This window comes from Oncorhynchus masou, chromosome 6, assembly GCF_036934945.1.
Source record: "Oncorhynchus masou masou isolate Uvic2021 chromosome 6, UVic_Omas_1.1, whole genome shotgun sequence".
Taxonomy (NCBI): domain Eukaryota; kingdom Metazoa; phylum Chordata; class Actinopteri; order Salmoniformes; family Salmonidae; genus Oncorhynchus; species Oncorhynchus masou.
This window is the reverse complement of record NC_088217.1, coordinates 3,209,227-3,280,990: the sequence shown is the minus strand read 5'-3', so window position 1 is coordinate 3,280,990 and position 71,764 is coordinate 3,209,227. Positions and strand designations below refer to the sequence as shown.

Below are 71,764 nucleotides of genomic sequence, written 5' to 3'. Positions count from 1 at the left end.
GGTGACTAATACAGGGTACAGGGTTAAAAGGTGGTGACTAATACAGGGTACAGGGTACAGGGTTAAAAGGTGTTGACTAATACAGGGTACAGGGTTAAAAGGTGGTGACTAATACAGGGTACAGGGTACAGGGTTAAAAGGTGTTGACTAATACAGGGTACAGGGTACAGGGTTAAAAGGTGGTGACTAATACAGGGTACAGGGTTAAAAGGTGGTGACTAATACAGGGTACAGGGTTAAAAGGTGGTGACTAATACAGGGTACAGGGTTAAAAGGTGGTGACTAATACAGGGTACAGGGTACAGGGTTAAAAGGTGTTGACTAATACAGGGTACAGGGTTAAAAGGTGGTGACTAATACAGGGTACAGGGTACAGGGTTAAAAGGTGTTGACTAATCCAGGGTACAGGGTTAAAAGGTGTTGACTAATACAGGGTACAGGGTTAAAAGGTGGTGACTAATACAGGGCACAGGGTACAGGGTTAAAAGGTGTTGACTAATACAGGGTACAGGGTTAAAAGGTGGTGACTAATACAGGGTACAGGGTACAGGGTTAAACGGTGGTGACTAATACAGGGTACAGGGTACAGGGTTAAAGGGTGGTGACTAATACAGGGTACAGGGTTAAAAGGTGGTGACTAATACAGGGTACAGGGTACAGGGTTAAATGGTGGTGACTAATACAGGGTACAGGGTACAGGGTTAAACGGTGGTGACTAATACAGGGTACAGGGTTAAAAGGTGGTGACTAATACAGGGTACAGGGTTAAAAGGTGGTGACTAATACAGGGTACAGGGTTAAAAGGTGGTGACTAATACAGGGTACAGGGTACAGGGTTAAAAGGTGTTGACTAATACAGGGTACAGGGTTAAAAGGTGGTGACTAATACAGGGTACAGGGTACAGGGTTAAAAGGTGTTGACTAATCCAGGGTACAGGGTACAGGGTTAAAAGGTGTTGACTAATCCAGGGTACAGGGTTAAAAGGTGTTGACTAATCCAGGGTACAGGGTTAAAAGGTGTTGACTAATCCAGGGTACAGGGTACAGGGTTAAAAGGTGTTGACTAATACAGGGTACAGGGTTAAAAGGTGGTGACTAATCCAGGGTACAGGGTACAGGGTTAAAAGGTGTTGACTAATACAGGGTACAGGGTACAGGGTTAAAAGGTGTTGACTAATACAGGGTACAGGGTTAAAAGGTGTTGACTAATACAGGGTACAGGGTTAAAAGGTGTTGACTAATCCAGGGTACAGGGTTAAAAGGTGTTGACTAATCCAGGGTACAGGGTTAAAAGGTGTTGACTAATCCAGGGTACAGGTTTAAAAGGTGTTGACTAATACAGGGTACAGGGTTAAAAGGTGTTGATTAATCCAGGGTACAGGGTTAAAAGGTGCTGACTAATACAGGGTACAGGGTACAGGGTTAAAAAGTGATGACTAATCCAGGGTACAGGGTTAAAAGTTGGTGACTAATCCAGGGTACAGGGTTAAAAGTTGGTGACTAATCCAGGGTACAGGGTTAAAAGTTGGTGACTAATCCAGGGTACAGGGTTAAAAGGTGTTGACTAATCCAGGGTACAGGGTACAGGGTTAAAAGGTGTTGATTAATCCAGGGTACAGGGTTAAAAGATGTTGACTAATCCAGGGTACAGGGTACAGGGTTAAAAGGTGTTGACTAATCCAGGGTACAGGTACAGGGTTAAAAGGTGTTGATTAATCCAGGGTACAGGGTTAAAAGGTGTTGACTAATCCAGGGTACAGGTACAGGGTTAAAAGGTGGTGACTAATCCAGGGTACAGGGTTAAAAGGTGGTGACTAATCCAGGGTACAGGGTTAACAGGTGATGACTAATCCAGGGTACAGGGTTAAAAGGTGGTGACTAATCCAGGGTACAGGGTACAGGGTTAAAAGGTGTTGACGAATACAGGGTACAGGGTACAGGGTTAAAAGGTGATGACTAATCCAGGGTACAGGGTTAAAAGGTGGTGACTAATACAGGGTACAGAGTTAAAAGGTGGTGACTAATACAGGGTACAGGGTTAAAAGGTGTTGACTAATACAGGGTACAGGGTTAAAAGGTGTTGACTAATACAGGGTACAGGGTTAAAAGGTGGTGACTAATCCAGGGTACAGGGTTAAAAGGTGTTGACTAATCCAGGGTACAGGGTTAAAAGGTGTTGACTAATCCAGGGTACAGGGTACAGGGTTAAAAGGTGTTGACTAATACAGGGTACAGGGTTAAAAGGTGGTGACTAATCCAGGGTACAGGGTTAAAAGGTGTTGACTAATACAGGGTACAGGGTTAAAAGGTGTTGACTAATCCAGGGTACAGGGTTAAAAGGTGGTGACTAATACAGGGTACAGGGTTAAAAGGTGGTGACTAATACAGGGTACAGGGTTAAAAGGTGGTGACTAATACAGGGTACAGGGTACAGGGTACAGGGTTAAAAGGTGGTGACTAATACAGGGTACAGGGTACAGGGTTAAACGGTGGTGACTAATACAGGGTACAGGGTTAAAAGGTGGTGACTAATACAGGGTACAGGGTTAAAAGGTGGTGACTAATACAGGGTACAGGGTACAGGGTTAAAAGGTGTTGACTAATACAGGGTACAGGGTTAAAAGGTGGTGACTAATACAGGGTACAGGGTACAGGGTTAAAAGGTGTTGACTAATACAGGGTACAGGGTACAGGGTTAAAAGGTGGTGACTAATACAGGGTACAGGGTTAAAAGGTGGTGACTAATACAGGGTACAGGGTTAAAAGGTGGTGACTAATACAGGGTACAGGGTTAAAAGGTGGTGACTAATACAGGGTACAGGGTACAGGGTTAAAAGGTGTTGACTAATACAGGGTACAGGGTTAAAAGGTGGTGACTAATACAGGGTACAGGGTACAGGGTTAAAAGGTGTTGACTAATCCAGGGTACAGGGTTAAAAGGTGTTGACTAATACAGGGTACAGGGTTAAAAGGTGGTGACTAATACAGGGCACAGGGTACAGGGTTAAAAGGTGTTGACTAATACAGGGTACAGGGTTAAAAGGTGGTGACTAATACAGGGTACAGGGTACAGGGTTAAACGGTGGTGACTAATACAGGGTACAGGGTACAGGGTTAAAGGGTGGTGACTAATACAGGGTACAGGGTTAAAAGGTGGTGACTAATACAGGGTACAGGGTACAGGGTTAAATGGTGGTGACTAATACAGGGTACAGGGTACAGGGTTAAACGGTGGTGACTAATACAGGGTACAGGGTTAAAAGGTGGTGACTAATACAGGGTACAGGGTTAAAAGGTGGTGACTAATACAGGGTACAGGGTTAAAAGGTGGTGACTAATACAGGGTACAGGGTACAGGGTTAAAAGGTGTTGACTAATACAGGGTACAGGGTTAAAAGGTGGTGACTAATACAGGGTACAGGGTACAGGGTTAAAAGGTGTTGACTAATCCAGGGTACAGGGTACAGGGTTAAAAGGTGTTGACTAATCCAGGGTACAGGGTTAAAAGGTGTTGACTAATCCAGGGTACAGGGTTAAAAGGTGTTGACTAATCCAGGGTACAGGGTACAGGGTTAAAAGGTGTTGACTAATACAGGGTACAGGGTTAAAAGGTGGTGACTAATCCAGGGTACAGGGTACAGGGTTAAAAGGTGTTGACTAATACAGGGTACAGGGTACAGGGTTAAAAGGTGTTGACTAATACAGGGTACAGGGTTAAAAGGTGTTGACTAATACAGGGTACAGGGTTAAAAGGTGTTGACTAATCCAGGGTACAGGGTTAAAAGGTGTTGACTAATCCAGGGTACAGGGTTAAAAGGTGTTGACTAATCCAGGGTACAGGTTTAAAAGGTGTTGACTAATACAGGGTACAGGGTTAAAAGGTGTTGATTAATCCAGGGTACAGGGTTAAAAGGTGCTGACTAATACAGGGTACAGGGTACAGGGTTAAAAAGTGATGACTAATCCAGGGTACAGGGTTAAAAGTTGGTGACTAATCCAGGGTACAGGGTTAAAAGTTGGTGACTAATCCAGGGTACAGGGTTAAAAGTTGGTGACTAATCCAGGGTACAGGGTTAAAAGGTGTTGACTAATCCAGGGTACAGGGTACAGGGTTAAAAGGTGTTGATTAATCCAGGGTACAGGGTTAAAAGGTGTTGACTAATCCAGGGTACAGGGTACAGGGTTAAAAGGTGTTGACTAATCCAGGGTACAGGTACAGGGTTAAAAGGTGTTGATTAATCCAGGGTACAGGGTTAAAAGGTGTTGACTAATCCAGGGTACAGGTACAGGGTTAAAAGGTGGTGACTAATCCAGGGTACAGGGTTAAAAGGTGGTGACTAATCCAGGGTACAGGGTTAACAGGTGATGACTAATCCAGGGTACAGGGTTAAAAGGTGGTGACTAATCCAGGGTACAGGGTACAGGGTTAAAATGCGTTGACTAATCCAGGGTACAGGGTACAGGGTTAAAAGGTGGTGACTAATCCAGGGTACAGGGTTAAAAGGTGGTGACTAATCCAGGGTACAGGGTACAGGGTTAAAGGGTGGTGACTAATACAGGGTACAGGGTTAAAAGGTGGTGACTAATCCAGGGTACAGGGTACAGGGTTAAAAGGTGGTGACTAATCCAGGGTACAGGGTTAAAAGGTGGTGACTAATCCAGGGTACAGGGTTAAAATGTGTTGACTAATCCAGGGTACAGGGTACAGGGTTAAAAGGTGTTGACTAATCCAGGGTACAGGGTTAAAAGGTGGTGACTAATACAGGGTACAGGGTTAAAAGGTGTTGACTAATCCAGGGTACAGGGTACAGGGTTAAAAGGTGGTGACTAATCCAGGGTACAGGGTACAGTGTTAAAATGTGTTGACTAATCCAGGGTACAGGGTTAAAAGGTGTTGACTAATAAAGGGTACAGGGTTAAAAGGTGGTGACTAATCCAGGGTACAGGGTACAGGGTTAAAAGTTGGTGACTAATCCAGGGTACAGGGTTAAAAGGTGGTGACTAATCCAGGGTACAGGGTTAAAATGTGTTGACTAATCCAGGGTACAGGGTACAGGGTTAAAAGGTGGTGACTAATCCAGGGTACAGGGTTAAAAGGTGTTGACTAATCCAGGGTACAGAGTACAGGGTTAAAAGGTGGTGACTAATCCAGGGTACAGGGTACAGGGTTAAAATGTGTTGACTAATCCAGGGTACAGGGTTAAAAGGTGTTGACTAATCCAGGGTACAGGGTACAGGGTTAAAATGTGTTGACTAATCCAGGGTACAGGGTTAAAAGGTGTTGACTAATAAAGGGTACAGGGTTAAAAGGTGTTGACTAATCCAGGGTACAGGGTACAGGGTTAAAAGGTGTTGACTAATAAAGGGTACAGGGTTAAAAGTTGGTGACTAATCCAGGGTACAGGGTACAGGGTTAAAAGTTCGTGACTAATCCAGGGTACAGGGTTTGTATCAGCGTGCTGGTCTGCATGGTTGTCAGGAGAAATGCATCTGCATCCCAAATGGCACCCTAAATGCACTATGGATCCTGGTCTAAAGTAGTGCACTATATAGGGTGTCATTTGGGACATAGCCTGTAAATGAGCTTTTCCAAAACGTGGTCCTCACACTACACAGTTGATTCAAATAATCAACTAATCATCGAGCTTTGATCATTTGAATCAGCTGTGTCGTGTGTGTGTGTGTGTGTGTTTGTGTGTGTGGGGGGGGGGGACCAAAACGGGCACCGCTTGGAGTCCCGAGGACCGCTTGGAGTCCCGAGGACCGCTGTTTTCGGAAACCCTGTAGTAACTGTAAAGAGCTGTTCTCTGTCATGGCAAAAACACCCTGATTAACAGCTATAGGTTTAAACTACCAGGTGCTGTGTCATTGGCAAATCCTATCTTTAGACAATATAAACATGCCAAAATCTTCAATGTAGTACAGTGAGATTTAGGTTAAAATTGCCTTATTTCACTTCATATCGAACTTTACCTTGAATAATTGAATCAAACTGCAGTGATGATGAATGATGGAGGGGGTGGGGGGTGTGTGTTTCCGTTTTACGAGGCGCCAGACCTTCCTCTCTTCAGACTGGCACCTTCATGACTGTCTGTCTGTCTGTCTGTCTGTCTGTCTGTCTGTCTGTCTGTCAGAAAACTGACTAACATTCGTCTGTCTGTGTCATGTCAATAGGGACATACAGTGGGGCAAAAAAGTATTTAGTCAGCCACCAATTGTGCAAGTTCTCCCACTTAAAAAGATGAGAGAGGCCTGTAATTTTCATCATAGGTACACTTCAACTATGACAGACAAAATGAGAAAAAAAATCACATTGTAGGATTTTTAATGAATTTCTTTGCAAATTATGGTGGAAAATACTTTTTTGCCCCACTGTACGACTGACTTAGTTTCTGGTCCACTGTACGACTGACTTAGTTTCTGGTCCACTGTACGACTGACTTAGTTTCTGGTCCACTGTACGACTGACTTAGTGTCTGGTCCACTGTACGACTGACTTAGTTTCTGGTCCACTGTATGACTGACTTAGTTTCTGGTCCACTGTACGATCGACTTAGTTTCTGGTCCACTGTACGACTGACTTAGTTTCTGGTCCACTGTACGACTGACTTAGTTTCTGGTCCATTGTATGACTGACTTAGTTTCTGGTCCACTGTACGACTGACTTAGTTTCTGGGCCACTGTACGACTGACTTAGTTTCTGGTCCACTGTACGACTGACTTAGTTTCTGGTCCACTGTACGACTGACTTAGTTTCTGGTCCACTGTATGACTGACTTAGTTACTGGTCCACTGTATGACTGACTTAGTTTCTGGTCCACTGTATGACTGACTTAGTTTCTGGTCCACTGTATGACTGACTTCGTTTCTGGTCCACTGTATGACTGACTTAGTTTCTGGTCCACTGTATGACTGACTTAGTTTCTGGTCCACTGTATGACTGACTTAGTTTCTGGTCCACTGTATGACTGACTTCGTTTCTGGTCCACTGTACGACTGACTTAGTTTCTGGTCCACTGTACGACTGACTTAGTTTCTGGTCCACTGTATGACTGACTTAGTTTCTGGTCCACTGTATGACTGACTTAGTTTCTGGTCCACTGTATGACTGACTTAGTTTCTGGTCCACTGTATGACTGACTTAGTTTCTGGTCCACTGTATGACTGACTTAGTTTCTGGTCCACTGTATGACTGACTTAGTTTCTGGTCCACTGTACGACTAACTTAGTTTCTGGTCCACTGTATGACTGACTTAGTTTCTGGTCCACTGTATGACTGACTTAGTTTCTGGTCCACTGTATGACTGACTTAGTTTCTGGTCCACTGTATGACTGACTTCGTTTCTGGTCCACTGTACGACTGACTTAGTTTCTGGTCCACTGTACGACTGACTTAGTTTCTGGTCCACTGTATGACTGACTTAGTTTCTGGTCCACTGTATGACTGACTTAGTTTCTGGTCCACTGTACGACTAACTTAGTTTCTGGTCCACTGTACGACTGACTTAGTTTCTGGTCGGGGAAATGATGCAGACATTATATATAAAACCACACCAACACACCAAACCCAGGTTAGCGTTTTAACCATTGGGATGCGAATTCAACCTTATTGTTCCTTTCCGGAATTCTGTTTTAAAAATGCAGATTGTTCACAGGAGGCGGTAATACATTAATAATATAAGATAAATTACAGGATGTTAAACATAACAAATCAAATACAGTACAAATAGAATTGCATATTTTTTTCTTCTAAAAATAATAATTAAAACAAATTTGCAGGACATAGAATATCACACAATATGGTAATATAATAATACTATATAATATATATATATAATGACATAATAAACATGATTATGATGTAGTACACAAAAAACGGGAAAACCGTGTTTGGCTTGCGAACTTTCAAAAGGCTGAAGAGCCCCATGGTGGTGGTGGTGGGGTTATGGTGTGGGGCAGGCATAAGTTACGGACAAACAAACACAATTGCATTTTATCAATGGCGATTTTAATGCACAGAGACGAGATCCCGAAGCCCATGTTTTTTGAAAGGTATCTGTGACCAACAGATGCATACCTGTATTCCCAGCCATGTTTAAATACATAGATTAGAGCCTTAATGAATGTATTTTCTTATATGTAAATTGTAACTCAGTAAAAAAAAAATCTATGAAATTGTTGCATGTTACAGTTATATTGTCGTTCAGTTTATAAAAGCTCTGGAGAGTCCCTTTAATGTGAAGGTTAAAATAACGAAGACAGTCAGTATGTTTCTTGAAGAGTCAACAGAGGCGAGAGATTGATCTTCATCACCATAACAACAGCTGAGAAAAGGTGCCAACCTAAAATATGTCGCTGTAGGCTTTCAGTTTCCATGTTTATGTTGTTTTTTTAACATCACTTGACGTCAACAGGGGCAACACTAAAAACCATGGAAAGTGTTGCAACTGCAAAGAGTTGTACTTTCAGTGTGTTTTGTTTCAGAATCCGTTTTGAGAAACACACCACAGGTTGTTCCACTGATATACACAGTACTCTGTCTTAGTCAGAGTAGTCTACTCTGTTTTCTAGGAATTCAGTTGACGAGGTCCACAATGTGTGTATCAGCTACAGCTGAAGTGTGAACAATGAACGTCGTGTTTAAAAAAACAACAACACTCAAATTTGATGATAAACATAAAACGGCGTGATCAGTGTGTTTCTCTGTGTGTTTCTCTGTGTGTGTTTCTCTATGTGTGTGTGTGTGTATGTGTTTCTCTATGTGTGTGTGTTTCTCTGTGTGTGCATTTCTCTATGTGTGTGTGTGTTTCTCTATGTGTGTGTTTCTCTGTGTGTGTTTCTGTGTGTGTGTGTGTGTGTGTTTCTCTGTGTGTGTTTCTCTCTATGTGTGTGTTTCTCAACTTCAACAACTTCAATTAGAACTGACATGTGAAGCGAGAGGTTAAAGGCCTGGAGAATAAACCCTCCTCCTCACAGCTGCCCATGTCCCTTAATGTTGATGATGTGGTTGTTACTGACTAGAAGCACATGGCTGAGCTTTTTAATCACCACTTCATTAAGTCAGGATTCCTATTTGACTCAGCCACGCCTCCTTGCCCGTCCAACATTTCCTCATCTCCCACCCCTTCTAATGCGACTATCCCTGATGCTCCTCCCTCTATTCCCCCTGTCCCGCTACAAAGTTTCTCTCTGCAGATGGTCACCGAGTCCGAGGTGCTAAAGGAGCTCCTTAAACTTGACCCCCAAAAAACTTCTGTGTCAGATGGTTTAGACCCTTTCTTCTTTAAGGTTGCTGCCTCTATCATCGCCTAGCCTATCTCTGACCTTTTTAACCTGGAGAGGTTCCCATTGCTTGGAAGGCAGCCACGGTTTGTCCATTACTTAAAGGGGGAGATCAAGCAGATCCTAACTGTTTTAGGCCTATTTATATTTTGCCCTGTTTATCAAAAGTGTTGGAAAAACTTAGCAATAATCAACTGACTGGCTTTCTTGATGTCTATAGTGTTCGCTCTGATATGTCTATAGTATTCTCTCTGGTATGTCTATAGTATTCTCTCTGATATGTCTATAGTATTCTCTCTGGTATGCAACATGGTTTCCGCTCAGGTAATGGATGTGCCACTCCTCAATGATGTCACCATTGCCCTTGATTCTAAGCAATGTTGTGCTGCTATTTTTATTGACTTGGCCAAAGCATTTGATACGGTTGATCATTCTGTTCTTGTGGGCCGGCTAAGGAGTATTGGTGTCTCTGAGGGTCTTTGGCCTGGTTTGTTAACTACCTCTTTCAAAGAACATCTGCTGTCTCAGCCACTGCCTGTCAGCAAGGAAGTACCCCAAGGCTCAATCCTAGGCCCCACGCTCTTCTCAAATTACGTCAACAACATAGCTCAGGCAGTAGAAAGCTCTCTCATCCATTTATATGTAGATGATACAGTCAGCTGGCCCCTCCCCGGATTTTGTGTTAAACGCTCTACAACAAAGCTTTCTTAGTGTCCAACAAGCTTTCTCTGCCCTAAACTTTGTTCTGAAAACCTCCAAAACAAAGGTAATGTGGTTTGGTAAGAAGAATGCCCCTCTCCCCACAGGTGTGATTATTACCTCTGAGGGTTTAGAGCTTGAGGTAGTCACCTCACACGAGTACTTGGGAGTATGGCAGGACGGTGCACTGTCCTTCTCTCAGCACACATCAAAGCTGCAGGCTAAAGTTAAATCTAGACTTGGTTTCCTCTATCGTAATCGCTCCTCTTTCACCCTAGCTGCCAGACTAACCCTGATTCAGATGACCATCCTACCCATGCTAGATTACGGAGACATAATTTATTGATCGGCAGGTAAGGGTGCTCTCGAGCGGCTAGATATATTTTTTACCATTCGGCCATCAGATTTGCCACCAATGCTCCTTATAGGACACATCACTGCACTCTATACTCCTCTGTAAACGGGTCATCTCTGTATACCGGTCGCAAGACCCACTGGTTGATGCTTATTTATAAAATCCTCTTAGGTCTCACTCCACCCTATCTGAGATATCTACTGCAGCCCTCATCCTCCACATACAACACCCGTTCTGCCAGTCACATTCTGTTAAATGTCCCCAAAGCACACACATCTCTGGGTCATTCGTGTTTTCAGTTCGCTGCAGCTAGCGACTGGAACGAGCTGCAACTAACACTCAAACTGGACAGTTTTATCTCAGTCTCTTCATTCAAAGACTCAATCATGGACACTCTTACTGACAGTTGTGGCTGCTTTGTGTGATGTATTGTTGTCGCTACCTTCTTGCTCTTTGTGCTGTTGTCTGTGCCCAATAATGTTTGTACCATGTTTTGTGCTGCTACCATGTTGTGTTTCTACCATGCTGTGTTGTCATGTGCTGCTGCCATGTTGTGCTGCTACCATGTTGTGCTGCTGCCATGTTGTGCTGCTGCCATGTTGTGCTGCTGCCATGTTGTGCTGCTACCATGTTGTGTTGCTACCATGTTGTGCTGCTGCCATGTTGTGCTGCTGCCATGTTGTGCTGCTGCCATGTTGTGTTGCTACCATGTTGTGTTGCTGCCATGTTGTGCTGCTGCCATGTTGTGTTGCTACCATGTTGTGCTGCTGCCATGTTGTGTTGCTGCCATGTTGTGTTGCTACCATGTTGTGTTGCTACCATGTTGTGTTGCTGCCATGTTGTGCTGCTGCCATGTTGTGTTGCTACCATGTTGTGCTGCTGCCATGTTGTGCTGCTACCATGTTGTGCTGCTGCCATGTTGTGCTGCTGCCATGTTGTGCTGCTGCCATGTTGTGCTGCTACCATGTTGTGTTGCTACCATGTTGTGCTGCTGCCATGTTGTGCTGCTGCCATGTTGTGTTGCTACCATGTTGTGCTGCTGCCATGTTGTGCTGCTGCCATGTTGTGCTGCTGCCATGTTGTGTTGCAACCATGTTGGTCTCTCTTTACGTCGGTCCCCGCAGGAGGCCTTTTGCCTTTTGGTAGGTCGTCATTGTAAATAAGAATTTGTTCTTAACTGACTTTAAAAAGTAGTGGATTTAGCTATTTCAGCCACACCCGTTGCTGACAGGTGTATAAAATCGAGCGCACAGCCATGCAATCTCTGTAGATAAACATTGGCAGTAGAATTGGCTTTACTGAAGAGCTCAGTGACTTAACGTGGCACTGTCATAGGATGCCACCATTCCAACAAGTCAGTTCGTCAGATTTCTGCCCTGCTAGAGCTGCCCCAGTCAACTGTCAAGTGCTGTTATTGTTTAGTGGAAATGTCTAGGAGCTGCAAAGTGGTAGGCCACACAAGCTCACAGAATGGGACCGCCGAGTGCTGAAGCGCGTAAAAATTGTCCATCCTCGGTTGCGACACTCACTACTGAGTTCCCAACTTCATCTGGAAGCAACATCAGCACAAGAACTGTTCGTCGGGAGCTTCATGAAATGGGTTTCCATGGCCGAGCATCCACACACAAGTCTAAGATCACCATGCGCAATTCCAAGCGTCTGCTGGAGTGGTGTAAAACACGCCGCCATTGGACTCTGGAGCAGTGGAAACATGTTCTCTGGAGTGATGAATCACGCTTCACCATCTGGCAGTCCAACAGACAAATCTAGGTCTGGTGGATGCCAGGAGAACACTACCTGCCCAAATGCATAGTGCCATCTGTAAAGTTTGGTGGAGGTGGAATAATGGTCTTTAGGCTACGCCCCTTAGTTCCAGTGAAGAGAAATCTTAATGCTACAGCATACAATGGCTTTCTAGACGATTCTGTGCTTCCAAATTTGGGGCAACAGTTTGGGGAAGGCCCCTTTCCTGTTTCAGCATGACAATGCCCCCGTGCACAAAGACAGGTCCATACAGAAATGGTATGTTGAGATCGGTGTGGAAGAACTTGACTGGCCTACACAGAGCCCTGACCTCATGGAAAACCTTTGCGATGAATTGGAATGCCTAAACGCCCAACATCAGTCCTCAGTCCTCTTGTGGCTGGATGGACGCAAGTCCCCGCAACAATGTTCCAACAACTAGTGGAAAGCCTTCCCAGAAGAGTGGAGGCTGTTATAGCAGCAATGTTCCAACATCTAGTGGAAAGCCTTCCCAGAAGAGTGGAGGCTGTTATAGCAGCAATGTTCCAACATCTAGTGGAAAGCCTTCCCAGAAGAGTGGAGGCTGTTATAGCAGCAATGTTCCAACATCTAGTGGAAAGCCTTCCCCAGAAGAGTGGAGGCTGTTATAGCAGCAATGTTCCAACGTCTAGTGGAAAGCCTTCCCAGAAGAGTGGAGGCTGTTATAGCAACAATGTTCCAACATCTAGTGGAAAGCCTTCCCAGAAGAGTGGAGGCTGTTATAGCAGCAATGTTCCAACATCTAGTGGAAAGCCTTCCCAGAAGAGTGGAGGCTGTTATAACAGCAATGTTCCAACATCTAGTGGAAAGCCTTCCCAGAAGAGTGGAGGCTGTTATAGCAGCAATGTTCCAACGTCTAGTGGAAAGCCTTCCCAGAAGAGTGGAGGCTGTTATAGCAGCAATATTTTAAAATATAGTGGAAAGCCTTCCCAGAAGAGTGGAGGCTGTTATGGCAGCAATGTTCCATCATCTAGTGGAAAGCCTTCCCAGAAGAGTGGAGGCTGTTATAGCAGCAATGTTCCAACATCTAGTGGAAAGCCTTCCCAGAAGAGTGGAGGCTGTTATAGCAGCAATATTCCAACATCTAGTGGAAAGTAGTAAGCAACACCCTAGACAGTAAGCAACACCCTAGACGGTAAGCAACACCCTAGACGGTAAGCAACACCCTAGACGGTAAGCAACACCCTAGTCGGTAAGCAACACCCTAGACGGTAAGCAACACCCTAGACGGTAAGCAACACCCTAGACGGTAAGCAACACCCTAGACGGTAAGCAACACCCTAGACGGTAAGCAACAGCCTAGACGGTAAGCAACACCCTAGACGGTAAGCAACACCCTAGTCAGTAAGCAACACCCTAGTCAGTAAGCAACACCCTAGACCGTAAGCAACACCCTAGACCGTAAGCAACACCCTAGACAGTAAGCAACACCCTAGACAGTAAGCAACACCCTAGACGGTAAGCAACACCCTAGACGGTAAGCAACACCCTAGACGGTAAGCAACACCCTAGACGGTAAGCAACACCCTAGACGGTAAGCAACACCCTAGACGGTAAGCAACACCCTAGACGGTAAGCAACACCCTAGTCGGTAAGCAACACCCTAGACAGTAAGCAACACCCTAGACGGTAAGCAACACCCTTGACGGTAAGCAACACCCTAGATGGTAAGCAACACCCTAGACGGTAAGCAACACCCTAGACGGTAAGCAACACCCTAGACGGTAAGCAACACCCTAGACAGTAAGCAACACCCTAGATGGTAAGCAACACCCTAGACGGTAAGCAACACCCTAGACAGTAAGCAACACCCTTGACGGTAAGCAACACCCTAGACGGTAAGCAACACCCTAGACGGTAAGCAACACCCTAGACGGTAAGCAACACCCTAGACAGTAAGCAACACCCAAGTCAGTAAGCAACACCCTAGTCAGTAAGCAACACCCTAGTCAGTAAGCAACACCCTAGACAGTAAGCAACACCCTAGACAGTAAGCAACACCCTAGACAGTAAGCAACACCCTAGACAGTAAGCAACACCCTAGTCAGTAAGCAACACCCTAGACAGTAAGCAACACCCTAGACAGTAAGCAACACGCTGTGAGGTGAAGGTCGGGAGGATTTCCTCTCAGTGGCTGTCAGAGAGAGACAGAAATACCCTCAGTAACGTTGGTTAGGGTCAGCGGGCTGTGTTTCAGTAAGAGCAGGCTCGGGTTAGAAGGGAAGGGTCAGGGGTCAGGACGGGGTCTTTGTTTCTCACTGTCTGGTTCTAGGTTGTACTATACCCACACCTCCAACATGCTACATTAGATGTGCAGTATGTCAATGTGCTAAACACACAGAGGTGATTAGCTAGCTGTCGCCACATCAAAGCTAGATGACACGCTCCCACCCCAGCCTTGCTACACTCTCAGGATGGGCGTGTGTGAGAACGGCCCCCAAAACATTTGCCCCATTCCACTTACAATGTGTTCAGCAGCAGTGATTAGGAACAGGGTTCGGGCCTGCGTTTCATTGTCTGGTTCAAGGGCTCTCCTCTGACACCATTCTCACACCTCCAACATGGTTCACACACACACACACACACACACACACACACACACACACACACACACACACACACACACACACACACACACACAAGTTAGACATTGGATTAAACAAAGCACCGTGTGTATTCAGCGCATTGGGAGGCAGGTAGCCTAGTGGTTAGAGTGTAGTGGTCGCAGGTATCCTAGTGGTTAGAGTGTAGAGGTGGCAGGGTAGCCTAGTGGTTAGAGTGTAGAGGTGGCAGGGTAGCCTAGTGGTTAGAGTGTAGAGGTGGCAGGGTAGCCTAGTGGTTAGAGTGTAGGGGTGGCAGGTAGCCTAGTGGTTAGAGTGTAGAGGTGGCAGGGTAGCCTAGTGGTTAGAGTGTAGAGGTGGCAGGGTAGCCTAGTGGTTAGAGTGTAGAGGTGGCAGGGTAGCCTAGTGGTTAGAGTGTAGAGGTGGCAGGGTAGCCTAGTGGTTAGAGTGTAGAGGTGGCAGGGTAGCCTAGTGGTTAGAGTGTAGAGGTGGCAGGGTAGCCTAGTGGTTAGAGTGTAGAGGTGGCAGGGTAGCCTAGTGGTTAGAGTGTAGAGGTGGCAGGGTAGCCTAGTGGTTAGAGTGTAGAGGTGGCAGGGTAGCCTAGTGGTTAGAGTGTAGAGGTGGCAGGGTAGCCTAGTGGTTAGAGTGTAGAGGCGGCAGGGTAGCCTAGTGGTTAGAGTGTAGAGGTGGCAGGGTAGCCTAGTGGTTAGAGTGTAGAGGTGGCAGGGTAGCCTAGTGGTTAGAGTGTAGAGGTGGCAGGGTAGCCTAGTGGTTAGAGTGTAGAGGTGGCAGGGTAGCCTAGTGGTTAGAGTGTAGAGGTGGCAGGGTAGCCTAGTGGTTAGAGTGTAGAGGTGGCAGGGTAGCCTAGTGGTTAGAGTGTAGAGGTGGCAGGGTAGCCTAGTGGTTAGAGTGTAGAGGTGGCAGGGTAGCCTAGTGGTTAGAGTGTAGAGGTGGCAGGTAGCCTAGTGGTTAGAGTGTAGAGGTGGCAGGGTAGCCTAGTGGTTAGAGTGTAGAGGTGGCAGGGTAGCCTAGTGGTTAGAGTGTAGAGGTGGCAGGGTAGCCTAGTGGTTAGAGTGTAGAGGTGGCAGGGTAGCCTAGTGGTTAGAGTGTAGAGGTGGCAGGGTAGCCTAGTGGTTAGAGTGTAGAGGTGGCAGGTAGCCTAGTGGTTAGAGTGTAGAGGTGGCAGGGTAGCCTAGTGGTTAGAGTGTAGAGGTGGCAGGGTAGCCTAGTGGTTAGAGTGTAGAGGTGGCAGGGTAGCCTAGTGGTTAGAGTGTAGAGGTGGCAGGGTAGCCTAGTGGTTAGAGTGTAGAGGTGGCAGGGTAGCCTAGTGGTTAGAGTGTAGAGGTGGCAGGGTAGCCTAGTGGTTAGAGTGTAGAGGTGGCAGGGTAGCCTAGTGGTTAGAGTGTAGAGGTGGCAGGGTAGCCTAGTGGTTAGAGTGTAGAGGTGGCAGGGTAGTCTAGTGGTTAGAGTGTAGAGGAGGCAGGGTAGCCTAGTGGTTAGAGTGTAGAGGAGGCAGGGTAGCCTAGTGGTTAGAGTGTAGAGGTGGCAGGGTAGCCTAGTGGTTAGAGTGTAGAGGAGGCAGGGTAGCCTAGTGGTTAGAGTGTAGAGGAGGCAGGTAGCCTAGTGGTTAGAGTGTGGGGGTGGCAGGGTAGCCTAGTGGTTAGAGTGTAGAGGAGGCAGGGTAGCCTAGTGGTTAGAGTGTAGAGGTGGCAGGGTAGCCTAGTGGTTAGAGTGTAGAGGAGGCAGGGTAGCCTAGTGGTTAGAGTGTAGAGGAGGCAGGTAGCCTAGTGGTTAGAGTGTGGGGGTGGCAGGGTAGCCTAGTGGTTAGAGTGTAGAGGAGGCAGGGTAGCCTAGTGGTTAGAGTGTAGAGGAGGCAGGGTAGCCTAGTGGTTAGAGTGTAGAGGAGGCAGGTAGCCTAGTGGTTAGAGTGTAGAGGTGGCAGGGTAGCCTAGTGGTTAGAGTGTAGAGGTGGCAGGTAGCCTAGTGGTTAGAGTGTAGAGGAGGCAGGTAGCCTAGTGGTTAGAGTGTAGAGGAGGCAGGTAGCCTAGTGGTTAGAGAGTAGAGGAGGCAGGGTAGCCTAGTGGTTAGAGTGTAGAGGTGGCAGGGTAGCCTAGTGGTTAGAGTGTAGAGGCGGCAGGGTAGCCTAGTGGTTAGAGTGTTGTGGTGGCAGGTAGCCTAGTGGTTAGAGTGTAGAGGAGGCAGGTAGCCTAGTGGTTAGAGTGTAGGGGCGGCAGGTAGCCTAGTGGTTAGAGTGTAGAGGAGGCAGGGTAGCCTAGTGGTTAGAGTGTAGAGGTGGCAGGTAGCCTAGTGGTTAGAGTGTAGAGGAGGCAGGTAGCCTAGTGGTTAGAGTGTAGAGGAGGCAGGTAGCCTAGTGGTTAGAGTGTAGAGGAGGCAGGTAGCCTAGTGGTTAGAGTGTAGAGGACGCAGGTAGCCTAGTGGTTAGAGTGTAGGGGCGGCAGGTAGCCTAGTGGTTAGAGTGTAGAGGAGGCAGGGTAGCCTAGTGGTTAGAGTGTAGAGGTGGCAGGTAGCCTAGTGGTTAGAGTGTAGAGGAGGCAGGTAGCCTAGTGGTTAGAGTGTAGAGGAGGCAGGTAGCCTAGTGGTTAGAGTGTAGAGGAGGCAGGTAGCCTAGTGGTTAGAGTGTAGAGGAGGCAGGTAGCCTAGTGGTTAGAGTGTAGGGGCGGCAGGTAGCCTAGTGGTTAGAGTGTAGAGGAGGCAGGTAGCCTAGTGGTTAGAGTGTAGGGGCGGCAGGTAGCCTAGTGGTTAGAGTGTAGAGGAGGCAGGTAGCCTAGTGGTTAGAGTGTAGAGGAGGCAGGTAGCCTAGTGGTTAGAGTGTAGAGGAGGCAGGTAGCCTAGTGGTTAGAGTGTAGAGGTGGCAGGGTAGCCTAGTGGTTAGAGTGTAGAGGTGGCAGGGTAGCCTAGTGGTTAGAGTGTAGAGGAGGCAGGTAGCCTAGTGGTTAGAGTGAAGAGGTGGCAGGTAGCCTAGTGGTTAGAGTGTAGAGGAGGCAGGTAGCCTAGTGGTTAGAGTGTAGAGGAGGCAGGTAGCCTAGTGGTTAGAGTGTAGAGGTGGCAGGGTAGCCTAGTGGTTAGAGTGTAGAGGAGGCAGGCTAGCCTAGTGGATAGAGTGTAGAGGTGGCAGGGTAGCCTAGTGGTTAGAGCGTTAGACTAGTAACCGAAAGGTTGCAAGTTCATATCCCTGAACAAGCAGTTAACCCACTGTTCCTAGGCCGTCATTGAAAATAACAATTTGTTCTTAATTGACGTGCCTAGGAAAGTATTCAGGCCTCCTGAGTTTGTCCACAATTTGCCTTCTTCATAAAATGTATTATACATATTTTCATCAATTTACACACAATTATGACAAAGCGAAATAAGTTAAGAAATGTTTGCAAATGTATTCAAAATAAAAAACAGAAATACCTTATTTCCATACGTATTCAGACCCCTTTGCTGTGAGACTAAATTGAGCTCAGGTGCATCCTAATTCCATTGATCATCCTTGAGATGTTTCTACAACTTGATTGGACTCCACCTGTGGTCAATTAAATTGATTGGACATGATTTGGAAAGGCACACACCTGTCTGTATAAGGTCCCACAGTTGACAGTGCATGTCAGAGCAAAAACCAAGCCAATGAGGTCGAAGGAATTGTCCTTTGAGCTCCGAGAAGGGATTGTGTCGAGGCACAGATCTGGGGAAAGGTACCAAAAAAATGTCTGCAGCATTGAAGGTCCCCAAGAACACAGTGGCCTCCATCAATCTTAAATGGAAGAAGTTTGGAACCAACAAGACTCCTCCTAGAGCTGGCCTGAGCAATCAGGGGAGAAGGGTCTTGGACAGGGGAGTGACCAAGAACCCGATGATGACCAGAGTTTCTCTGTGGAGATGGGAGAACCTTCTAGAAGGACAACCATCTCTACAGAACTCCACCAATCAGGCCTTTATGGTAGAGTGGCAAGACGGAAGCCACTACTCAGTAAAAGGCACATGACAGTCCGCTTGGAGTTTGCCAAAAGGCCCCTAAAGACTCACACCATAAGAAACAAAATTCTCTGGTCTGATGAAACCAAGATTGAACTCTTTGGCCTGAATGCCAAGCGTCACATTTGGAGGAAACCTGGCACCATCCCTATAGTCAAGCATGGTGGTGGCAGCATCACGCTGTGGGGTTGTTTTTCAGCATCAGGGACTGGGAGACTAGTCAGGATTGGGGCAAAGATGAACAGAGCAAAGTAGAGAGATCCTTGATGAAAACCTGCTCCAGAGCACTCAGGACCGCAGACTGGGGCAAAAGTTCACCTTCCAACAGGACAACGACCCTAAGCCAAGACAACACAGGAGTGGCTTCGGGACAAGTCTCAATTGTCCTTGAGGGGCCCCGCCAGAGTCCGGACTTGAACCAGATCGAACATCTCTGTAGAACAAAGGGTCTGAATATTTATGTAAATGTGTTATTTAAATTCTATTTCAGTATTTTATTTTGAATAAACTAGCAAAAATTCTAAAAACCTGTTTTTGCTTTGTCATTATGGGGTGTTGTGTGTAGATTGATGAAGGGCAAAACACTATTATCCATTTTAGAACAAGGCTGTAATGTAACAAAATTTGGAAAAAGTCAAGGGGTCTGAATACTTTCCAAAAGCACTGTATGTATGAAATATAAATGTGATAATTGTCAGGATTTGGCCAGGGTTGTTCCGGGTTTTGGTCACTAGATGCCCCCATTGTGCTTTTTGACCTTATGTTTTTTCCCTTGTTCCCCATTATTATTTGCACCTGTACCTCGTTTCCCCTGATTGTATTTAAACCCTTAGTTTCCCTCAGTTCTGTGCTCTGTGTTTGTATGTTAGCACCCAGCCCTAGTGTTCTGTGTATTCTTGTCGATTCCGGTGGATGCTCTTGTGGAATTCTGTTTTTGTTTTTGAGTGTCTCTTGAGGCTTTTTTGTGCTATTCCTACCACCTTTCGGATTTGCCATTTTTGTATTTAAGGACTTCTCCTTTTTACTTTATTAAATACACCGTCTTAAGTACTGCTGTGTCTGCCTCATCTTCTGGGTTCTGCTGACTATTCGTGGCTCAGTTGGTTAAGTGACTGTTTCTCACTCCGGAGACCCAGGTTCGTAACCGGGTCCTGACAATAATGTTATACACCTTTAGTATTTATAGTTACCTGATTTGATATATTCTGTTATTAGTGTACCTTAGTTCATGGCTCTCCCTCTTGCACATTCATTGTACTGTGACGTGTGTTAGGATTAAGGCGGGATTAAGACAGGAAGTTGGGCCCTGGGTGGGAGGAGTCCTAGCTAGACGCGGTATAGTGTTTTGATCACACACACACAGACCATATTATGTCTTTTCATTGCCAGTTATCTATGATTTAAGTAGATCAGATCATTATTTTGTTTGTTAAAAAAAGGAAAATAAATCCTGTTTTGTTGCATCATATCAGATCTTGGTGAAATATGTTTTGCCATTTGGGAACTTTGAATGTGGACTGTATGCATCCAAAACAACCCTGCCTCAGGCTTGGCCATTTTTAAATGGTAAGGAAGGGCATCTCTCTCACACACACACACTCCCTGTCCTGAGGGGCTGTACACATGAATAACATATCATATATCCCACAAGGCACTCTATTCACTATTTAGTACACTACGACCCATAGGGCCCTGGTCAAAAGTAGTGCACTACATAGGGATTAGGGTGCCATTTGGGACAGGTGAAGAAACATAATCATCTCTCCAGTGAGACAACCGTAAACACAGTAAACAAACAAGTTGTTGGCTTGACGAAGTAATTTCAAACTACAACCTGTAACAACCAACCAGAGGAGTTTCCTCTCCCCCAGTGTGACCAACCAGAGGAGTTTCCTGTCGCCCAGTGTGACCAACCAGAGGAGTTTCCTGTCCCCCAGTGTGACCAACCAACCAGAGGAGTTTCCTCTCCCCCAGTGTGACCAACCAGAGGAGTTTCCTGTCCCCCAGTGTGACCAACCAGAGGAGTTTCCTGTCCCCCAGTGTGACCAACCAGAGGAGTTTCCTGTCCTCCAGTGTGACCAACCAGAGGAGTTTCCTGTCCCCCAGTGTGACCAACCAACCAGAGGAGTTTCCTGTCCCCCAGTGACCAACCAGAGGAGTTTCCTGTCCTCCAGTGTGACCAACCAGAGGAGTTTCCTGTCCCCCAGTGTGACCAACCAGAGGAGTTTCCTGTCCCCCAGTGACCAACCAGAGGAGTTTCCTGTCCTCCAGTGTGACCAACCAGAGGAGTTTCCTGTCCCCCAGTGTGACCAACCAGAGGAGTTTCCTGTCCCCCAGTGTGACCAACCAGAGGAGTTTCCTCTCCCCCAGTGTGACCAACCAGAGGAGTTTCCTGTCCCCAGAGTGACCAACCAACCAGAGGAGTTTCCTCTCCCCCAGTGTGACCAACCAGAGGAGTTTCCTGTCCCCCAGTGTGACCAACCAGAGGAGTTTCCTGTCCCCCAGTGTGACCAACCAGAGGAGTTTCCTGTCCTCCAGTGTGACCAACCAGAGGAGTTTCCTGTCCCCCAGTGTGACCAACCAACCAGAGGAGTTTCCTGTCCCCCAGTGACCAACCAGAGGAGTTTCCTGTCCTCCAGTGTGACCAACCAGAGGAGTTTCCTGTCCCCCAGTGTGACCAACCAGAGGAGTTTCCTGTCCCCCAGTGACCAACCAGAGGAGTTTCCTGTCCTCCAGTGTGACCAACCAGAGGAGTTTCCTGTCCCCCAGTGTGACCAACCAGAGGAGTTTCCTGTCCCCCAGTGTGACCAACCAGAGGAGTTTCCTCTCCCCCAGTGTGACCAACCAGAGGAGTTTCCTGTCGCCCAGTGTGACCAACCAGAGGAGTTTCCTGTCCCCCAGTGTGACCAACCAGAGGAGTTTCCTGTCCTCCAGTGTGACCAACCAGAGGAGTTTCCTGTCCCCCAGTGTGACCAACCAACCAGAGGAGTTTCCTGTCCCCCAGTGACCAACCAGAGGAGTTTCCTGTCCTCCAGTGTGACCAACCAGAGGAGTTTCCTGTCCCCCAGTGTGACCAACCAGAGGAGTTTCCTGTCCCCCAGTGACCAACCAGAGGAGTTTCCTGTCCTCCAGTGTGACCAACCAGAGGAGTTTCCTGTCCCCCAGTGTGACCAACCAGAGGAGTTTCCTGTCCCCCAGTGTGACCAACCAGAGGAGTTTCCTCTCCCCCAGTGTGACCAACCAGAGGAGTTTCCTGTCGCCCAGTGTGACCAACCAGAGGAGTTTCCTGTCCCCCAGTGTGACCAACCAACCAGAGGAGTTTCCTCTCCCCCAGTGTGACCAACCAGAGGAGTTTCCTGTCCCCCAGTGTGACCAACCAGAGGAGTTTCCTGTCCCCCAGTGTGACCAACCAGAGGAGTTTCCTGTCCTCCAGTGTGACCAACCAGAGGAGTTTCCTGTCCCCCAGTGTGACCAACCAACCAGAGGAGTTTCCTGTCCCCCAGTGACCAACCAGAGGAGTTTCCTGTCCTCCAGTGTGACCAACCAGAGGAGTTTCCTGTCCCCCAGTGTGACCAACCAGAGGAGTTTCCTGTCCCCCAGTGACCAACCAGAGGAGTTTCCTGTCCTCCAGTGTGACCAACCAGAGGAGTTTCCTGTCCCCCAGTGTGACCAACCAGAGGAGTTTCCTGTCCCCCAGTGTGACCAACCAGAGGAGTTTCCTCTCCCCCAGTGTGACCAACCAGAGGAGTTTCCTGTCCCCAGAGTGACCAACCAACCAGAGGAGTTTCCATCTCCCAGTGTGACCAACCAGAGGAGTTTCCTCTCTCCAGTGTGACCAACCAGAGGATTTTCCTCTCCCCCAGTGTGACCAACCAGAGGATTTTCCTGTCCTCCAGTGTGACCAACCAGAGGAGTTTCCTGTCCCCCAGTGTGACCAACCAGAGGAGTTTCCTGTCCCCCAGTGTGACCAACCAGAGGAGTTTCCTGTCCTCCAGTGTGACCAACCAGAGGAGTTTCATGTCCCCCAGTGTGACCAACCAGAGGAGTTTCCTGTCCCCCAGTGTGACCAACCAGAGGAGTTTCCTGTCCCCCAGTGACCAACCAGAGGAGTTTCATGTCCCCCAGTGTGACCAACCAGAGGAGTTTCCTGTCCCCCAGTGTGAGCAACCAGAGGAGTTTCCTGTCCTCCAGTGTGACCAACCAGAGGAGTTTCATGTCCCCCAGTGTGACCAACCAGAGGAGTTTCCTGTCCCCCAGTGTGACCAACCAGAGGAGTTTCCTGTCCCCCAGTGTGACCAACCAGAGGAGTTTCCTGTCCCCCAGTGACCAACCAGAGGAGTTTCCTGTCCCCCAGTGTGAGCAACCAACCAGAGGAGTTTCCTGTCCCCCAGTGTGACCAACCAATGGAGTACGTTGTCTTTCCGCTGCATCTATAAGAACGCTAAAGCTTTGTCGGGGATTCAACGCCTCGACGTTTACATCACAGGGAAGATAACTTTATTTTGATGGGTGTTATGTTTTTGGGTGGAATTGAAAAAAAAGTTATAATTTAATACAATTGAAATGTTTACAAATTGAAACCTCTTGAAAGCAACTTCCTGAAAATGAACACTGGTTATATTTATATTATGTCTGATCTCACAATGTAAAGTATTTGTAGATAGGTGTAATCTAGAACCTGTTGATTTTTAAACCTGCTATTGGATTATACCACAGAATGTGACAACAGTAATTAATGAGGTCTAGACACCGCAGGTGAGTGCAGCTTGGCCGAGACAAAGTGCGTTTTTTTTTGTGGTTGCAGCCTTGTCCCAACTATTTATGTTAATGTATTCATATATGCAAATACACCCAGTGTATTTATGCAAATGAGGCACTTAGAAATGTTATTTATTTTCACACAAAATATAGAAAGATACCTGATACCATTAGAACATGTACATATGAGAGCATTAAAATACACTGCTCAAAAAAATAAAGGGAACACTAAAATAACTCATCCTCGATCTGAATGAATGAAATATTCTTATTAAATACCTTTTTCTTTACATAGTTGAATGTGCTGACAAAAAAATCACACAAAAATTAGCAATGGAAATCAAATTTATCAACCCATGGAGGTCTGAATTTGGAGTCACACTCAAAATTAAAGTGGAAAACCACACTACAGGCTGATCCAACTTTGATGTAATGTCCTTAAAACAAGTCAAAATGAGGCTCAGTAGTGTGTGTGGCCTCCACGTGCCTGTATGACCTCCCTACAACGCCTGGGCATGCTCCTGATGAGGTGGCGGATGGTCTCCTGAGGGATCTCCTCCCAGACCTGGACTAAAGCATCCACCAACTCCTGGACAGTCTGTGGTGCAACGTGGCGTTGGTGGATGGAGTGAGACATGATGTCCCAGATGTGCTCAATTGGATTCAGGTCTGGGGAACGGGCGGGCCAGTCCTTAGCATCAATGCCTTCCTCTTGCAGGAACTGCTGACACACTCCAGCCACATGAGGTCGAGCATTGTCTTGCATTAGGAGGAACCCAGGGCCAACCGCACCAGCATATGGTCTCACAAGGGGTCTGAGGATCTCATCTCGGTACCTAATGGCAGTCAGGCTACCTCTGGCGAGCACATGGAGGGCTGTGAGGCCCCCCAAAGAAATGCCCCCCCACACCATGACTGACCCACCGCTAAACCGGTCATGCTGGAGGATGTTGCAGGCAGCAGAACGTTCTCCACGGCGTCTCCAGACTCTGTCACGTCTGTCACATGTGCTCAGTGTGAACCTGCCAGTGGCTAATTTGCCAATCTTGGTGTTCTCTGGCAAATGCCAAACATTTACATTTACATTTAAGTCATTTAGCAGACGCTCTTATCCAGAGCGACTTACAAATTGGAACGTCCTGCACGGTGTTGGGCTGTAAGCACAACCCCCACCTGTGGACGTCGGGCCCTCATACCACCCTCATGGAGTCTGTTTCTGACCGTTTGAGCAGACACATGCACATTTGTGGCCTGCTGGAGGTCATTTTGCAGGGCTCTGGCAGTGCTCCTCCTGCTCCTCCTTGCACAAAGGCGGAGGTAGCAGTCCTGCTGCTGGGTTGTTGCCCTCCTCCGGCCTCCTCCACGTCTCCTGATGTACTGGTCTGTCTCCTGGTAGCGCCGCCATGCTCTGGACACTACGCTGACAGACACAGCAAACCTTCTTGCCACAGCTCGCATTGATGTGCCATCCTGGATGAGCTGCACTACCTGAGCCACTTGTGTGGGTTGTAGACTCCGTCTCATGCTACCACTAGAGTGAAAGCACCGCCAGCATTCAAAAGTGACCAAAACATCAGCCAGGAAGTATAGAAACTGAGAAGTGGTCTGTGGTCACCACCTGCAGAACCACTCCTTTATTGGGGGTGTCTTGCTAATTGCCTATAATTTCCACCTGTTGTCTATTCCATTTGCACAACAGCATGTGAAATGTATTTATCAGTTTTGCTTCCTAAGTGGACAGTTTGATTTCACAGAAGTGTGATTGACTTGGAGTTACATTGTGTTGTTTAAGTGTTCCCTTTATTTTTTTGAGCAGTGTATATTTAATACCCAAATTCCCATCAAAATACCAGAGCCATTATTCGTCTGCACCAAGCAACATGTTTTATGTGCTATAATTCAGTTAATACCTGATGGATTTTTTTTACTCAAAACATTGAGTATTTTCATTTATTGTTCAAATTGTTGCATTTATTATATATATAAAAAATCTATTTTTTTTATTGTTCTTAAATTTTTTGGTGATTGTTGCTACATTCAGGTCAATGATGCCATAACGGGCGGAATGTCAGGTGTCACTCTACACTCCATGACCAAAAGTATGTGGACACCTGCTCATCAAATATATTCCAAAAACATTTTATAACTCCGTGTTCCCGCTCTGTGAACTTGTGTGGCCTACCACTTCCCGAATGAGCCGTTGTTGCTCCTAGACGTTTACACTTGACAATAACAGCACTTACAGTTGACCGGGGGGCAGCTCTAGCAGGACAGAAATTTGGCAAACTGACTTGTTGGCAATGTGGCATCCTATGACGGTGCCACGTTAAAAGTCACTGAGCTCGTAGGGGTGGAGTCCCGTAGGCCAGGGAGACCAGAATGTCACCACACCGCTCAGTGAGATACAGGGAGGCTGTTTCTGTGTCCCAATTTCCCAATAAAAAGTGCTCAAATCATTTTTACCCTTTTTCTCCTCAATTTCATTGTTTCCGATTGGTAGTTGCAGTCTTGTCTCATCACTGCAACTCCCGTATGGACTTTGGAGAGGCGAAGCTCGAGAGTCGCGCGCCCACCGAAACATGACCCTGCCAAGCCACACTGCTTCTTAACACAAACCCTCCCCTAACCCGGGCGACGCTGGGCCAATTGTGCGACACCTCATAGATCTAACGGTCACGGCCGGCTGTGACACAGCCTGGGATCGAACCCGGGTCTGTAATGACACAGCTAGCAGGAGTACTTGTGACCCACAGTGAGAGGATGCAGGAACACACACACACGAGACACAAAGTGACAATACGATTCTGCAACACTATATTTATACACAAAATCAAAGCAGTATCAAAATGATGTAGAAGGTAGTTTTGGGGTGAAGCCCTCTGCATAGCACTCACACAGTACAAAGTCTGAGCAGAAAGGGATTCTTAACATTGTAACAGCTAGGATAAAGAACTACAACTGAAAAGACTAGAAAGACTACAAACCCCTAGAGAACAGCATCAGGCTGAAATGGCCTCTGGCTGCATTCCATTATGAAACATGGCTGCCTTGTCTCTGCCCTTAAACACTTGTACACTGGGCATATCAGCTCTCCACAAGTGCATAGGGGGTAGAGGGAAGTGGTTAAGGACTTTGGATGAAAGCCAGCGAGCTGGGTGCTGAGGCCAAGTGAACTGTACTCAACTATTCACCTTGTACTGTGGGAAAGTGGTTCATGAATGGGGCGTGGCTTCATATGTCTCTGAATGGGGCGTGGCCGGGGCGTGACTTCATACGTCTCTGAATGGGGCGTGGCCGGGGGGTGGCTTCGTATGTCTCTGAATGGGGCGTGGCTTCATATGTCTCTGAATGGGGCGTGACTTCATACGTCTCTGAATGGGGCGTGGCCGGGGGGTGGCTTCGTATGTCTCTGAATGGGGCGTGGCTTCATATGTCTCTGAATGGGGCGTGGCTTCATATGTCTCTGAATGGGGCGTGGCTTCATATGTCTCTGAATGGGGCGTGGCTTCATATGTCTCTGAATGGGGCGTGGCGTCACAGACCTCGATGTGTAAGTGTGTGTTTACATTCCCACAAGCCATTTCAATAACACACATGGTTTGTTAATCTATCACTAACTGATACAAGGAAATCTGTTTGGACTTAGTCATTTGGAAAAACCATGGACTCATACGTTCTTCTCATAATCTCTTGGTTGTTTTAAAAAGGTGAACATAGCAGAGTGGTTGATTAGGTAAAAACATTGATTAATCAAAATAAATGCTTTTTAAAAACATTAAAACTGGTCATGAAAAATAAACTTCTATGCTTTAAGAAAATCCATGCACTCCCCAGTGAGTCGATAACCCTTATTGCTTCTGTTTTACAACACGCGTATGAGTGGGTGTATCCCTGTGTGTGTGTGTGTGTGTGTGTGTATATATGTCTCATAGGGCAGGTCTCTGTGAGTCTGGGACCGTGTGATTGGCTGAGGGCTGTAATTTCTTCCTCCTCTTCATCAGAAGGGGATTGGAGGACTCCTCAATGGTCTTGATCTTGACTTGCTCATAGTCCACTCTCATGGTCGCTAAGGCGCTATTCATCTCCTCCTGAGAGACACACAGACAGGAAGTTCATCAGACAACGTTCTGTAACAACATCCCACTGACGTCTAGGTAGGAAGACATATTTAAACATTTTCTTTACCAAGACACCGACGGCCCCAAAAAGAGCAACGATTAAAACATTCCCAAACCAGAAACCGTGGATTGAGGGCAGCATTCGCGTGAAACTGAAAGCGCGAACCATTGCTTTTAATCAGGGCAAGTTGACCGGAAACATGACCGAATACAAACAGTGCAGCTATTCCCTCCGCAAGGCAATCAAACAAGCTAAGCGTCAGTATAGAGACAAAGTAGAATCTCAATTCAACGGCTCAGACACAAGAGGTATGTGGCAGGGTCTACAGTCAATCACGGATTACAAAAAGAAAACCAGCCCCGTCACGGACCAGGATGTCTTGCTCCCAGGCAGACTAAATAACTTTTTTGCCCGCTTTGAGGACAATACAGTGCCACTGACACGGCCTGCAACTGAAACATGCGGACTCTCCTTCACTGCAGCCGAGGTGAGTAAAACATTTAAACGTGTTAACCATCGCAAGGCTGCAGGCCCAGACGGCATCCCCAGCCGCGCCCTCAGAGCATGCGCAGACCAGCTGGCTGGTGTGTTTACGGACATATTCAATCAATCCCTATACCAGTCTGCTGTTCCCACATGCTTCAAGAGGGCCACCATTGTTCCTGTTCCCAAGAAAGCAAAGGTAACTGAGCTAAACGACTACCGCCCCGTAGCACTCACTTCCGTCATCATGAAGTGCTTTGAGAGACTAGTCAAGGACCATATCACCTCCACACTACCTGACACCCTAGACCCACTCCAATTTGCTTACCGCCCAAATAGGTCCACAGACGATGCAATCTCAACCACACTGCACACTGCCCTAACCCATCTGGACAAGAGGAATACCTATGTGAGAATGATGTTCATAGACTACAGCTCTGGATTTAACACCATAGTACCCTCCAAGCTCGTCATCAAGCTCGAGACCCTGGGTCTCGACCCCGCCCTGTGCAACTGGGTACTGGACTTCCTGACGGGCCGCCCCCCAGGTGGTGAGGGTAGGCAACAACATCTGTTCACCCACGACTGCGTGGCCATGCACGCCTCCAACTCAATCATCAAGTTTGCGGACGACACAACAGTGGTAGACTTGATTACCAACAACGACGAGACGGCCTACGGGGAGGAGGTGAGGGCCCTCGGAGTGTGGTGTCAGGAAAATAACCTCACACTCAACGTCAACAAAACTAAGGAGATGATTGTGGACTTCAGGAAACAGCAGAGGGAACACCCCCCTATCCACATCGATGGAACAGTAGTGGAGAGGGTAGTAAGTTTTAAGTTTCTCGGCATACACATCACAGACAAACTGAATTGGTCCACCCACACAGACAGCATCGTGAAGAAGGCGCAGCAGCGCCTCTTCAACCTCAGGAGGCTGAAGAAATTCGGCTTGTCACCAAAAACACTCACAAACTTCTACAGATGCACAATCGAGAGCATCCTGGCGGGCTGTATCACCGCCTGGTACAGCAACTGCTCCGCCCTCAACCGTAAGGCTCTCCAGAGGGTAGTGAGGTCTGCACAACGCATCACCGGGGGCAAACTACCTGCCCTCCAGGACACCTACACCACCCGATGTTACAGGAAGGCCATAAAGATCATCAAGGACAACAACCACCCGAGCCACTGCATGTTCACCCTGCTATCATCCAGAAGGCGAGGTCAGTACAGGTGCATCAAAGCTGGGACCGAGAGACTGAAAAACAGCTTCTATCTCAAGGCCATCAGACTGTTAAACAGCAACCACTAACATTGAGTGGCTGCTGCCTACACACTGACACTGACTCAACTCCAGCCACTTTAATAATGGGAATTGATGTAAAATATATCACTAGTAGTTTTGGAATAGTTTGGAATTGTTAGCTAGATTACTTGTTGGTTATTACTGCATTGTCGGAACTAGAAGCACAAGCATTTCGCTACACTCGCATTAACATCTGCTAACCATGTGTATGTGACAAATAAAATTTGATTTGATTTGACTAGTGTGCACTACACAGGGACTAGTGTGCACTACACGGGGACTAGTGTGCACTACACGGGGACTAGTGTGCACTACACGGGGACTAGTGTGCACTACACGGGGACTAGTGTGCACTACACGGGGACTAGTGTGCACTACACGGGGACTAGTGTGCACTACACGGGGACTAGTGTGCACTACACGGGGACTAGTGTGCACTACACGGGGACTAGTGTGCACTACACGGGGACTAGTGTGCACTACACGGGGACTAGTGTGCACTACACGGGGACTAGTGTGCACTACATGGGGACTAGTGTGCACTACATGGGGACTAGTGTGCACTACATGGGGACTAGTGTGCACTACATAGAGGATAGTGTTCCATTTAGGATGCATTCAGTCTCACCCTGAGGTCCTCCCAAGCATCTCTGTCCTCGATCAGAACTCGCCTGGTGTGGAGAGGAATCTGGGGAACCTCCATCGACTGCTACAGAGAAAGAGACACACACTATAGGGATGAGACACACACACACTATAGGGATGAGACACACACACACACACACACACACACACACACACACTATAGGGATGAGACACACACACACACACTAGGGATGAGACACACACACTAGGGATGAGACACACACACACTATAGGGATGAGACACACACTAGGGATGAGACACACACACACACACACACACACACACACTAGGGATGAGACACACACACACTAGGGATGAGACACACACACTAGGGATGAGACACACACACACACACACACACACACACACTAGGGATGAGACACACACACACACACTAGGGATGAGACACACACTAGGGATGAGACACACACACACTAGGGATGAGACACACACACACTAGGGATGAGACACACACACACACACACTAGGGATGAGAGACACACACACACACACACACTAGGGATGAGACACACACACACACACACACACACTAGGGATGAGACACACACACACACACTAGGGATGAGACACACACACACACACACACACTAGGGATGAGACACACACACACACACACACACTAGGGATGAGACACACACACACACACACACACTAGGGATGAGACACACACACACACACACACACTAGGGATGAGACACACACACACACACACACACTAGGGATGAGACACACACACACACACACACACTAGGGATGAGACACACACACACACACACACACTAGGGATGAGACACACACACACACACACACACTAGGGATGAGACACACACACACACACACACACTAGGGATGAGACACACACACACACACACACACACTAGGGATGAGACACACACACACACATACACACACACTAGGGATGAGACACACACACACACACTAGGGATGAGACACACACACACACACTAGGGATGAGACACACACACACACTAGGGATGAGACACACACACACTAGGGATGAGACACACACACACACACACACTAGGGATGAGACACACACACACACACACTAGGGATGAGACACACACACACACACACACACACACACTAGGGATGAGACACACACACACACACACACACACTAGGGATGAGACACACACACACACACACTAGGGATGAGACACACACACACACTAGGGATGAGACACACACACACACACACTAGGGATGAGACACACACACACACACACTAGGGATGAGACACACACACACACTAGGGATGAGACACACACACACACTAGGGATGAGACACACACACACTAGGGATGAGACACACACACACACACACACACTAGGGATGAGACACACACACACACTAGGGATGAGACACACACAGAGAGACACACACACTAGGGATGAGACACACACACCAAGGGATGAGACACACAGAGACACACACACATGCTAGGGATAAGACACACACACACACACACTAGGGATGAGACACACACAGAGACACACACAGAGACACACACACCAAGGGATGAGACACACAGACACACACACACATGCTAGGGATGAGACACACACACACACTAGGGAGACACACCACACACACACACTAGGGAGACACACACACACACACTAGGGAGACACACACACACACACTAGGGAGACACACACACACACACACACTAGGGAGACACACACACACACTAGGGAGACACACACACACACTAGGGAGACACACACACACTAGGGAGACACACACACACTAGGGAGACACACACACACTAGGGAGACACACACACACTAGGGAGACACACACACACTAGGGAGACACACACACACACTAGGGAGACACACACACTAGGGAGACACACACGCGCTAGGGATGAGACACACACTAGGGATGAGACACACACACTAGGGATGAGACACACACACTAGGGATGAGACACACACGCGATGTGACACACACACTCACACACGCTAGGGATGTGACAAATGGAAAATATTAATTGTTTTCCGTTAAATTAATAACATATATGTACAGTACCAGTCAAAAGATTGGACACACCTACTCATTCAAGGGTTTTTCTTTATTTTTGCTATTTTCTACATTGTAGAATAATAGTGAAGACATCAACACTATGAAATAACACATATGGACTCATATAGTAACCAAAAAAGTGTAATAAAATAAATTAATATTTGTTTATATGAGATTCTTTAAAGTCGCCACAATTTGCCTTGACAGCTTTGCACACTCATGGCATTCTCTCAACCAGCTTCACCTGGAATGCTTTTCCAACAGTCTTGAACGAGTTCCCACATATGCTGAGCATTTGTTGGCTACTTTCCTTCACTCGGAGGTTCAACTCATCCCAAACCATCTCAATTGGGTTGAGGTCAGGTGATTGTGGAGGCCAGGTCATCTGATGCAGCACCATCACTCTCCTTCTTGGTCAAATAGCCCTTACACAGCCTGGAGGTGTGTTGGGTCATTGTCCTGTTGAAAAACAAATGATAGTCCCACTAAGCGCAAACCAGATGTGATGGTGTATCACTGCAGAATGCAAAAAAATGTCTCTCAAATTTCCACCGGTCTAAAGTCCATTGCTCGTGTTTCTTGGCCCAAGCAAGTCTCTTCTTCTTATTGGTGTCCTTTAGTAGTGGTTCCTTTGCAGCAATTCGACCACGAAGGCAAGATTCATGCAGTCTCCACTGAACAGCTGATGTTGAGATGTGTCTGTTACTTGAACTCTGTGAAGCATTTATTTGGGCTGGAATTTCTGAGGCTGGTAACTGTAATGAACTTATCCCCTGCAGCAGAGGTAACTCTGGGTCTTCCTTTCCTGTGGCGGTCCTCATGAGGGACAGTTTCATCTTAGCGCTTCATGATTTTTGCGACTGCACTTGAAGAAACTTTCAAAGTTCTTGAAATTTTCCGTATTGACTGACCTTCATGTCTTAAAGTAGTTTTTCGTTGGGGCGGCAGGGTAGCCTAGTGGTTAGAGCGTTGGACTAGTAACCGGAAGGTTGTGAGTTCAAACCCCCGAGCTGACAAGGTACAAATCTGTCGTTCTGCCCCTGAACAGGCAGTTAACCCACTGTTCCCAGGCCGTCATTGAAAATAAGAATGTGTTCTTAACTGACTTGCCTGGTTAAATAAAGGTAAAATTAAAAATTAAAAAAGTGTAATTTTTTTGGAGATGTATTTAAAAAAAAAACTAAACAGAGTCTGGAGACGCCGTGGAGAACGTGCAACATCCTCCAGCATGACCGGTTTGGCGGTGGGTCAGTCATGGTGTGGGGTGGCATTTCTTTAGGGGGCCGCACAGCCCTCCATGTGCTCGCCAGAGGTAGCCTGACTGCCATTAGGTACCGAGATGAGATCCTCAGACCCCTTGTGAGACCATATGCTGGTGCGGTTGGCCCTGGGTTCCTCCTAATGCAAGACAATGCTAGACCTCATGTGGCTGGTGTGTGTCAGCAGTTCCTGCAAGAGGAAGGCATTGATGCTATGGACTGGCCCGCCCGTTCCCCAGACCTGAATCCAATTGAGCACATCTGGGACATCATGTCTCGCTCTTCTGTGAGTAATGTTTAGTGTTAATTTTTATTGTTTATTTCACTTTTGTATATTATCAACCTCACTTGTTTTGGCAATGTTAACACACGTTTCCCATGCCAATAAAGCCCCGTGAATTGAATTGACAGGGGAGAGGAGAGAGAGAGAAACTCACGTTGATCCATGGATGGTTCATGAACTCAGTGATGGTCATCCTCTGCGTGGGCTCGGTCTTCAGCAGGGTTCTGATGAGCTGCTTGGCTACACACACACACACAGTAACTATTAAGGTACATTTATATTGTGGAAATGCAGGATGGCGAAGTACTCTATATGTGAATTACCAAGTGCGCCAAGTGTGGACCAAAATATTCCTGAACAGCTTCTACCCCCCAAGCCATCAGACTGCTGAACAGCTTCTACCCCCAAGCCATCAGACTGCTGAACAGCTTCTACCCCCAAGCCATCAGACTGCTGAACAGCTTCTACCCCCAAGCCATCAGACTGCTGAACAGCTTCTACCCCCAAGCCATCAGACTGCTGAACAGCTTCTACCCCCAAGCCATCAGACTGCTGAACAGCTTCTACCCCCAAGCCATCAGACTGCTGAACAGCTTCTACCCCCAAGCCATCAGACTGCTGAACAGCTTCTACCCCCAAGCCATCAGACTGCTGAACAGCTTCTACCCCCAAGCCATCAGACTGCTGAACAGCTTCTACCCCCAAGCCATCAGACTGCTGAACAGCTTCTACCCCCAAGCCATCAGACTGCTGAACAGCTTCTACCTCCCCAAGCCATCAGACTGCTGAACAGCTTCTAACCCCAAGCCATCAGACTGCTGAACAGCTTCTACCCCCAAGCCATCAGACTGCTGAACAATTATCAAATATACAAGCCCACTATACAAGCCACACTTACCCTCCTCTGATACGTCGGACCACTCTGGGTTAGGAAACTCATACTGTCCCATTCTGATTCTCTTCTTCATCCCAGGAGAGATGGCCAGACCATGGTTAGAGTAGAACGGTGGATAACCACATAACCTGGGGGGGGACAGAGGAGAGGAGAGAGATGGACAGACCATTAGAGTAGAACGGTGGATAACCACATAACCTTGGGGGGGGGAAAGAAGAGAGGAGAGAGAGATGGACAGACCGTTAGAGTAGAAGGTTGGAAGGAAGGAGAGATGAGACTAGAATCATTTAATATTCAGTTTAGAAACACACAACCCATTTAGGAAACACAACCCGCTGAGAAACACATAGGACAAGTAGGAGTGTAAAGGGTTAACCCTAGAATAATGATACAGATATAGAGGTAGGAGTGTAAAGGGTTAACCCTATAATAATGATACAGATATAGAGGTAGGAGTGTAAAGGGTTAACCCTAGAATAATGATACAGATATAGAGGTAGGAGTGTAAAGGGTTAACCCTATAATAATGATACAGATAGAGGTAGGAGTGTAAAGGGTTAACCCTAGAATAATGATACAGATATAGAGGTAGGAGTGTAAAGGGTTAAAACCCTATAATAAATGACAAATCAAAAAATAACTTGTTTCAAAAAAATTAAAAACAGTTAAAAACTGAAAAGTAGTGCGTGCATATGTATTCACCCCTTTGCTATGAAGCCCCTAAATAAGATCTGGTGCAACCAATTACCTTCAGAAGTCACATAATTAGTTAAATAAAGTCCACCTGTGTGCAATCTAAGAGTCACATGATCTCAGTATATATACACCTGTTCTGAAAGGCCCTAGTGTCTGCAACACCACTAAGCAAGGGGCACCACCAAGCAAGCGGCACTATGAAGACCAAGGAGCTCTCCAAACAGGTCAGGGACAAAGTTGTGGAGAAGTACAGATCAGGGTTGGGTTAGAAAAAAATATCTGAAACTTTGAGCATCTCACGGAGCACCATTACATCCATTATTTAAACATGGAAAGAATATGGCACCACAACAAACCTGAACATATGGAAGAAGGTACTCTGGTCAGATGAGGCTAAAATTGAGCTTTTTGGCCATCAAGGAAAAGGCTATGTCTGGCGCAAACACCTCATCACCCCGAGAACACCATATTTTTCATCAGCAGGGACTGGTAAACTGGTCAGAATTGAAGGAATGATGGATGGAGCTAAATACAGGGAAATTCTTGAGGGAAACCTGTTTCAGTCTTCCAGAGATTTGAGACTGGGGACGGAGGTTCACCTTCCAGCAGGACAATGACCTTAAGCATACTGCTAAAGCAACACTCTAGTGGTTTAAGGGGAAACATTTAAATGTCTTGGAATGGCCTCGTCAAAGCCCAGACCTCAGTCCAATTGAGAATCTGTGGTATGACTTAAAGATCGCTGTACACCAGCGGAACCTATCCAACTTGAAAGAGCAGTTTAGCCTTGAAGAATGGGCAAACATCCCAGTGGCTAGATGTGCCAAGCTTATAGAGACATACCCCAAGAGACTTGAAGCTGTATTTGCTGCAAAAGGGTGACTCTACAAAGTATTGACTTTGGGGGGGGGGGGGGGGGGGTGAATAGTTATGCACGCTCAAGTTTTCAGTTTTTCACAATAAAACATATATTTTGCATCTGCAAAGTGGTAGTCATGTTGTGTAAATCAAATGATACAACCCCCCCCCGATTTTTATTTTATTTTTAATTCCAGGTTATAAGGCAACAAAACAGGAAAAATGCCAAAGGGGGGGTGGATACTTTCACAAGCCACCGTATGGGAGTGTGAGGTTGCCAGGTTACTTACAGGATGTACATGATGACGCCTAGCGACCACATGTCACATGACTTATCATACTTCTCTGGTCCCAACACCTCTGGAGCTGAGAGAGAGATACATATCACCAATGTTGATCTTCCCCTCACTATTAGTAATACAACTATTGGCAACATTGTTAAGACACTGGGCGCAGCTGATCATACAAACACTGCAATGTTCACTGTTAATTTCTAATGTTTTTTTTTTTTGTTCTGTTTCATTTCATTTGTAAACATAAAGCCCTTTGAAGAGACAGAGAAAATTCAAGACCGTAAACTATCCTAATGGTACATTCTGTATAGTTCAAGCAAGATGAGTGTGAGGTGCGTGAGTCGGTGGGTGCCCTTACCAACGTAGTATGGTGTGTAGCAAGGGGTGACCAGTGAGTTGTGTGTGGTGGTCTCTTTAGCAAAACCAAAGTCTGTCAGTTTCAGCAGCGCATTAGGCCTCTTAGATAAATACAGTAGGTTCTCTGGCTGAGAGAGAGAGAGAGAGAGAGCGAGCGAGGAGGTCTGTCACTATTGTTATATAATCAGATTTTAGAGTCAGCGATATCAGAAGGGGAAGCTTACAAGTCAGCGGGGTTAGAGGTCGAGGGACAGGGGTTAGGTACCTTGACATCTCTGTGAGCGATGTTGATGGCATGAAGGAACTGAATGGCCTCTCCTATACTCTTCATGATGTCAGAGGCCTCTGAAATACACACACAAAGTTAGCAAACAGATAAAGTTTTTGCCTCTGTGTCTGTGTGTGTTCTACCTCTCTCTGTGAAGGCCTGGTCTCCTCTGTCCTGGATACGACTGAACAGCTCTCCCCCATCCATGCTGTAACACACACACACACACACACACACACACACACACACACGGTTAGGGCCGAATTATAGTAAATCTAATCTCGATTCTCACGATGAGGTAGACCACGCACACACACCGCTCTGCATGCTACAGGCGGAAGGGTCTGAAACAAAACCAAGTGTTTGTCAGAACGTGTCATCTCTGGCAGCTTTCCAGTAAACTAACCCCAACACCCCCCCTCCCATCTCTCTGGGGTTAGTTTGTTAGTTTACTGGAAAGCTGCCAGAGAGGGCAAGGGGTCTCAGTCATTCAGAAAGAGAAACAGAAGAAAAAACAAGACCTTAGAAGAGATGAAAAAAAGAGAGAGAAACAGAGAGAGACAGAGAGAGAGTGTAACAGAGAGAGAGAAACAGAGAGAGAGAGAAAGAAAGAGAAAGAGAGAAACAGAGAGAGAAACAGAGAGAGAGAGAGAGAGAAAAAAAACTGACAGACAGAGAGACCATATTAATTATCTGCACCAGTCATGTGAACCATTCAACCAACCAACAACCTCAAAACACAATTAAGAAAAATGCATTGGAAATGTTGCCATTTCTTCTAACATCAAACGCTGTGACAGTCATGAAAAGCAATTGAAAACTGCTGCTACTGCTGTAAATGCTGTGACCACAAAAAACACCATCCCCAAGTGACAGCGATTACCACACCATGAGAATGTGCACCCCGGTGTGTGTGTGTGTGTGAGAGAGAATTTGTTCAGTGGTTTGATATCTCTCACGCCTCGTAAGTGGAAATAGAACAGTAAGTCAACGGAACGAACCTGGTTTAGGAGAAACGAATCAGCTTCATTTAACTCGACATGCTACTCTGCCGGCATCCCAAGCCGTGTCCTCAGAGCGGCCGGCTGGCGTGTTTACGGACATATTAAAGTCGAAGTCAAACCTTTGAACGGTCGTGTTTGTCTCGTGTCTGAGCCGTTGAATTGGCGACTTCACTTTTAGACAAAACATCCTGATTATTATAAATATGAAAATATTTAAAAAATGAATGATTTGTTTGTGTTTCTATTCCAAAGTAATGCCTGTCAACAACATGAAACTGGTTGTAAACAGTGTATTTAAAGCGATGCCACATACAATTGAAGGAGTAGAGAAATAATGTTTCCAGATCTTTTATGCATTTTTATGGGCTCATAGCAGTATGGTCTCATAGCAGTATGGGCTAATAGCAGTATGGGCTAATAGCAGTATGGGCTAATAGCAGTATGGGCTAATAGCAATATGGGCTAATAGAAGTAAGGCCAAATACACCTTTCCATCAAATAATTATTTTTTATATACAGTACCAGTCAAAAGTTTGGACACACCTACTCTTTCAAGGGGTTCTTTATTTTGACTATTTTCTACATTGTGGAATATATATAATATAATATATATAATAATAACATCAAAACGATGAAATAACACATATGGAATCATGTAGAGTGTACAAAGCTGTCATCAAGGCAAAGGGTGGCTGCTTTGAATAATCTAAAATCGATTTATATTTTTTTAACACTTTTTTGGTTACTACATGATTCCATATACATTATTTCATAGGTTTTGATGACTTCACTATTATTCAACACCTTCCCTCCTATGGCCCTCACAACGTCACAGCATAATAGAGAAAATGTAAAAAAAAATCAGAAAACATTTAAATTGGGAATATATTTCGTAGAACAGACATGATTCTGTTTTTGTGTTAGGCTACGCCCAAACCATATAACCACTGTCTCCCGAATTTCTAGCACAATCCTCTTTTTTTTGTCCCAAGTGTGTGTATTTTTAAATGCGGGCAGTGTCGTGTAGCACCCACCATTCCATGACGATGAGCAGACACTTCCTGCCCTGGTAGAGGTTTTCAAAGACGTCCACGATGCGTACGATGGTGGAACAGGGTGACGCCCGACAGTGAAGATCCACCTCCCTCCGAGCCTTCGCACAGTCCTGCAGCATCTATACACACACACACACACACACACACACACACACGTTAAAGAAGCTTGTGAAAGCCAGAAAGGCTCAAAAGGAGCCCACCTCCTGTTTCTGTAGTGAGGCAGCTTGATGTACAGGACACCCCCTGGACAGGACACTAGTCTATCTCCTGTTTCTGTAGTGAGACAGCTTGATGTACCAGGACACCCCCTGGACAGGACACTAGTCTATCTCCTGTTTCTGTAGTGAGACAGCTTGATGTACCAGGACACCCCCTGGACAGGACACTAGTCTATCTCCTGTTTCTGTAGTGAGGCAGCTTGATGTACCAGGACACTAGTCTATCTCCTGTTTCTGTAGTGAGGCAGCTTGATGTACAGGACACCCCCTGGACAGGACACTAGTCTATCTCCTGTTTCTGTAGAGAGACAGCTTGATGTACAGGACACCCCCTGGACAGGACACTAGTCTCTCTCCTGTTTCTGTAGTGAGACAGCTTGATGTACCAGGACACCCCCTGGACAGGACACTAGTCTATCTCCTGGTTCTGTAGTGAGACAGCTTGATGTAGCAGGACACCCCCTGGACAGGACACTAGTCTATCTCCTGTTTCTGTAGTGAGACAGCTTGATGTACAGGACACCCCCTGGACAGGACACTAGTCTATCTCCTGTTTCTGTAGTGAGACAGCTTGATGTACCAGGACACCCCCTGGACAGGACACTAGTCTATCTCCTGTTTCTGTAGTGAGGCAGCTTGATGTACCAGGACACCCCCTGGACAGGACACTAGTCTATCTCCTGTTTCTGTAGTGAGACAGCTTGATGTACCAGGACACCCCCTGGACAGGACACTAGTCTATCTCCTGTTTCTGTAGTGAGACAGCTTGATGTACAGGACACTAGTCTATCTCCTGTTTCTGTAGTGAGACAGCTTGATGTACAGGACACCCCCTGGACAGGACACTAGTCTATCTCCTGTTTCTGTAGTGAGGCAGCTTGATGTACCAGGACACCCCCTGGACAGGACACTAGTCTATCTCCTGTTTCTGTAGTGAGACAGCTTGATGTAGCAGGACACCCCCTGGACAGGACACTAGTCTATCTCCTGTTTCTGTAGTGAGACAGCTTGATGTACAGGACACCCCCTGGACAGGACACTAGTCTATCTCCTGTTTCTGTAGAGAGACAGCTTGATGTACCAGGACACCCCCTGGACAGGACACTAGTCTATCTCCTGTTTCTGTAGTGAGACAGCTTGATGTACCAGGACACCCCCTGGACAGGACACTAGTCTATCTCCTGTTTCTGTAGGGAGACAGCTTGATGTAGCAGGACACCCCCTGGACAGGACACTAGTCTATCTCCTGTTTCTGTAGTGAGGCAGCATGATGGACCAGTACACCCCCTGGACAGGATGCTAGTTTATAGCTGGGTCACATTATCAACAGTACTCTCATTTTATCACAGTAACCCAAACCTCTAGGATACATCCACATTACCCTTATAACCAAGGTCTCTAGTAATGTAGTGGCAGAGAGAAAGGAATATCTGCGTTCGTGGTGCGGTATAGTGGCGCCCTCTATGGGTGGCAGTCAGTAATTACAGCTAGGTGACCAGTCGTTCCACCTCAAAAAGCACCAGAAACCATCTCAGAGTGTTCTGAAATTGTGTCTGGAGTTAGAAACAGATAAGATTTACATTCCTGAAACATCATTTTAAAAATATTATTTGATCTCAAGAGAAATTATTCTAATTAACTAAACTCAAAATTGTACATGGTGTCCAGCTCAGGATAACCAAAACATTTCTTTATTAAAAGACTATCAGAAAGAATGTATTCAGTCCACACACACACACACACACACACACACACACACACACACACACACACACACACACACACACACACACACACACACACACACACACACACACACACACACACACACACACACACACACACACACACACACACGCCTAGTGGTTAGAGCGTTGGACTAGTAACCGGAAGGTTGCAAGTTCAAACCCCCGAGCTGACAAGGTACAAATCTGTCGTTCTGCCCCTGAACAGGCAGTTAACAGTTAACACTGTTCCTAGGCCGTCATTGAAAATAAGAATTTGTTCTTTACTGACTTGCCTAGTAAAATAAAAATAAAAAGAGTTAAATAAAGGTAAAATAAAATGGTCTCAGAGCAGCGCGAAATAGTTGCCCACAGCGGGTAGACTATATTATATCACCATATTTAAGATAATTTAGTTTTCAAAAGAAACAAAAGTGAGCAATTGTAATCTGAATAAAGGCCAAAATATTTACTGTTGTTTTTAGAGGGAGAGAAACCATAAGCCCACCTTGCCTATTTTCTTTTAGACAAGGACATCCCGGCCAGCCAAACCCTCCCTATGGGACTCCCAATGTGATACAGCCTGGATTCGAACCAGGGACTGTAGAGATGCCTCTCGTTAATAACAATAACACATTTTTGTACACTTCCATGTTATTAAAAGGTTCCAATTGATAACCTTTTTTACTAAATTTTTACATCAATTAGTATATTTGAATTTAACCACAATATTTGTTGTATTATTTGTTCTGTCTTTAATAATAATAAATCACTTTATTTTAAAAAAAGGTCTAAGACAGTGCAACCTGCCCTGCTACAGATGCTGGTTCAATATCCGTGCCGGCCGCGACTGGGAGCCATGAGGCGACTCTAAATAACAAACCAACTTTATTTACAAATTAGTAACAATGTCTCACCCCACATTCAAGAATGGCCCTTATTTGAAAACAAAATAATAATCTCCAAAATATATATATAAACAAATAAAGTGATTTATTATTATTAAAGACGGAACAAATAATTGTTACTAATTTGTAAATAAAGTTGGTTTGTTATTTAGAGTCGCCTCATTGTTACACTTGAAACTCACACTCTGCTTATGTATCCCAGTTAGGCTCTTGTAAAATGGATTAATGTGCTTAATTCAAATCAAATGTTATTGGTCACATGTTTAGCAGATGTTATTGTGGGTGTAGTGAAATACTTGTGTATTCCAACTAGAGGTCGGCCGATTAATTTGGGCAGGAAATCGGTATTTTTGGACACCGATTTTACACCTTTATTTAATCTTTATTTAACCAGGCAAGTCAGTTAAGAACACATTCTTATTTACAATGACACCCTAGGAACAGTGGGTTAACTGCCTGGTTCAAGGTCAGAACGACAGATTTTCATCTTGTCAGCTCGGGGGAACCAATCTTGCAACCTTACAGTTAACTAGTCCAACGCAATAACGACTGTTGCACTCCACAAGGAGACTGACTGCCTGTTATGCGAATGCAGTAAGCCAAGGTAAGTTGCTAGCTAGCATTAAACCTATCTTATAAAAAACAATCAATCATATTCACTAGTTATAACTACACATGGTTGATGATATTACTAGATATTATCTAGCGTGTCCTGCGTTGCATATAATCTGACTGAGCATACAAGTATCTAAGTATCTGACTGAGCGGTGGTTGGCAGCAGCAGGCGCGTAAACATTCATTCAAACAGCACTTTCGTGCGTTTTGTCAGCAGCTCTTCGTTGTGCGTCAAGCATTGCGCTGTTAATGACTTCAAGCCTATCAACTCCCGAGATTAGGCTGGTGTAACCGAAGTGAAATGGCTGGCTAGTTAGCGCTCTAATAGCGTTTCAAACGTCACTCACTCAGCCTTGGGGTGGTTGTTTCCCTTGCTCTGCATGGGTAACGCTGCTTCGAGAGTGGCTGTTGTCGTTGTGTTCCTGGTTCGAGCCCAGGGAGGAGCGAGGAGAGGGACGGAAGCTATACTGTTACACTGGCAATACTAAAGTGCCTATAAGAACATCTAATAGTCAAAGGTATATGAAATACAAATGGTAGAGGGAAATAGTCCTATAATAACTACAACCTAAAACTTCTTACCTGGGAATATTGAAGACTCATGTTAAAAGGAACCACCTGCTTTCATATGTTCTCATGTTCTAAGCAAGGAACTGAAACGTTAGCTTTTTCACATGGCACATATTGCACTTTTACTTTCTTCTCCAACACTTTGTTTTTGCATTATTTAAACCAAATTGAACATGTTTCATTATTTATTTGAGGCTAAATTGATTTTATTGATGTATTATATTAAGTTAAAATAAGTGTTCATTCAGTATTGTTGTAATTGTCATTATTACAAATCATTTTTGTAATTTAAAAAAATCATTATTATTATTATTTTTTTTAAATTGGCCGATTAAATCGGTATTAGCTTTTTTGGTCCTCCAAAAATCGGTATCGACGTTGAAATATCAGTCGACCTCTAATTCAAACAGCAGTAATATCTTTCAGGTTATGTTGAATATAGGACTCATTTTACTGTGGATATAGATACTTTTGTACCTGTTTCCTCCTGCATCTTCATAAGGTCCTTTGCTGTTGTTCCGGCATTGATTTGCACCGAAGTACATTCATCTCTAGGAGATGCTCTCCTCCCTGAGCGGTATGACGGCTGTGTGGTCCCATGGTGTTTATACTTGCGTACTATTGTATGTACAGATAAACGTGGTACCTTCAGGCATTTTGAAATTGCTCCCAAGGATGAACCAGACTTGGAGGTCTACAATTTATTTTCTGAGGGGAGGTTATGGATGATTTTTGATTTCCCCATGATGTCAAGCAAAGAGGCACCGAGTTTGAAGGTAGGCCTTGAACTACATCCACAGGTACACCTCCAATTGATTCAAATTATGTCAATTAGCCTTTCAGAAGCTTCTAAAGCCCAGACATCATTTTCTGGAATTTTCCAAGCTGTTTAAAGGCACAGTCATCTTAGTGTATGTAAACTGCTGACCCACTGGAATTGTGATACAATTATAAGTGAAATAATCTGTCTGTAAACAATTGTTGGAAAAATGAAATAAATAAAAACTACATGACCAAAAGTATGTGGACACCAGCTCATCGAACACCACATTCCAAAATCATGGCCATTAATATGGAGTTGGTCCCCCTTTGCTGCTATAACAGCTTCCACTCATCTGGGAAGGCTTTCCACTAGATGTTGGAACATTGCTGCGGGGACTTGCTTCCATTCAGCCACAAGAGCATTCGTGAGGTCGGTCACTGATGTTGGGCGATTAGACCTGGCTCGCAGACGGTGTTCAAATTCATCCCAAAGGTGTTCGATGGGGTCGAGGTCAGGGCTCTGTGCAGGCCAGTCAAGTTCTTTCACAACGATCTCGACAAACAATTTCTGTATGGACCTTGCTTTGTGCATGGGGGAATTGTCATGCTGAAACAGGAAAGGGCCTTCCCCAAACTGTTGCCACAAAGTTGGAAGCACAGAATCATCTAGAAGGTCATTGTATGCTGTAGCGTTAAGATTTCCCTTCACTGGAACCAAGGGGCCCGAACCATGAAAAACAGCCCCAGACCATTATTCCTCTTCCACCAAACTTTACAGTTGGCACTATGCATTGGGGCAGGTAGCGTTCTCCTGGCATCACCAGATTCGTCCATCAGACTGCCAGATGGTGAAACGTGATTCATCACACCAGAGAACGGTATCACTGCTCCAGGGTCTAATGGCGGCGTGTTTTACACCACTCCAGCCGACGCTTGGAATTGCGCATGGTGATCTTAAGACTTGTGTGTGGATGCTCGGCCATGGAAACCCATTTCATGAATCTCCCGACGAACAGTTCTTGTGCTGACGTCGCTTCCAGAGGCAGTTGAACTCGGTAGTGAGTTTTGCAACCAGGGGCAGGGGATATTGACGTTCTATGCGCATCAGCACTTAGTGGTCCCGTTCTGTGACCTTGTGCGGCCTACCAATTCGCGGTTGAGCCGTTGTTGCTCCTTTGAAGGGGTGTCCACATACTTTTGTGTATATATAATTTAACAAAAATCCAAAAGATCTGTACCTCTATGTCCTACAGCCCTGCACACACACACACACACCCCCCCCATCATGGCTAAATCAGTTAAACTGGAGCGTGTGTGTTCGGGCCACATTTTTTTCCTAAATCAACCCATTCAATGTCGGTGCATCTGCTGTTGAAGTACAGTACAAAAACCTGGTCCTTCATTATTTTGGTTCATGTTGCTAATTCTTCTTGCATTCGTTGCTAGAGAAGTTTAGCAACCAACCTAACGCTTGTGCAACTACGGGGAAAAACAGACGTGGTTGGCTTAGATTGTTGACAACGTGTAAACTATATTTAGTGTCCAAAATGTTTGAAAACATAAACACATTTGCACAATGAGCAATTTTTGTCTCTCAAATACATTGTTGCATTGTTAACATGATGACAGTCAAAACACCTCACAAGACAATAACAATAACAAGTAACAATAACAAGACACAATGTACTGAAACCAGCCACCTACCAGTCCCCACAAGGCAGCTTCGTGTCATTGTTGCTAGCCCGTTCAGAATCACAACAATGCACGCCTTCCAGCCATAGGTCCACCCACTTGGGAGCCAGGCCCAGCCAATCAGAATGAGTTTTTCCCCACAAAAAGGCTTTATTACAGACAGAAATACTCCAAAGTTCCATCAGCTGTCCAGGTGGCTGAGCCGGTAGGTGAAGGTCCTGAGCTAGCGTGGTTACATGTGGTCTGCGGTTGTGAGGTCGGTTGGACATACTGCGATATTCTACCACGATGAGGAGGATCCAATCAGGACCCAGAGGTCTGGAGTACCACGATGAGGATGATCCAATCAGGACCCAGAGGTCTGGAGTACCACGATGAGGATGATCCAATCGGGACCCAGAGGTCTGGAGTACCACGATGAGGATGCTCCAATCCGGACCAGATAAAGTCAACAGACTCAAGACTCAGTATGATCTGATACAGGGCTCTCCTGGAGTTACCATCTAGTGCACCTGATTCTAATCACTAGCTGGTTGATAAGCTACAGGAGGGTAAACTCTCCAGGAGATCTGAACCTCCAGCTAGTCCCCCCCAAAATTCTTTGTTTGTGCAAAAGTCTCGGGTTAATATGGAATAGTAATGCGGACTGTATTACAATCATATTGTCACAGTTGTTATTGTTATTTTTTTAATTTTTTTAAATTGTCATATATTCTGTAACTGGTCATCAGGTGCTGTTTGCATTTTCAATAGCTCACATCAGTCAACAGACATTTTAGTGCAGAACAACGTTGCCCGGACACATATGTATTATTTGTAGTGAGACGAAAAGAGACATATGGTCAAAGAGTAGCTAATACTGACGATCAAGGTAAGAACAGACATAGCCTCCTACTACCTTTTGATGACTCTGTCGCAGTGTTATGAGCATCGGTTTGAGTAGCTAACTAGCTAGTTACGGTGGATAACTAGCTAGTTAAAAACAAAATATTGTTGTTTTTTTAAACCTAAAAAATCAACATCTTTCTCGAATATTCAAATGAAAGGAAGTGGTCATAATTAATCGTTCTCTGAGATTTGAGTGTCACTGTCGACTGTGGCGCTATCAGGCTACCATTTAGGGAATGGGGTTCTCCGAGGAGTTCCCATTTGGTGAAAGGGGTTCTCCGAGGAGGTCCCATTTAGGGAATGGGGTTCTCCGAGGAGGTCCCATTTAGGGAATGGGGTTCTCCGAGGAGTACCCATTTGGGGAATGGGGTTCTCAGAGGAGATCCCATTTGGGGAATGGGGTTCTCAGAGGAGATCCCATTTGGGGAATGGGGTTCTCAGAGGAGATCCCAAATGACCTTCAGGAATTTGGAGTATTGACCACTGAGGTAAAACAAGAACTGGAGGCTACGTCCAAGATGTCCGACCGTTGTTTTCAAGGTATTCTACTCACATTTGCGTACCTCGATTCATGGACCGTCTTTATCGGGCTTGCATCTGATTTAAACGGATCAAAATCACATGAGCAGCGACGACGTCATCATGTTATCCAAAAACATGACAGACATTGGATGAATGTAAAATGTTAATATCTTTGGCTGTGAGAGATGTAAAATTATTTTTATTAGAATCTTTTTATATCATTTGTATTATTATTATTATTATTTTTATTAAATCGGCCTCAGCGACCGGCTTGATTCGGTTCTATGTAGCAACATCTGTACGTGTTTTTTTTTTTTAAATTTTAAAACATTGGTTAAAAGTAGAGACTCAGATCTAGAAAAATTGTATATCATACACTACAGTTGAGGAATAATGGGAAAGTAATTATGTTTTCAAAGTTGATAATCTTGTAACCCCACTTTTGAGAAAATGGCCCTTGAATGTACTTTGTCTACACCCATTTGTTCACACCCTCTTAAGCCTTAGCCCCACCCATCTCTTTCAGGATTCACATGTAAAGGCCATGTACTAAACAGAGTGGGTAAGGTAGTGTAGTAAACAACCAGAGACTAATAGTGGTGAAAGTAGAAGCAAAAATACACTATCTAGTCCTTGGTCTAGTGGTTGTTGTCCTTGATGATCTTTATGGCCTTCCCAATGTTACAGAAAGGCCATAAAGATCATCAAGGACAACAACCACCCGAGCCACTGCCTGTTCACCCTGTTATCATCCAGAAGGCGAGGTCCGAGAGACTGAAAAACAGCTTCTATCTCAAGGCCATCAGACTGTTAAACAGCCACCACTAACATTGAGTGGCTGCTGCCAACACACTGACTCAACTCCAGCCACTTTAATAATGGGAATTGATGGGAAATGGAAAATATATCACTAGCCACTTTAAACAATGCTACCTAATATAATGTTTACATACCCTACATTATTCATCTCATATGTATACGTATATACTGTACTCTATATCATCTACTGCATCCTTATGTAATACATATATCACGAGCCACTTTAACTATGCCACTTTGTTTACATACTCATCTCATATGTATATACTGTACTCGATACCATCTACTGTATCTTGCTTATGCTGCTCTGCACCATCACTCATTCATATCTTTATGTACATATTCTTTATCCCCTTACACTGTGTATAAGAAATTAGTTTTGGAATTGTTAGTTAGATTACTTGTTGGTTATTACTGCATTGTCGGAACTAGAAGCACAAGCATTTCGCTACACTCGCATTAACATCTGCTAACCATGTGTATGTGACAAATAAAATTTGATTTGATTATCCTAATCTGACTTTGGTGCAGGTCATGTTGATCTTTACATTACCATCTCTGGTAAACACACACTGTCTCACATGCTTAGCATACAGAAGGTGCAAACGGTAGGGTGAAATGGTAACTTGCATAGTAGCAATATCAAACATTTAAAAAATAATATTTTATAATTATTAGATGATTCTTAAACCAGACGCACTTGTCTAAATTGATGGGTTGTGCGAAAGCAGTGCTATACCCCCCCAGACACATCTAGCTAAGTGGATGGGTCACTATTGTCTAGACGTGTTCATGAAATACAATAGATGGCCGTAATCACCCCCAGACACATCTAGCTAAATGGATGGGTCACTATTGTCTAGACGTGTACCCCTGGTCATGAAATAATCACCCCCAGACACATCTAGCTAAGTGGATGGGTCACTATTGTCTAGACGTGTTCAAGAACTACAATATATGGCTGTAATCACCCCCAGACTCACCTGGCTAACTTGATGGGTCATGTAATCATCTGGTGAAGTGGAGTCTTTTGTTTAGACACGTAGCTAGCTAGCTGAATTAACCTATGTGGTCAGCTGAATTAACCTAATGGTGCTTTCAAGACAACTGGGAATTTGGAAAAATACGAGGTCAAATCATGATGTCAGTGATCTTCCGGTCGGAAAGTCGCGGCTCTAATTCTCGAGTTGGATGACCATTCAAAACGATCTTCCCCAGTCGGAGCTGGAGTTGCCAGTTGTCTTGAACGTACTGAAGTCAAAGATCACCGAGTTCCCAATTCCGAGTTCTCAGTTATTTTGAACGCAGAAATGATCCCAACCCATACTACGAGCAATACAAACTGATTGTCATAGCTTGCCACCATGCATGAAACTGCAGGTAGCTAAAGCTAACCAACTAAAGCTAACCAACTATAGCTAGCTAACATTAGGCTACAACTAATTTTTTTTTTTTAAATTTTACTAGGCAGGTCAGTTAAGAACAAATTCTTATTTTCAATGACGGCCTAGGAACAGTGGGTTAACTGCCATTTCAGGGGCAGAACGACAGATTTGTACCTTGTCAGCTCGGGGATTCGAACTTGCAACCTTTCGGTTACTAGTCCAACACTCTAACCACTAGGCTAACTTGCCGCTACCCTGCCGCCCCATAATAATGCAATTGTATTTCTGAGATACACGGATCATACACGTAATTTTAGCTAGTGAGCCAGCTAGCTAAAGCTAGCTAGCTAGCTAGCTAACAGTACCCTTTAACTTGCAATGAAAATGACATTGACAAAAATGGAAACGTATAATATCTGAAAATGTAGCCAGCTAGACTATCTTACCCATATACAAGGATGAACGCTTCTCCCTGTCTGTAACAGATGCTGTGACCTTAGTTTGAAGATTTAATCCGGAGACAGGTGTTTTATACGGTAAATGACTGTAATTAATATATACATGAACCGAAATGAATATAACTAAACCACTGGGATTAATGGTACATTTACTACTGGGGACATATGTAAATGGGGAATTGCTTAAAATAAAAAATAAATAAAAAATGAAGGGCAAACAATTCAGTCAACGAAAACAAATGAGCAAGAATTGGCGGGAGACAGCTGAGCCATTTTGGAGAGAGACTTCACCACATACACCTCCCCTTCTTCTCGTCTCAACAATTTAAATCATACTCAAGACATGTTTTACAGTGACAGCCGCAACTCACTAATCAGCCGCTGACCAATTGCAAATCGTGCTGCCTAAATTACGGGCTTCCTAAATAGGCCTATGAGCATGTCATATGAAACAACCTAAAGCCATTTTAAAAGCTAATGATCCTCGATTCCTCTGTGACTAAGTTATGCTTTCTGGTAAAGTATTTAGAATGATTTAAATGTATTTCTGTACAGACAGGTGTAATTATATAACTTCGGCAAATGTATTTCCATTTACTTCCCTATTGGATCCACCACTATGTCATTTAATCTCTGCAAAAATATGGAACCGCTATCAGGTGCTCTGTCTAGAATGGTGTTCTCCCCAGGTGCTCTGTCTAGAATGGTGTTCTCCCCAGGTGCTCTGTCTAGAATGGTGTTCTCCCCAGGTGCTCTGTCTAGAATGGTGTTCTCCCCAGGTGCTCTGTCTAGAATGGTGTTCTCCCCAGGTGCCCTGTCTAGAATGGTGTTCTCCCCAGGTGATCTGTCTAGAATGGTGTTCTCCCCAGGTGCTCTGTCTAGAATGGTGTTCTCCCCGGTGCTCTGTCTAGAATGGTGTTCTCCCCAGGTGCTCTGTCTAGAATGGTGCTCTCCCCAGGTGCTCTGTCTAGAATGGTGCTCTCCCCAGGTGCTCTGCCTAGAATGGTGCTCTCCCCAGGTGCTCTGTCTAGAATGGTGTTCTCCCCAGGTGCTCTGTCTAGAATGGTGTTCTCCCTAGGTGCTCTGTCTAGAATGGTGCTCTCCCCAGGTGCTCTGCCTAGAATGGTGCTCTCCCCAGGTGCTCTGTCTAGAATGATGTTCTCCCCAGGTGCTCTGTCTAGAATGGTGTTCTGTCTAGAATGGTGCTCTGCCTAGAATGGTGTTCTGTCTAGAATGGTGCTCTGCCTAGAATGGTGTTCTCCCCAGGTGCTCTGCCTAGAATGGTGTTCTCCCCAGGTGCTCTGCCTAGAATGGTGTTCTCCCCAGGTGCTCTGCCTAGAATGGTGTTCTACCCAGGTGCTCTGTCTGGAATGGTGTTCTCCCCAGGTGCTCTGTCTGGAATGGAGTTCTCCCCAGGTGCTCTGCCTAGAATGGTGTTCTCCCCAGGTGCTCTGTCTAGAATGGTGTTCTGTCTAGAATGGTGTTCTCCCCAGATGCTCTGTCTAGAATGGTGTTCTCCCCAGGTGCTCTGTCTAGAATGGTGTTCTACCCATGTGCTCTGTCTAGAATGGTGTTCTACCCAGGTGCTCTGTCTCGAATGGTGTTTTACCCAGGTGCTCTGTCTCGAATGGTGTTCTCCCCAGGTGCTCTGTCTAGAATGGTGTTCTACCCATGTGCTCTGTCTAGAATGGTGTTCTACCCAGGTGCTCTGTCTCGAATGGTGTTTTACCCAGGTGCTCTGTCTCGAATGGTGTTCTCCCCAGGTGCTCTGTCTGGAATGGAGTTCTCCCCAGGTGCTCTGTCTGGAATGGTGTTCTACCCAGGTGCTCTGTCTCGAATGGTGTTTTACCCAGGTGCTCTGTCTCGAATGGTGTTCTCCCCAGGTGCTCTGTCTGGAATGGAGTTCTCCCCAGGTGCTCTGTCTGGAATGGTGTTCTCCCCAGGTGCTCTGTCTAGAATGGTGTTCTACCCATGTGCTCTGTCTAGAATGGTGTTCTACCCAGGTGCCCTGTCTAGAATGGTGTTCTCCCCAGGTGCTCTGTCTAGAATGGTGTTCTCCCCAGGTGCTCTGTCTAGAATGGTGTTCTCCCCAGGTGCCCTGTCTGGAATGGTGTTCTCCCCAGGTGCCCTGTATAGAATGGTGTTCTCCCCAGGTGCCCTGTCTAGAATGGTGTTCTCCCCAGGTGCCCTGTCTAGAATGGTGTTCTCCCCAGGTGCCCTGTCTAGAATGGTGTTCTCCCCAGGTGCCCTGTCTAGAATGGTGTTCTCCCCAGGTGCTCTGTCTAGAATGGTGTTCTCCCCAGGTGCTCTGTCTACAATGGTGTTCTCCCCAGGTGCCCTGTCTACAATGGTGTTCTCCCCAGGTGCCCTGTCTGGAATGGTGTTCTACCCAGGTGCTCTGTCTGGAATGGTGTTCTCCCCAGGTGCCCTGTCTAGAATGGTGTTCTCCCCAGGTGCCCTGTCTGGAATGGTGTTTACCCGCAAATTGCATTTTGGCAAATGTTTGAAAGTGCCGTTTTAGTAGTCTTTCCTGTCCTGAGCAGTGTGTGGACACCCTCATGGGTTATGGACCCACAATTCATAGGGGTTGGGTAAATTTAAATCTTACAGGTCACATTGTTCGACACCACATTTCCCTAAACTTAACCCTGCCCCCCCCCCCCCCCACACACACACACACACACACACACACACACACACACACACGAAGTGAGAGCAGAGTGTTTAGTAAAGAGGGGTGGAGGTGTCAGAGAAACACTTCCTCCCTCTCGTATTCCCCCCTCAAAAGAAAATAGACCAACACTCATTAGAAGATGGTGGCTGACCACCGAACATCGGCCACCATTTCCTATTGATTTTCCGGGTTATTCAACACGTTGTAGCGGTCTGCTGTCGTATGCTACCTGAAGCATCTCGAACGTAGAGGTTGGTTCTCAGTCGAGGCCTTTGATTTCTCCTCTGTCCATGCCGTATCACATAAACACCTATCCCTCCATTCCTTTCTCAGTCTCTCTCTCTCTCTCTCTCTCCGATGGATACTAATCTGCAGTGTAATATCCTGGTGTGGAGCTGATATCTGTGTCACTGCTTTGACAGCTATCCCATCAGGTGTCAGGAGAGCTTACCGGGCAGAGGAGTGTTACCAGCAGCCCCCCAGGCAGTCTCTGACACTCTCTGGCATAAGAGCTGTAGTCCCCATCCATCAACACACATATTCGGTCTACCGAAACTTCTGTAATTTTTAGATACTAGTATATGTTCGTTTCGGTACTTCTGAAAAATGTGTCAAAACTGTTTATATCAGACCCCTTATCGTAGTGCACTCTGCCTGCTCCACTAACTAACTGCTAGCCTGGGAGTCTGGGCTGCATCATGTTAGCTCCACTAACTCACTACTAGCCTGGGAGTCTGGGCTGCATCATGTTAGCTCAACTAACTCACTGCTAGCCTGGGAGTCTGGGCTGCATCATGTTAGCTCCACTAACTCACTACTAGCCTGGGAGTCTGGGCTGCATCATGTTAGCTCCACTAACTCACTACTAGCCTGGGAGTCTGGGCTGCATCATGTTAGCTCCAATAACTCACTGCTAGCCTGGGAGTCTGGGCTGCATCATGTTAGCTCCACTAACTCACTACTAGCCTGGGAGTCTGGGCTGCATCATGTTAGCTCCACTAACTCACTACTAGCCTGGGAGTCTGGGCTGCATCATGTTAGCTCCAATAACTCACTGCTAGCCTGGGAGTTAGGTGCTCTGTCTAGAATGGTGTTCTCCCAGGTGCTCTGTCTAGAATGGTGTTCTCCCCAGGTGCTCTGTCTAGAATGGTGTTCTCCCAGGTGCTCTGTCTAGAATGGTGTTCTCCCCAGGTGCTCTGTCTAGAATGGCGTTCTCCCAGGTGCTCTGTCTAGAATGGCGTTCTGTCTAGAATGGTGTTCTCCCAGGTGCTCTGTCTAGAATGGTGTTCTGTCTAGAATGGTGTTCTCCCAGGTGCTCTGTCTAGAATGGTGTTCTGTCTAGAATGGTGTTCTCCCAGGTGCTCTGTCTAGAATGGTGTTCTGTCTAGAATGGTGCTCTGTCTAGAATGGTGCTCTGCCTAGAATGGTGTTCTCCCCAGGTGCTCTGTCTAGAATGGTGTTCTCCCAGGTGCTCTGTCTAGAATGGTGTTCTCCCCAGGTGCTCTGTCTAGAATGGTGTTCTCCCCAGGTGCTCTGCCTAGAATGGTGTTCTCCCAGGTGCTCTGTCTAGAATGGTGTTCTCCCAGGTGCTCTGTCTAGAATGGTGTTCTCCCAGGTGCTCTGTCTAGAATGGTGTTCTGTCTAGAATGGTGCTCTGTCTAGAATGGTGTTCTCCCCAGATGCTCTGTCTAGAATGGTGTTCTGTCTAGAATGGTGTTCTCCCCAGGTGCTCTGTCTAGAATGGTGTTCTGTCTAGAATGGTGCTCTGCCTAGAATGGTGTTCTCCCCAGGTGCTCTGCCTAGAATGGTGTTCTCCCCAGATGCTCTGCCTAGAATGGTGTTCTCCCCAGGTGCTCTGCCTAGAATGGTGTTCTCCCCACTTGCTCTGCCTAGAATGGTGTTCTCCCCAGGTGCTCTGCCTAGAATGGTGCTCTCTCCAGGTGCTCTGTCTAGAATGGTGTTCTCCCAGGTGCTCTGTCTAGAATGGTGTTCTGTCTAGAATGGTGTTCTGTCTAGAATGGTGTTCTGTCTAGAATGGTGTTCTCCCCAGGTGCTCTGCCTAGAATGGTGTTCTCCCCAGGTGCTCTGTCTAGAATGGTGTTCTCCCCAGGTGCTCTGTCTAGAATGGTGCTCTGCCTAGAATGGTGTTCTCCCCAGGTGCTCTGCCTAGAATGGTGTTCTCCCAGGTGCTCTGTCTAGAATGGTGTTCTGTCTAGAATGGTGTTCTGTCTAGAATGGTGCTCTGCCTAGAATGGTGTTCTCCCCAGGTGCTCTGTCTAGAATGGTGTTCTCCCCAGGTGCTCTGCCTAGAATGGTGTTCTCCCCAGGTGCTCTGCCTAGAATGGTGTTCTCCCCAGGTGCTCTGTCTAGAATGGTGTTCTCCCCAGGTGCTCTGCCTAGAATGGTGTTCTCCCCAGGTGCTCTGTCTAGAATGGTGTTCTCCCCAGGTGTTCTGTCTAGAATGGTGCTCTGCCTAGAATGGTGTTCTCCCCAGGTGCTCTGCCTAGAATGGTGTTCTCCCCAGGTGCTCTGCCTAGAATGGTGTTCTCCCCAGGTGCTCTGCCTAGAATGGTGTTCTCACCACTTGCTCTGCCTAGAATGGTGTTCTCCCCACTTGCTCTGCCTAGAATGGTGTTCTGTCTAGAATGGTGTTCTGTCTAGAATGGTGCTCTGCCTAGAATGGTGTTCTCCCAGGTGCTCTGTCTAGAATGGTGTTCTGTCTAGAATGGTGTTCTGTCTAGAATGGTGCTCTGCCTAGAATGGTGTTCTCCCCAGGTGCTCTGTCTAGAATGGTGCTCTCTCCAGGTGCTCTGTCTAGAATGGTGCTCTGCCTAGAATGGTGTTCTCCCCAGGTGCTCTGCCTAGAATGGTGTTCTCCCAGGTGCTCTGTCTAGAATGGTGTTCTGTCTAGAATGGTGTTCTGTCTAGAATGGTGCTCTGCCTAGAATGGTGTTCTCCCCAGGTGCTCTGTCTAGAATGGTGTTCTCCCCAGGTGCTCTGCCTAGAATGGTGTTCTCCCCAGGTGCTCTGCCTAGAATGGTGTTCTCCCCAGGTGCTCTGTCTAGAATGGTGTTCTCCCCAGGTGCTCTGTCTAGAATGGTGTTCTGTCTAGAATGGTGTTCTCCCCAGGTGCTCTGCCTAGAATGGTGTTCTCCCCAGGTGCTCTGCCTAGAATGGTGTTCTCCCCAGGTGCTCTGCCTAGAATGGTGTTCTCCCCACTTGCTCTGCCTAGAATGGTGTTCTCCCCAGGTGCTCTGTCTAGAATGGTGTTCTCCCCAGGTGCTCTGTCTAGAATGGTGTTCTCCCCAGGTGCTCTGCCTAGAATGGTGTTCTCACCACTTGCTCTGCCTAGAATGGTGTTCTCCCCACTTGCTCTGCCTAGAATGGTGTTCTGTCTAGAATGGTGTTCTGTCTAGAATGGTGCTCTGCCTAGAATGGTGTTCTCCCAGGTGCTCTGTCTAGAATGGTGTTCTGTCTAGAATGGTGTTCTGTCTAGAATGGTGCTCTGCCTAGAATGGTGTTCTCCCCAGGTGCTCTGTCTAGAATGGTGCTCTCTCCAGGTGCTCTGTCTAGAATGGTGCTCTGCCTAGAATGGTGTTCTCCCCAGGTGCTCTGCCTAGAATGGTGTTCTCCCAGGTGCTCTGTCTAGAATGGTGTTCTGTCTAGAATGGTGTTCTGTCTAGAATGGTGCTCTGCCTAGAATGGTGTTCTCCCCAGGTGCTCTGTCTAGAATGGTGTTCTCCCCAGGTGCTCTGCCTAGAATGGTTTTCTCCCCAGGTGCTCTGCCTAGAATGGTGTTCTCCCCAGGTGCTCTGTCTAGAATGGTGTTCTCCCCAGGTGCTCTGTCTAGAATGGTGTTCTGTCTAGAATGGTGTTCTCCCCAGGTGCTCTGCCTAGAATGGTGTTCTCCCCAGGTGCTCTGCCTAGAATGGTGTTCTCCCCAGGTGCTCTGCCTAGAATGGTGTTCTCCCCACTTGCTCTGCCTAGAATGGTGTTCTCCCCAGGTGCTCTGTCTAGAATGGTGTTCTCCCCAGGTGCTCTGTCTAGAATGGTGTTCTCCCCAGGTGCTCTGTCTAGAATGGTGTTCTGTCTAGAATGGTGCTCTGCCTAGAATGGTGTTCTCCCCAGGTGCTCTGCCTAGAATGGTGTTCTCCCAACTTGCTCTGCCTAGAATGGTGTTCTCCCCACTTGCTCTGCCTAGAATGGTGTTCTCCCCAGGTGCTCTGTCTAGAATGGTGTTCTGTCTAGAATGGTGCTCTGCCTAGAATGGTGTTCTCCCCAGGTGCTCTGCCTAGAATGGTGTTCTCCCCAGGTGCTCTGCCTAGAATGGTGTTCTCCCCAGGTGCTCTGTCTAGAATGGTGTTCTGTCTAGAATGGTGCTCTGCCTAGAATGGTGTTCTCCCCAGGTGCTCTGCCTAGAATGGTGTTCTCCCCAGGTGCTCTGCCTAGAATGGTGTTCTCCCCAGGTGCTCTGTCTAGAATGGTGTTCTGTCTAGAATGGTGCTCTGCCTAGAATGGTGTTCTCCCCAGGTGCTCTGCCTAAAATGGTGTTCTCCCCAGGTGCTCTGTCTAGAATGGTGCTCTGTCTAGAATGGTGTTCTCCCCAGGTGCTCTGTCTAGAATGGTGTTCTCCCCAGGTGCTCTGTCTAGAATGGTGTTCTCCCCAGGTGCTCTGTCTAGAATGGTGTTCTCCCCAGGTGCTCTGCCTAGAATGGTGTTCTCCCCAGGTGCTCTGTCTAGAATGGTGCTCTGTCTAGAATGGTGCTCTGTCTAGAATGGTGCTCTGTCTAGAATGGTGCTCTGTCTAGAATGGTGTTCTCCCCAGGTGCTCTGTCTAGAATGGTGTTCTCCCCAGGTGCTCTGTCTAGAATGGTGTTCTCCCCAGATGCTCTGTCTAGAATGGTGTTCTCCCCAGGTGCTCTGTCTAGAATGGTGTTCTCCCCAGGTGCTCTGCCTAGAATGGTGTTCTCCCCAGGTGCTCTGTCTAGAATGGTGTTCTCCCCAGGTGCTCTGTCTAGAATGGTGTTCTCCCCAGGTGCTCTGTCTAGAATGGTGTTCTCCCCAGGTGCTCTGCCTAGAATGGTGTTCTCCCAGGTGCTCTGTCTAGAATGGTGTTCTCCCAGGTGCTCTGTCTAGAATGGTGTTCTCCCAGGTGCTCTGTCTAGAATGGTGTTCTGTCTAGAATGGTGCTCTGTCTAGAATGGTGTTCTCCCCAGATGCTCTGTCTAGAATGGTGTTCTGTCTAGAATGGTGTTCTCCCCAGGTGCTCTGTCTAGAATGGTGTTCTGTCTAGAATGGTGCTCTGCCTAGAATGGTGTTCTCCCCAGGTGCTCTGCCTAGAATGGTGTTCTCCCCAGGTGCTCTGCCTAGAATGGTGTTCTCCCCAGGTGCTCTGCCTAGAATGGTGTTCTCCCCACTTGCTCTGCCTAGAATGGTGTTCTCCCCAGGTGCTCTGCCTAGAATGGTGCTCTCTCCAGGTGCTCTGTCTAGAATGGTGTTCTCCCAGGTGCTCTGTCTAGAATGGTGTTCTGTCTAGAATGGTGTTCTGTCTAGAATGGTGTTCTGTCTAGAATGGTGTTCTCCCCAGGTGCTCTGCCTAGAATGGTGTTCTCCCCAGGTGCTCTGTCTAGAATGGTGTTCTCCCCAGGTGCTCTGTCTAGAATGGTGCTCTGCCTAGAATGGTGTTCTCCCCAGGTGCTCTGCCTAGAATGGTGTTCTCCCAGGTGCTCTGTCTAGAATGGTGTTCTGTCTAGAATGGTGTTCTGTCTAGAATGGTGCTCTGCCTAGAATGGTGTTCTCCCCAGGTGCTCTGCCTAGAATGGTGTTCTCCCCAGGTGCTCTGCCTAGAATGGTGTTCTCCCCAGGTGCTCTGTCTAGAATGGTGTTCTCCCCAGGTGCTCTGCCTAGAATGGTGTTCTCCCCAGGTGCTCTGTCTAGAATGGTGTTCTCCCCAGGTGTTCTGTCTAGAATGGTGCTCTGCCTAGAATGGTGTTCTCCCCAGGTGCTCTGCCTAGAATGGTGTTCTCCCCAGGTGCTCTGCCTAGAATGGTGTTCTCCCCAGGTGCTCTGCCTAGAATGGTGTTCTCACCACTTGCTCTGCCTAGAATGGTGTTCTCCCCACTTGCTCTGCCTAGAATGGTGTTCTGTCTAGAATGGTGTTCTGTCTAGAATGGTGCTCTGCCTAGAATGGTGTTCTCCCAGGTGCTCTGTCTAGAATGGTGTTCTGTCTAGAATGGTGTTCTGTCTAGAATGGTGCTCTGCCTAGAATGGTGTTCTCCCCAGGTGCTCTGTCTAGAATGGTGCTCTCTCCAGGTGCTCTGTCTAGAATGGTGCTCTGCCTAGAATGGTGTTCTCCCCAGGTGCTCTGCCTAGAATGGTGTTCTCCCAGGTGCTCTGTCTAGAATGGTGTTCTGTCTAGAATGGTGTTCTGTCTAGAATGGTGCTCTGCCTAGAATGGTGTTCTCCCCAGGTGCTCTGTCTAGAATGGTGTTCTCCCCAGGTGCTCTGCCTAGAATGGTGTTCTCCCCAGGTGCTCTGCCTAGAATGGTGTTCTCCCCAGGTGCTCTGTCTAGAATGGTGTTCTCCCCAGGTGCTCTGTCTAGAATGGTGTTCTGTCTAGAATGGTGCTCTGCCTAGAATGGTGTTCTCCCCAGGTGCTCTGCCTAGAATGGTGTTCTCCCCAGGTGCTCTGCCTAGAATGGTGTTCTCCCCAGGTGCTCTGCCTAGAATGGTGTTCTCCCCACTTGCTCTGCCTAGAATGGTGTTCTCCCCAGGTGCTCTGTCTAGAATGGTGTTCTCCCCAGGTGCTCTGTCTAGAATGGTGTTCTCCCCAGGTGCTCTGTCTAGAATGGTGTTCTGTCTAGAATGGTGCTCTGCCTAGAATGGTGTTCTCCCCAGGTGCTCTGCCTAGAATGGTGTTCTCCCCACTTGCTCTGCCTAGAATGGTGTTCTCCCCACTTGCTCTGCCTAGAATGGTGTTCTCCCCAGGTGCTCTGTCTAGAATGGTGTTCTGTCTAGAATGGTGCTCTGCCTAGAATGGTGTTCTCCCCAGGTGCTCTGCCTAGAATGGTGTTCTCCCCAGGTGCTCTGCCTAGAATGGTGTTCTCCCCAGGTGCTCTGTCTAGAATGGTGTTCTGTCTAGAATGGTGCTCTGCCTAGAATGGTGTTCTCCCCAGGTGCTCTGCCTAGAATGGTGTTCTCCCCAGGTGCTCTGCCTAGAATGGTGTTCTCCCCAGGTGCTCTGTCTAGAATGGTGTTCTGTCTAGAATGGTGCTCTGCCTAGAATGGTGTTCTCCCCAGGTGCTCTGCCTAAAATGGTGTTCTCCCCAGGTGCTCTGTCTAGAATGGTGCTCTGTCTAGAATGGTGTTCTCCCCAGGTGCTCTGTCTAGAATGGTGTTCTCCCCAGGTGCTCTGTCTAGAATGGTGTTCTCCCCAGGTGCTCTGTCTAGAATGGTGTTCTCCCCAGGTGCTCTGCCTAGAATGGTGTTCTCCCCAGGTGCTCTGTCTAGAATGGTGCTCTGTCTAGAATGGTGCTCTGTCTAGAATGGTGCTCTGTCTAGAATGGTGTTCTCCCCAGGTGCTCTGTCTAGAATGGTGTTCTCCCCAGGTGCTCTGTCTAGAATGGTGTTCTCCCCAGATGCTCTGTCTAGAATGGTGTTCTCCCCAGGTGCTCTGTCTAGAATGGTGTTCTCCCCAGGTGCTCTGCCTAGAATGGTGTTCTCCCCAGGTGCTCTGTCTAGAATGGTGTTCTCCCCAGGTGCTCTGTCTAGAATGGTGTTCTCCCCAGGTGCTCTGTCTAGAATGGTGTTCTCCCCAGGTGCTCTGAGATGCTTCAGGTAGCATACGACAGCAGACCGCTACAACGTGTTGAATAACCCGGAAAATCAATAGGAAATGGTGGCCGATGTTCGGTGGTCAGCCACCATCTTCTAATGAGTGTTGGTCTATTTTCTTTTGAGGGGGGAATACGAGAGGGAGGAAGTGTTTCTCTGACACCTCCACCCCTCTTTACTAAACACTCTGCTCTCACTTCCTCGTGTGTGTGTGTGTGTGTGTGTGTGTGTGTGTGTGGGGGGGGGGGCAGGGTTAAGTTTAGGGAAATGTGGTGTCGAACAATGTGACCTGTAAGATTTAAATTTACCCAACTCCTATGAATTGTGGGTCCATAACCCATGAGGGGGTTAGGGTTAGGGTTAGGGTTAGGGTTAGGGTTAGGGTTAGGGTTAGGGTTAGGGTTAGGGACAGGGACTGCTCAGGACAGGAAAGACTAATAAAACAGCATTTTCAAACATTTGCCAAAATGCAATTTGCACCATGAGGACTGAAGTTACCCATCCCGGAGCTAGATACTGGCCTCACGTTTAGGTCAATATAAGGCTGTTTCTATACAAACGCTGTTGGCTTTATAATCGTGAGAGGAATTGAACTAGCTAGTAGCTATCGGTAGCTCGCTATACCTAGGTAGGTTAACAGACTTTTCTCAAAACAAACCAAATTGTGGCTTGCTTCTGGTCCCTCATGCAAAGCCTTTACAGTCAAATATCAATCCAGAAATGTTCAAATTAATAATGAATATATGGCCAGCATTATATACAATTCCTCCCGTTGCTCCAGGTGATCTTCAAATAACTGTAATTGTAAATGAGAACTTGTTCTCAACTGGCCTACCTGGCTAAATAAAGGTGAAATAAAATAAATAAACAAAGAAATGCTATGAAAACCAGCACACTGCAAACATTCCAAAATGTTTAGTCAGCAGTGCTTGTTTTGTTGACATTTACTCCTCACTGCAGCTCCTACAGCACTACCCTGGTGAGCCGTACGTAGCAGCAAGGTATTTGATTGGCTTGACGTACTTTGAGGAGTCATTGATTTTACACCGGGTATAACCCCTCTTCAGCTGATTTCTGCCAGGGAACTTCCCCAGGCTTCCCGTTTTAGGGAAAGCGGTTTCATGACGAGGCTATGACCAGACAGTGTCTCTCACGTACACACACCTCTTCCCCAGTCAGTCTGCTCTCCATGCCTGGGGACGTTGCCAGACAGTGACTCAGTGTAATGTTGACGTCAGCTACTGTCGGGAGACAAGCTGGCATGGCAGGACTTGTTCTAATGGTGTAATGAAATAATTCATAGCTAGAACCTACAACTTCTGTCTTTCTACTGTCAGGTCTGTATCGACTGATTGTGGTCTTTAGTCTGGACAACCATTAGTTGGATCAGATAACCATGAACGACTTTGACTATGACTTCATAACAGCGTTTAATGGTCTGGTTAGAAACAATATTAGCCTAACCTACGTCAGCCTTCTTCAATTGGTCCTGGACAACCACTAGATGTGCAGGTATTTCCTCCAGCCCGTCACTAAAACACTGGATTCAACTAGGCCTAATTGTTGTCTAACCTTGCCCCCCCCAGGCTAAATGCAAATAAACCTGCAGCGACTCAAATCTGGTCTACAGGGGTGTGAGGTAATGCCTTGTCAATAGTCAAAGGGATGGCCCGGGACGTTTTATCAATCTTTCTGTTGTGTTAACGATGGCCACTTTTGACTTGTTGATTAACCAGACCTTCCGAGGATTTGTCAGAAGTGTCTGGTGAGATTAGAGGATTTGTCAGAAGTGTCAAGGTGAGATTAGAGGATTTGTCAGAAGTGTCTGGTGAGATTAGAGAGCTTGACCAGGGTGACGCTCATGGAGTCAGCTAATGACATCACGCCACTGGTGCGTTCAGTTCGATTAAATGTTTGAGTGACGTTCTGCAACATTCTCAAACAGACTTACATTTGCACTGTTTGTTGGGTGTATGGTGTAGTGTGGCTTGAAGCCATGAGTGATGTATTTAAAAAGGGCAGTGGCCATGGTGACAGCGGTACCCAACCCCTCCCCAATTTTCAACTTGTCATCAGAACACCACTGTATTCATTTAAATTTGAACTTTGTACACCATTGTTCCATACTGAAAGCAGACCAGCGTATAGTATAGTGATGACGTCACAGCAGGAGAGCGAGAGAGAGAGAGCGGAGTGATCAATAAGGCCTATCAGATCTGCTGCCCATCATTCTGTCTGCTGATCAATCATTAGAATATGTTCTTAACTGACTTGCCTAGTTAAATTAACGGTTAACAGACAGGAGAGAATAATGAGGGAAAGCAGCCTTTGTTCTCAACACACCTATATTTAAAATGTTGATTGTTTACTAACACTGTTTATTCTTAGTTACAGCAAACATGTCAGTTAGTTACTCTGTCAAAAAATAAAAATATGACCAAGTCGCACTGTTTCAACAAAACTATAGCGGGACATTGAAAGTGTAGCTAAAACAACTTCTTATCCAACAGACTACTAGATATGTATAACAAACTTCCCCGTTAATCTATGATATTACCTTGAGGGCGTATTTGTCTCCGCTTTTCTTGTGGAAGATCTCCAGCACCCTTCCATTGATGCCGTGTCCCAGTACCTGACTGGTCACTTTGTACTCGTCCGTTATTGCGTTCTTCTTGATCTGTAGGGTCGGTTTCACATGAAACTGTGAGAGGTGACCCGAAGGGGGCGGGTTAGGTTGGCCCGCCGGGTTAGCTGGGCCCTGGGTCGGTGGGAACAGAGGCTGGGTCCCGCTATTGGACAACATATTGGGTATTGGGTCAGCTCAACCAGACAATGACAGCACTTTCCTTCTCTCTCTGTCGGTCTCTCCTTCCTGGGTTACAGGTAGGTAGTTGGCCTCCGAAAGTGAAGTTGGATCCTCAACAAAAAAAAAAAAGGGCAGTGAGTTTGAAAATAAGTCCGCTGAAAACAAAGTGTTCACGATAACGTTATAGTCCAGGTTGAAGTGGCTAAATAAATTAGCCCGGTTCGTTAGCTGCTTTAGGCTAAGCTAACGTTAGCTGAAATCCATCTCGGTGGTCCGTCCGCCTATTCCAGGTAGATTCAAACAGATTTCAAGCCGTTTCAAATTGTGTAGGTTAATGAACAACTATGGCACTAACTGCGAAATTATATTGCAACACGTTACGGCGTAAGGTTAAAACACAAACTGACTTAAATTAAGAAAACACAAAAACTCAAGACACCAGAGTGCACACCGACTTTCCGATAATAGTTATGGTGCGTTCAAGACTACTGAGTTCTCGGAAAAAACGAGGTAATATTGTGACTTCGGTGATCTTTAGGTAGGAAAGTTGGAGCTCAAGGAATACCAGAGTTTCCGAGTCGGATGACTGTTAAAAAACTACTTTTCCCAGTCGTAACTCATATTTTTTCCGAGTTCCCAGTTGCCATGAAATTCGCATGTTGGGGATTTCCGAGTTCAAATTTCCCAAGTTGTCTTGAATGCGACATCACACAAGGAGGGGCTCCTCTGATGACGTCATGGCACGAGATATGACGACTGCTGAAATTTTCTGCGGTCAAAATAACTGGGAACTCGGGAAAATAAGGTCAAATCATGACGCCAGTGATCTTTAGGACGGAGCTCTAGGAAGATGCCCGAGTTTCCGACTTGAAATCCCAATTCGGATGACTTTTCAAACTATTTTTCCAAGTTGGAGCTCATTTTTTCCCCGAGTATCCAGTTGTTTTGAACGCTCTGAAATCGGAAGTGAGATTTCCGACTTCCCAGGGGTTGTGAACGCGGCAATTCTCCTTCAAGTATGGTAAACTGCAGCCCAATATGGCGACCGGATTATGGGCGAGTGGGTGTGTCGAAAGGGTGGGTGTATGGAAAGCGAATCAGCTGAATGGGCAGATTTGTTGCCACTCAAGACCGTTTTGCGTGCCTGATTGGGGTGTTCCTTCCTTTTGAAGCGCTTCCTACTGTGTATCATCAAATCAAATTGTATTGGTCACATACATATGGTTAGCAGATGTTATTGCAGGTGTAGCGAAATGCTTGTGTTTCTAGTTCCGACAATGCAGTAATATCTAATATGTAATCTAAAAATGCCCAAACAACTACCAAATACACATAAATATAAGTAAAGGATTGGAATAAGAATATGTACATATAAATATATGGATGAGAAATGTCAGAGCGGCATAGGAAAGATGCAATAGATGGTATAAAATACAGTATATACATATGAGATGAGTAATGCAAGATATGTAAACATTATTAAAGTGGCCAATGATTTCAAGTCTGTATGTAGGCAGCAGCCTCTCTGTTAGTGATGGCTGTTTAAAGATAGAAGCTGTTTTTCAGTCTCTCGGTCTCAGCTTTGAGGCACCTGTACTGATCTCGCCTTCTGGATGGTAGCGGCGTGAACAGGCAGTGGCTCGGGTGGTTGTTGTCCTTGATAATCTTTTTGGCCTTCCTGTGACATCGGGTGCTGTAGGTGTGCTGGAGGGCAGGTAGTTTGCCCCCGGCGATGCGTTGGTCAGACCGCACCACCCTCTGGTGGTGATGCAGCCCGACAGGATACTCTCAATTGTGCATCTGTAAATGTTTGTGAGGGTTTTAGGTGACAAGCCACATTTCTTCAGCCTCCTGAGGTTGAAGAGGGGCCGTTGCACCTTCTTCTCCACACTGTCTGTGTGGGTGGACCATTTCAGTTTGTCCGTGATGTGTACGCCGAGGAACTTAAAACTTTTCACCTCCTCCACTACTGTTCCATCGATGTGGATAGGGGGATGCTCCCTCCGCTGTTTCCTGAAGTCCACGATCATTTCTTTTGTTTTGTTGACATTGCCCTAATTTCATCTACCTTGTTATCTAGAGACTGGAATTTAGTGAGTAATATACTCGGAAGCAGTGGGTTTTGTGCGTACCTCTGAAGTCTGACCAGAAGATTGCTCACCGGAGTTGGAAGTATCTAGTCTTATTCTGTTGATTTTTTTATGGTGGTTGGCAACCAGCTTTAAGGTGCATTACCGCCACCAACTGGACTGGAGTGTGAACCAGAGAAAGGGATGGTATAAATCCTCTCCAATATTGTCGTCTCCCTACCTAGTAGCCAATTGAGTACCACAGTATGAATCATACTACCAATAAAACCTAGCAGTAAATCCCGGGAATGGTTCCAATCGTTCTTTTACCATTCCTTTTTCCATAGGGGATTTTATAACTACTTCATATAAGGTCTGTGTTTCGCGTAGTCTTACCCCGGCGTGACGTTTCGATAACCGTGCAAATCTCTATCGTACAAAGTAACTTTATATATTTGTCTGTAATTAGCCCCTAAAAACAAGACTAATTATCCACTAGTGTGGCACAGAACTACACATCTTGTCACAAGCTTTGATGTCATCCCTCAAGGCAAATTTCTCCATGCAAACTCATCGACAAGTATCAAATACCCTAGCAAGTAGTGTAGATATTATAGCCTTTTTAGTTTCTCCTGTAAATAATTGATATTGTGTTTCTTGTGTGGTGTTGTTTTAGCATTTTTCAAATTACCTAGCTAGCTATCTTAACATGTTTAAAAAATATCTATATTTTTTTATTTCCCTCTGCCTTTGTAGCGAACTTGTTAACCTTAGGTCTCTCCATCGATCAGAAGCAAGGATCGTACTGTGCTATCTGCTCTGATTTGATCGTTTTCCAACCTTTGTAAGTGAGAGGCATCGCTGCAGTCGTTTGCTAGTTACTAACAAGGCATTTTGGTTAAGTCAAAGATCGGTGGTTAACATGGTGCTTATGAATATTAGCGAGATAACCAACAACTGTAGTTACATGTACAACATACATTACTTTCTTTACAAGTAAAAAGAAAACCAGCATAGGCTAGAAGCATGACTGTTGAGACATTTTTTAATGACAAGTCTTCAGTGAGCTAGCCAGCTACTCTTTCACATGGTGACATGCTAGCTAGCGTTAGCCCACCAGAGAAGGGATATTTAACTCAATAGTTAATGTTAACTCACCGTTCGTGTAGTCAGACTTGCTAACTAACGTTAGGCGGGCACCATGGCAATGTTAGTTGGTTAGCTAGTATGTCACCACTTAGAAAAGTCTGACTACACGAATGGTGAGCTAATGTTAACTAGCTAGCTAAATATTGCCTTGTGGGATAGCTAGTTAGGCACCTTGGTTGGCTAGTTAGCTACAATAGCTAAAGTTGGTTAGCTAGCTCACAAAGGACTTGTGGGCTCAATGCTTTCCCCAAACAAAAGCTGTTTTGTTCCACGGCCGCATCTGTTGTACATGACTAATCAAATTACCTGTGCAGTCAGATCGAAATGTCAGCAGGGATGGAAATGAATCTAGCCCGAGGCTAGTAATTTTCAGACTGGATAGTAGACAATGTGCCAAACTAGCCTGACACAGCTGTGAAATTTCGCCTTTACAAACATTGCATGTCACAGATTTATGACCTGAATGTAGAAATCGTTGTCGGCTGGCCAGTGCACAAAATCCTTATGTTCCATCCCTGCATGCCAGTTCCTTTCAGACGACCCCCCCCCCCCCAACCCCTGTCACTGTTAGTCCTCCTCAGTGACCTCATGGCTGAGGGTTTTACCTTTCCTCTTGAGAATTAGAATTAGAAGTACAGTCACATAGCTCAATAGCAATACTTCACCTTTTTTGGGCAAATAGTAACATAGACTGTCCTGATGATCCTAGTTGAGCATTCCAGATCATTCCTCCATCTCAGCAGAAATGTCCCCAATCCACATAGTAAAAGTTTAGATGTGCAGATAGTAAAATAGACTGGGTTTTGGTCTGTCACTAAAGTCAAGTCTGTGGATAAATGGTATTTTAATATAGATGTTACCATTTTAGTAATCAACTTAGCTAGCTAGTCAAAGTAAATAACAAATGTGTCTTTCAGATGGGTGTACCGGAAACCTAGTTACAACACTCGGGTCTGCAGCTGCCAGTTTCCGGGTAGGTAAGAGAAATGTCCCTGTTACAACACTGGGGTCTGCAGCTGCCAGTTTCCGGGTAGGTAAGAGAAATGTCCCTGTTACAACACTGGGGTCTGCAGCTGCCAGTTTCCGGGTAGGTAAGAGAAATGTCCCTGTTACAACACTCGGGTCTGCAGCTGCCAGTTTCCGTGTAGGTAAGAGAAATGTCCCTGTTACAACACTGGGGTCTGCAGCTGCCAGTTTCCGGGTAGGTAAGAGAAATGTCCCTGTTACAACACTGGGGTCTGCAGCTGCCAGTTTCCGTGTAGGTAAGAGAAATGTCCCTGTTACAACACTGGGGTCTGCAGCTGCCAGTTTCCGTGTAGGTAAGAGAAATGTCCCTGTTACAACACTGGGGTCTGCAGCTGCCAGTTTCCGGGTAGGTAAGAGAAATGTCCCTGTTACAACACTGGGGTCTGCAGCTGCCAGTTTCCGGGTAGGTAAGAGAAATGTCCCTGTTACAACACTGGGGTCTGCAGCTGCCAGTTTCCGGGTAGGTAAGAGAAATGTCCCTGTTACAACACTGGGGTCTGCAGCTGCCAGTTTCCGGGTAGGTAAGAGAAATGTCCCTGTATTTACCAGAAAAGGCCGTTCATCCACCAGAAGGCAGAAGAGGAAGATCCGGACTGTTGTTTGGGAAACAGGAACTAAACAATGAGGCATTGGATTGGATGTCGAGTGACTAGTTGTCACATTGTCCAATGCTTTTTCTGTCCAGATAAAGATGGTGATAAAGCATTGGAAAAGTACCTACCACTGACAAAATGTGTCTTTGTTTTCCAGTCCAACAACAGTGCATCCCTCAGGACATCCGGTGCCAGTGTGATCCAGTTGTAGAGGTTCAAGCCGGGGGACGGACAGATCAATAATTCATCAAGTATGATACAATAGCGTAAAACGTTGGATTAGAAGATGCATCGAAAGTTGACATTGTCTCCTTTTCCCCATGTTTTAGAGACATGAGGCGTAACATGCGGAACATGGTTAGGTTAGACTGGGGAGAGCAGAGTGCCGACCACCCTACTAAAAGCTGACCACCCTACTAAAGCCAAGGTTAGAAGCAGTGCATGATCAACGCATAGTAACCAGGAGGGGTATGGTGTTGATATCGTGTAGGCATAGTAACCAGGAGGGTTATGGTGTTGATATCGTGTAGGCATAGTAACCAGGAGTGGTATGGTGTTGATATCGTGTAGGCATAGTAACCAGGAGTGGTATGGTGTTGATATCGTGTAGTCATAGTAACCAGGAGGGGTATGGTGTTGATATCGTGTAGGCATAGTAACCAGGAGGGGTATGGTGTTGATATCGTGTAGGCATAGTAACCAGGAGGGGTATGGTGTTGATATCGTGTAGTCATAGTAACCAGGAGGGGTATGGTGTTGATATCGTGTAGGCATAGTAACCAGGAGGGGTATGGTGTTGATATCGTGTAGGCATAGTAACCAGGAGGGGTATGGTGTTGATATCGTGTAGGCATAGTAACCAGGAGGGGTATGGTGTTGATATCGTGTAGTCATAGTAACCAGGAGGGGTATGGTGTTGATATCGTGTAGGCATAGTAACCAGGAGTGGTATTGTGTTGATATCGTGTAGGCATAGTAACCAGGAGGGGTATGGTGTTGATATCGTGTAGTCATAGTAACCAGGAGTGGTATGGTGTTGATATCGTGTAGGCATAGTGACCAGGAGGGGTATTGTGTTGATATCGTGAAGAGATAGTAACCAGGGGGGGTATGGTGTTGATATCGTGTAGGCATAGTAACCAGGGGGGGTATGGTGTTGATATCGTGTAGGCATAGTGACCAGGAGGGCTATGGTGTTGATATCGTGTAGGCATAGTAACCAGGAGGGGTATGGTGTTGATATCGTGTAGGCATAGTAACCAGGAGGGGTATGGTGTTGATATCGTGTAGGCATAGTAACCAGGAGGGGTATGGTGTTGATATCGTGTAGTCATAGTAACCAGGAGGGGTATGGTGTTGATATCGTGTAGGCATAGTAACCAGGAGGGGTATGGTGTTGATATCGTGTAGGCATAGTAACCAGGAGGGGTATGGTGTTGATATCGTGTAGGCATAGTAACCAGGAGGGGTATGGTGTTGATATCGTGTAGTCATAGTAACCAGGAGGGGTATGGTGTTGATATCGTGTAGGCATAGTAACCAGGAGTGGTATGGTGTTGATATCGTGTAGGCATAGTAACCAGGGGGGGTATGGTGTTGATATCGTGTAGGCATAGTAACCAGGAGTGGTATGGTGTTGATATCGTGTAGGCATAGTAACCAGGGGGGTATGGTGTTGATATCGTGTAGTCATAGTAACCAGGGGGGGTATGGTGTTGATATCGTGTAGTCATAGTAACCAGGGGGGTATGGTGTTGACATCGTCCGTATCTAAAGAACAAAAGGCAGTCCCTCCAAGATTTCGCAACATTTTTTTGGAATATCTGCAGCCAAAAATGCTTGATTTTGCCGCAGCTTTTCTGAAATTCTGCGATACACTTCACAATGTTTTTTTGTTGTTGCGATAATTTCATTTAAACCAGTAAAAGTCATATGTGCTCAGTTTTAGGACCACTTTAAGCAGAAAACATCATACAAAAACAATTAAACATATAAAGTGCTCAATTGTGTTTATTTTCCTGAACAAACAACTCATAATAACTCAACGTCATAATCCACTCACACCTCTCCTCTCCATCAGGCTTGGGGCTTGCAATCAACACAAGATGCACCTCCTATTCCATCTCTCTCTCTCCCTCTATGCCTCTCCCCCTCTATTTCTCCCTCTCTCCCTCTCTCTTAAAAAAACAAATAGATTCAAAGCTGATCAATCACCTTTCAATTTGAGGATCGATATTTCTTTCAAATAAATTGTCTTCAAAATTCTTGAGGTTGTGATTTTTTTCTGAAAAGGGTCGTAAGGGAGATCGTAAAGAACAGGACACATATGAATGGAGTTGTGGTTGATTATTATTACATTTCTAATAAATCCTGAAAGATTGTTTTTTCGTGATCCGTATGAAGTTTTACACAGAGTTTAAAACAGCAAAGCTGACAAATTGCACTCAGAGCTTTGAGCAGCACTCTCCATAGACAGACTGGGGAGAGCAGAGTGCCGACCACCCTACTAAAGCCAAGGTTAGACTGGGGAGAGCAGAGTGCCGACCACCCTACTAAAGCCAAGGTTAGACTGGGGAGAGCAGAGTGCCGACCACCCTACTAAAGCCAAGGTTAGACAGGGGAGAACAGAGTGCCGACCACCCTACTAAAGCCAAGGTTAGACAGGGGAGAGCAGAGTACCGACCACCCTACTAAAGCCAAGGTTAGACTGGGGAGAGCAGAGTGCCGACCACCCTACTAAAGCCAAGGTTAGACAGGGGAGAACAGAGTGCCGACCACCCTACTAAAGCCAAGGTTAGACAGGGGAGAACAGAGTGCCGACCACCCTACTAAAGCCAAGGTTAGACTGGGGAGAGCAGAGTGCCGACCACCCTACTAAAGCCAAGGTTAGACTGGGGAGAGCAGAGTGCCGACCACCCTACTAAAGCCAAGGTTAGCGGAGTAAAGTTTGAGTAAAACGCCACTCACGTTGATTCGTTCAGCGCTTGTCACAGTCCCTGCTACCACTTCAGTCATGGTGATCTGCCGCTGCTGTGGGATCTGTTCTGACATTCTCATACGCTTCGCTGATTCCAAGTGACTGATGATTGTCGACTTTCTCTAGTTTCCCAAAACATTTGGAAATTGTTTCGCACGGTCGTTAGCTGTTATTTTTGTTGGCAAATGAGATTTCTGTTCATTGTACTGCCAACAATCACCCATCATCTTCGCACGTTATTGACGTGTGGTTGAATTGGGCCATTTTCCACGGTAACAGTGCCGTAATTTATCAAAATTACAAACCCGCTTTTGATTGGACCCTTTTAGGTGCTAAAAATGCGGGGAATTGGTCAAAAATGCATAATACGTGCTGATTGGTTGATTTTGCATTGAATTATGCGATCGCGGAATCCTGGAGGGAATGATAAGGAGCATTGTGAAGTGAACAGCTTTGATTTTTCGGGGCACCGATAAAATGTGTTCGCTCTGGCGTTCCATTGGACATTGATAATATCTTAGGCTAAACATTACAGGAGCAGTTAATGAACGTCGCATGATTCAAGTCAAATCAAATGTATTGCTCACATACACGTTTTTAGCAGATGTTATTGCGGGTGTAGCAAAAATGCTTGTGTTCCAAGCTCCAACATTGCAGTAATATCTAACAATTTCACAATACACACAAATCTAAGTAAAGTAAATGATGAATTACGAATATATAAACAAGCAATATCAGAGCGGCATAGATACAGTAGAAAACACATATTTTTCTTTTTCTTTTATTTAACCAGGCAAGTCAGTTAAGAACAAATTCTTATTTTTAATAACGGCCTGGGAACAGTGGGTTAACTGCCTGTTCAGGGGCAGAATGACAGATTTGTACCTTGTCAGCTCGGGGATTTGAACTTCCGGTTACTAGACCAACGCTCTAACCACTAGGCTACCCTGCCGCCCCATGAGATAAGTAAGGTAATATATGTAAACATTTCTTAAATTGACTAGTGTTCCATTATTAAAGTGCCTGTTAGGGTGAAAGAGGTTGAGGTGTCAGGGCTGTACAGAA

At 46.2% G+C, this 71,764-nt stretch overlaps 1 protein-coding gene and 1 long non-coding RNA gene across 7 annotated transcripts; one reads left to right on the top strand and one right to left on the bottom strand.

The window, feature by feature from the left end:
• Positions 1 to 26,206: 26,206 nt before the first annotated feature.
• LOC135541272 (MAP kinase-activated protein kinase 2-like) lies at positions 26,207 to 63,416 on the bottom strand. 2 transcript variants are annotated; one of them, XM_064967388.1, is made up of 10 exons: positions 62,637 to 63,416; positions 38,991 to 39,130; positions 37,096 to 37,160; positions 36,950 to 37,029; positions 36,686 to 36,812; positions 36,325 to 36,400; positions 34,484 to 34,608; positions 33,740 to 33,825; positions 29,952 to 30,032; positions 26,207 to 27,503 (listed from the first exon to the last, which is right to left on the bottom strand). In XM_064967388.1, exons 1-10 carry the CDS (start codon positions 62,880 to 62,882, stop codon positions 27,342 to 27,344), a joined length of 1,188 nt encoding a protein of 395 aa, XP_064823460.1. In that variant the 5' UTR covers positions 62,883 to 63,416; the 3' UTR covers positions 26,207 to 27,341. The 2 variants fall into 2 exon arrangements, with proteins under 2 accessions (XP_064823460.1, XP_064823461.1); XM_064967389.1 differs by having other exon boundaries at positions 29,952 to 30,029.
• A 430-nt stretch (positions 63,417 to 63,846) lies between these two features.
• LOC135541273 (uncharacterized) lies at positions 63,847 to 69,974 on the top strand. Of its 5 annotated transcripts, none has more exons than XR_010455949.1 (4): positions 65,292 to 65,798; positions 67,021 to 67,076; positions 67,880 to 67,973; positions 68,052 to 69,974. It is a non-coding gene; the product is annotated as an uncharacterized LOC135541273 (long non-coding RNA). The 5 variants fall into 5 exon arrangements; XR_010455948.1 differs by having other exon boundaries at positions 67,880 to 68,149; positions 69,803 to 69,974; XR_010455947.1 differs by lacking the exon at positions 65,292 to 65,798 and adding an exon at positions 63,847 to 63,906 and having other exon boundaries at positions 67,880 to 69,974.
• Positions 69,975 to 71,764: the final 1,790 nt, after the last annotated feature.

Excerpts from the sequence above, each read along its gene's own strand:
- LOC135541272 (XM_064967388.1), bottom strand. The coding sequence starts at position 62,882 with ATGTTGTCCAATAGCGGGACCCAGCCTCTGTTCCCACCGACCCAGGGC. Across the intron at positions 37,030-37,095 it reads CCAGGCCTTCACAGAGAGAG|AGGCCTCTGACATCATGAAG; the intron begins GTAGAACACACA and ends TGTGTATTTCAG. Across the intron at positions 34,609-36,324 it reads GGCGTCATCATGTACATCCT|GTTATGTGGTTATCCACCGT; the intron begins GTAAGTAACCTG and ends GTCCCCCCCCAG.